A 60,948-nucleotide genomic window follows, 5' to 3' on the forward strand; every position below is an offset into this window, starting at 1 on the left:
CTCCCTCAGGGCATTTCTGCAGGAGCCCCAGCCCTGCAAGGAGAACACAGAGCAGCCAGAGCAGCTGTAAATCCTTCCCTGCAGCCCAGGGCTCTGCCAAGCTCTCCCTTCCACCCAAATTTATGGAAAAGCAGGTCTCTGCCAGCGAGGCACAGCACAATTGTGAGGTGGAACAGGCAGTGCTCGCCAGCTGCAGCAAGGGCTCCTGCAGCCTTTCTCTTCCTCTTCCTCAGGCTGTCACCCTCAGCAGCCTGGGGACAGGCACATCCCTGCACAGACAAAGCAGCTCCAGCACAGTTTGTCCCCCCCCAGTCTGAGCCCCCTGGGAGATCCCAAACCTTGCATAGGAGCGTGAGACCCTCTATGGACAGGCACAGCTGGGCCCAAACTCCCCCTTGTGCCCCCCTTTCCCCTTGTCCCACCCCTTCCCCGGGTTCCACCCCTTCCCCTGGTGCCACCCTTTCCCCTTGTGCCACCCTTTCCCCTTGTGCCACCCCATTCCCCTGCTGCCACCCCTTCCCCTGGTGCCCCCAGTGCTGGCAGGGGTGTGAGCCCAGCTGCAGATGGGAGGGGATGAAGGGCTCAGGGAGGGAGACCAGAGCCAGAAGCTGAGCACCATTGGAGGTTTTTCCCAAGTAGCAAAGGTCAGCCATGTGCCAGCCCCTTCCTCCGCTGCCAGGGCAGAGGTAGAGCTGACAGTGGAGCCCAGTATTTGCATTTCCTGATGGCTGCATGCTGAAATTTGCAGTTTTAATGGTGCATTAATGCTGGCTCCTGCATTTCATTACTTCTGAGAGCGAGAAAAGGCACAGAGTGAAAATAGAAATTCCCCCCAGTTCAGCCAGGCCAGCCTGGCCCCTGAGTGCTGGCTCCCTCCAGCCACCCTTGCACACAGCTGTGACACAAAGCCACAGAAACCCCAGCAAAAAAACACCTTTCCTTCACTTCTCCTGAACCATGGGATGCCCCTCCCCAGGTACAGGGCTGATCAGAGCCACCAGCCCAGGTGGGCTGCCCAGGATCCCCCCACAAATACAGGGATGCTTCGGAGAGGTGACTTCTTGGCCACCTTCCTGCTTCTTGTCCTGTCTGCACACATCAGGGAATTCAGTCTGCTTTTTACCCAAATCAGACTTGGCTGCTGCTTCTTTACTGCATCCTGGACACAAAGCCTGAGCTTAAGCATAAAGCACTTGGAAACGTGGCCTGGAAGCACAGGGAAGAGGGGAGCCAGGATTTGCACAAGGGAGCCAGAGGGAGCACACACAGTGTGAGCAGGAGTGCTGGGGGTGTCTGAAAGGGGGGGATCAGGCAGGAGGAACCTCTGAGATGCTCATTAAGAGGAAAGCAAAGCTTGCTGCTGGCCACACTCCATGCAGTGGGCTTTTTGGGATGAGTTTTGGGGTGTCCAGCACACCAATGACCAGCACCCTCTGTGTCCCTCTTGTTCAGTTCTGCTTCAGGGCCACTCATGGCAAGAAAGACATTGAGGGGCTGGAGTGTATCCAGAGCAGGGAAGGAGCTGGGGAAAGATCTGTAGCACAAGATGAGGAGCAGCTGAAGGAACTGGGAAGCTCAGCCTGGAGAAAAGGAGGCTCAGGGGGAACCTTCTCCCTCTCCACAAGTCCCTGACAGGAGGGTGCAGCCAGGTGGGGGTCAGGATATGGGACAAGAGGAAATGGCCTCAAGTTGTGTTGGGGGCAGTCTAGATTGGATATTAAGGAAAAATTCTTCACAGAAGGGGTGGTCAGGCATTGGACAGGCTGCCTAGGGAAGTGGTAGAATCACTGGAAATGTTCAAAAGCCATGTGGATGTGGCACCTGGGGACACAGGTTAGTGGTGGCCTTGGCACTGCTGGGTTAATGGTTGGACTCAGTGATCCTAGAGGGCTTTTCCAGCCTTAGTGTTTCCATGATTCCCTGAGTCCAAGCCTGATCCAAGGGCACATGGATGAAGTCAATGGAACACCCAGGCAGCATCATGGCATCTCCTGTGGCCTTCAGACCAGCAAACCTGTGTGTCCCTCCCTCCTCTCCCATGTTTGGGACCTTCAGAGCTCCCAGCCATCAGCACTGGGCAAGAATGGGGGGTTAGGCTGACTGAATGTGACTCCCCAAGCCCAAAACCCCATCCCTTCCACAGGCTCTCCAGAGCCTCCATTACTCAATGTCAAAGTGACCCCATCACCTCTGTCCCCCAGGCCAGGACAGACTTTCACCATCCCCATGGCTTTGGGGGTGGATCAGTGAGGGTCCCCTCCCTCACCCATCTGCACCATGGGGTGACTTTGCTGATGTCCAGCCTGGAATCCCTGCTGGCTGTTCCAAGCCTGGTTTCCATCTGCAGGGCCTGCCCTGCCTTTCCTGGCCATAAAACCAACAGGGCAGTGGAAATATTTCGGAAACACCTTTTACAGTTCTCTCAGCAGGGCTGCAGTTAACCCCTAAAGGGGCTGGCTGCCATCAGGAAAAACAATTTCATTCCAGCCAAATTATTTCACAGGAAGAGGCTGATTTTGGTGCCATTTTTACCGCTGATGACTTCAGCATCGTCCCTTCGGACTCTGCCACCTTTTCCTGTTCTCATGTTCTGCAGTGACCTGGAGCTCTGGCACTCTGCAGATCAAACGTTTTGCCTCTCTCCACATTGAGCAGATGCAGTTCCTGGGGTGTCTCTGCTGAGCCGCCCTGGTTTGTGGGGCTGTGGGGCTGCTCCATCGCAGCTCAGGTTTGGGTTTGCTGCTGAAACCCGGCCCCTGCAGCTGCCCTCTGGCTGTTTTCAAAGGCACCTACAGAGCATTAGGTCACAGAGCCCAAAATAGCAGATTCCGGTCCAAATCAGGGTGATGAGCACATTTTGTCCAGCCTCTGCCCAGGTCCCCAAGCACCCCAGCCTCTCCCAGCCTGGAGCCATGTCACAGCTCCAGTGGGAACACCCCGTGCGTGCCAGTGCCACCACCGTGGGGCAGCTCATGGAACCTTTCAAGACCACTTCTACCCCACTTCAGACCCACCTGAAGGGTCCAGCACCTGCTGGGGACTCCACTGCTGTCCAGCACGGTGGGGCAGGAGGACACAATCCTCCAAAAGGGGTTTGGGGTTCAGACACCCCTGGGATCCTTGTGTGTGGGATCTCAGCACCTCAGGATGGAGGTGCAGAGTGGCCGAGACCACCCTTGGGGGGGCTCGGGAGTCCTGGAATGTTGCCAGAAGTGTCTGGTGGCTGGACTTTGATCCTACACAGGAGATGACATCTGTATGAGGATGGGAGGATTTCACTGGGATAAATGGTGAAGGGATAAGTTAATTAGAGTGTAAGACACAGGGTTTAGGATTTCTGTACAGGGGGGTCTAAAGAAGTAAGATGGAGGAATTGGGGCATGTCCTGTCCTCCTTCTTCTTCTTCTTCTTGGCCTCCATCTTCTGTGGTGATGTTGGCACTTTGGGATTGGTTATTACTAAAGGTGTACTGGTCAATAAGGGTAAAAGGTATTGGGGGAAATAGGTAAATATTGCATACGTAATTTCGAGTATAAAGATAAGTGACCGCCCCGGGGGCTCTCAGTGTGCTCATGGCTGGCTGCTGAGCAGACCTCTGTCAGGCCAAGAGAAAATCTTTTAGATAAACAATTAATAAACACCGAGACCGAAACAAGATCAGAAGTCTCTCCTCGTCCTTTGAAGCGCCGGACTGTCCAAGGCCACCCCAGGGCTTTCCAGGCCACCTAAACAGCCAAGAAATCGACACTTGTGCTCTGCACACATCACACAGCTGATGTCTGAGGGGGTGAAGCTGGTGAGCTCAGCCCATCAGAGCTCCCCGTGCCGACCTCCAGCCCCTCAGCCGCTCCTGGAGACGGCAGCGCCGGGACGTGACATTCCCTCTGTTTTATCTTCACACATGGGCAGCTCTCAGCGAGCAGCAAAGGCCAAACCCCTTCACCACCTGGCACAGAGGCTGGGGTAGGGAGAAAGGCAGGCTGAGAGTGCTTGTGTCCCACAGGCATCCAGGAGAAGCCACACCTGGTCCCCAGGAACCAGCCTGAGCCCACCAGCAGGTCCAGGGAGAGACAATCCCTGAGCAGAGGTGGAAGCCAGGTTCCTTCAAGCACAGCCTTGGCTGTGAGTCTGATTTATGGCTCCCAGGGCAGCCAGGTCCTCATCCCAGGAGCTTTGGTGCTGCCTTGGCCACTGCACATTCCTGGGCCAGTCTGGGCAGGGACACAGATGCTCCACAGAGATCCCACTGGGGACACTCACCCCAGCTCATGGCTCACCCCAAATATCCATCTCCAGCATGGTCCTGAGGAGGACATCATTGAACTACAGAATGGCTTGGGTGTGAAGAGACTCTAAAAGTCATCCAGTTCCACAGGTAAGGAACCTTCCACTAGAACCAGCGTGTGTTGGTTTTGCTTCCATCCAACCTGGCCTTGGCTACTTCCAGGATGGGGCAGCCACCTAGGCAACCTGTGCCAGGGCCTGGCCACCCTCACAGGGAGGAATTTCTGCCTAACATTCATTCTAAACTCTCCCCTTTTAGTTTAAACTGCTCCCCCTTGTCCTTTATCACTCTGTGCCCTGCTCCCCCAGGCTGGACCATGTCCCCACACTCCACTTGCTGCCCTGGGATCCTCTCCACTAATGGCTCCCTCCTTCCTGAGGGCTCAGCATCCTCAACGGGTGCTTCACAGGCAATCAAAAATTGCTATTTTTTGCCTCTGGGAGAATTCAGCAGCAATTCAGAGAAGAGCCTGGGATTTGGGCCATCTGCATCCTGTCACACATGGCTTCACTGAGTCCCTAAATCATCCCATGCCTCAGTTTCCCACCTTTATATAGCAGAGAGGCCATTCCTTGGGTTGTCCCACTCCGTATCCTCCCTCTGGAAACCCTCTGGGTCAGAGGCTGCCTCTTGGTGTGGGGACTGGCTGCAGAAATGAAAGTTTTGGGTATCCTGCTACAGCTGAGGGATCTGTCTGCAGTTGGGATGCTCCTACCCTCACACAGAGTGAGGGCTGGGCTCCCCTCATTCCATTTCTTGGCACAGCAGTTTGCTTTCCCCTTTTGAAAGTGCAGACTGGGGGTTTCCAGGAGCTGAGGGCTTGCCTGAATGCCCTGATTTTGGAAGGAGCTCAGTGAGGCCAGGAATGGAGCAAGGGCCCTCTGGAGCTCAGAGGGAAGGAGGAGAGAAGGTAGCACCAGCCAGGCTGGGGTGCAGGAGCCTGGAGGTGTCACAGCTGAGGTGGCCATGATACACAGGGTGTCACCATACAATAGCAAAAACCCCAACCCACACAGAGTAACATCAGGCCACCTCAGAAGGCTTCAAGCATTTGCCCTTCTTGTTCTTCAGCCCAACCTTTTATCCCCTCCTGTTGATGCCCTGCCCCTGTGTGCCCTCTGCTCCCTTTGGTGGGTGCTCAGTGCCCCTGGGCACTCCAGGGCTCATTGCTGTCAGTGCTGCTCACAGCTGTGCCCATGGGGACGGGGCTGGGCCAGCCCCACTCCAATCATCACAAACTCTGTGCCCACAGGTGCCCAGCCCCACTCCCAATCACCACAAACTCTGTGCCCACAGATGCCCAGCCCCACTCCAATCACCACAAACTCTGTGCCCACAGGTGCCCAGCCCCACTCCAATCACCACAAACTCTGTGCCCACAGATGCCCAGCCCCACTCCAATCACCACAAACTCTGTGCCCACAGGTGCCCAGCCCCACTCCCAATCACCACAAACTCTGTTCCTACAGGAGGGCCTGGTGGCCTTTGCAGAGGTGGGGTTATCCCCCAGCATCCCACACACTCCTGGGACCAGGAGGGCTTTGCAGGCACTGAGTCACTCCAGCCCTAAAACCCGACAGTGTTGGGTTCCATGGCAGGGCCAGAGGATGTGAGGAGCCTCCACAGCCCTCACAAGTGCTGCTTCCAGGTGCATTCCCCTCCTTTACAGTCTCACTGAAAATCTTCTCCACCTCCTTCTTGGCCCCTTCTAGAGCCCACATGGAGCGCAGACCCCGGGTCTCCAGGAGAGCCCTGCAGCAGGAGCACAGCAGGGATGGGTGCCCAGGGTTCCTGGGCTGGGGCAGCCTCTGCTCAGCCTCCCAGGGGACACCAGGCAGGCAATGCCCAGGAAAGCAGCTCCATCCTTGTCCTGCACCTGCCCAGGGAGATGCTGGGGCTCAGGATGGCAGCAGGCAGCCCCCATCCAGGGAAGGATGCCCACTGAACAGCTGCACTCCATGGCCAGGCTCCCTGCTGGCTCCAGCCTCAGGAGCCCTGGTCCCACTCGTTTCACCTCCCCCAAAATTCCCCCTCCCCACTTTGGAAAGGGCAAAGGAGAGCAGCTGAGGCACAGGAAGGTTCTGTGTGTCCTGATGGGAAGTGGCAGGGAAGATGGAAAACCACCTGCCTTCTCTGAAACTGGGAGCAAAGTGGGGAACCGCCTCCTCGGTTTGGTGAGTCCAGATCTCACTTCCCATGGCTGGTGGTCAGTCTGAGGCCTGGAGCCCCTCGGGGAGGGATGAGCAGGCTCCCAGCAAAGCCGTCCTGCCCGCAGCCCATCTCCCAGGGCTCGGGTGGCCTGTCCCCACCTTGGGGACACCCCAGCTGCGTGGGGGCAGGCAGAGGCAGAGCGCCCTGTCCCCTGTGGAACAGGGATGGAGGAGCTGCAGAGTTGCCATGGAGATTTTCTCCCTAGCAGATGCTCTGGGCAGGTGCAAGAAGAGGCTCTGCCCCCCTCGCTGTGCGGCACAATGCCAGCGGGATCCTGCAGGAACAGGATCTGCAACCGCCCGCTGCCAGCCCGACGGCCACCGCTGCCACCGCTGCCACCGCTGCCACCACCACTGCCACCACTGCCATCATTGCCAACCCAACGGCCACCGCTGCCACCGCTGCCACCGCTGCCACCACCACTGCCACCGCTGCCACCGCTGCCACCGCTGCCATCATTGCCAACCCAACGGCCACCGCTGCCACTGCTGCCACCACTGCCAGCCCAATGGCCACCGCTGCCACCGCTGCCACTGCTGCCACCACTGCCACTGCCACCGCTGCCAGCCCAACGGCCACCGCTGCCACCACTGCCACCACTGCCACCGCTGCCACCGCTGCCAGCCCAACGGCCACCACTGCCACCGCTGCCACCGCTGCCACCGCTGCCACCGCTGCCACCGCTGCCATCACTGCCACCACTGCCACCACTGCCACCACTGCCACCACGGCCACCGCTGCCACCGCTGCCACCACTGCCACCACGGCCACCGCTGCCACCGCTGCCAGCCCAACGGCCACCGCTGCCACCACTGCCACCACGGCCACCGCTGCCACCACTGCCACCGCTGCCACTGCTGCCACCGCTGCCACTGCTGCCACCGCTGCCACCACTGCCACCACTGCCATCACTGCCACCACTGCCACCACTGCCACCACTGCCAGCCCAACGGCCACTGCTGCCACCACTGCCACCAGCCTCCCTGCCCACGCCGCGTGGGGAAACTGAGTCACCTCCCCAGGCACCCCGAGCTCCTGACCTCACCGCCCCCAGCACGGGTGACAGTGGCATTGCTGGGCTGTTTGCACCCACCCTTGGGACCCTTCAGCCCCTCTCGCTGCCTGCTCTGTCCCCTGAGGCTGTCACCCATTGCCTCCTCACTGAGCAGAGAGGTCACACACAGCCTTACCCAAAATGTCACCCACAGGACCCCCCCCCTGCCAGGGCACTGGCATGGCCCACATGGACAGTGAGCACATGCCAGCCTCCCCAGCCTGCCCCCGGACTGGAGGGGCACTGTGGGCCCCAGGAGTGGCACAGGACATCCATGAGATGAGTGATGCTATCCCAGGGTTGTGCTGCTGGGGACAGACACTGCACAGCTCTGAATCCATCTGTCCTAGGTTGACTATATGATGGTTTTATCATATATTCTCTCCCGAATTTGCCCTGAACCAAGACATCATCCCAGAGCACCCAGCCCTCCACCTTTCCTGTTGCTCCCAACATTTCTTCTTCCCCCTCTGGTCCTTCCAGCTACTCATGGAATATCCAGAGTTGGAAGGAACCCACAAGGATCATCCAGTCCAGCCCCTGGCCCTGCACAGGACACTGCAGCAATCCCACCATGTTCCTGAGATTGTTATCTCACTTCTCTTTAAAAAAAAACCTTCTGAAGTCCCCAGTGCCACAGCATTAGACACCTAAAAATCCCCTTTCCTGGGTTTTCCCCAAATACCTCAAAGCCCACATCATCAGAACAGTTAACAGCCAGCCAGAGCGTGGCTCCTCCAGCAGAGCCCTCCTGAGGAGGCGATTTCACCGGGGCTCTGCCCAGCCATGAGGGCTCTGCCCTGTGCGCTCTGCCCTGCCTTGTGCGCTCTGCCCTGTGCGCTCTGCCCAGCCATGGGGGCTCTGCCCTGTGCGCTCTGCCCTGCCTTGTGTGCTCTGCCCTGTGTGCTCTGCCCAGCCATGGGGGCTCTGCTCTGTGCGCTCTGCCCTGCCTTGTGTGCTCTGCCCAGCTCTCTGGCTCTGCCCTGCCTTGTGTGCTCTGCCCTGCCTTGTGTGCTCTGCCCTGCCTTGTGTGCTCTGCCCAGCCCTGTGTCTCTGCCCTGCCTTGTGTGCTCTGCCCTGTGTGCTCTGCCCAGCCATGAGGGCTCTGCCCTGTGCGCTCTGCCCAGCTCTGTGGCTCTGCCCTGCCTTGTGTGCTCTGCCCAGCCATGGGGGCTCTGCTCTGTGCGCTCTGCCCTGCCTTGTGTGCTCTGCCCAGCCCTGTGGCTGCCCTGCCTTGTGTGCTCTGCCCTGCCTTGTGAGCTCTGCCCAGCCATGGGGGCTCTGCCCTGTGCGCTCTGCCCTGCCTTGTGTGCTCTGCCCAGCTCTCTGGCTCTGCCCTGCCCTGTGTGCTCTGCCCAGCCATGGGGGCTCTGCCGGGCCCTGTGGGCTCTGCCCTGTGGGCTCTGCCCAACCCTGTGTCTCTGCCCAACCCTGTGTCTCAGCCTTGTGTCTCTGCCCAGCCCTGTGTCTCTGCCCAGCCCTGTGTCTCTGCCCAGCCCTGTGTCTCGCCCAGCCCTGTGGCTCTGCCCTGTGTCTCTGCCCTGTGTCTCTGCCCAGCCCTGTGTCTCGGCCCTGTGTCTCTGCCCAGCCCTGTGTCTCTGCCCAGCCCTGTGTCTCGGCCCTGTGTCTCAGCCCTGTGGCTCTGCCCTGTGTCTCTGCCCTGTGTCTCTGCCCGGCCCTGTGGCTCTGCCCTGTGTCTCTGCCCAGCCCTGTGTCTCTGCCCTGTGTCTCTGCCCAGCCCTGTGTCTCTGCCCTGTGTCTCTGCCCAGCCCTGTGTCTCTGCCCAGCCCTGTGTCTCAGCCCTGTGTCTCTGCCCTGTGTCTCTGCCCAGCCCTGTGGCTCTGCCCTGTGTCTCTGCCCAGCCCTGTGTCTCAGCCCTGTGTCTCTGCCCGGCCGTGTTTTCCCCTGGCTGCCTTGCCCGTTGCGAGGCGGTTGAGGCAGCAGTGGGAGGGTTCCGGGAGCGACACCCACACAATCAAAAGCTGCTCTATCCAGCCGGGCCGAGCGTTTCCGTGGTAAGAGGAGCCGCTGGCTTGTGTACCTAGCGCAGGGGCTGCGTTTCAAAACACGCCGGGGTCACTGTGCCGCTGGTGCAGAGAGCCCGGGGCAGATAATGGAGGCAGTGTTTGCGCACGGTTCGGCACCGCCGCGGAAAGAACGCGGGCCTCGCTCCTCCTGCGGCTGCACGGCCACCGGGGCACCCTCCCACGGGCACCGGGGGCACCGCGGGCCTGGCCGGGCTGGGATAAAGCCAAAAGAAGCCCCCGGCTCCATGGGTTAGTCCTCTTCCCAAAAATCCAAAGGCGTTGCAGGATTCTGCTGGGGCTCCTGGCAGCCCAGGGCTGGCAGATCCCTTGCTGCTGCACTTGGTTAGCCATGGCAGTGAGTGGCACTTGCACCCTAAGGGACAGGGTTTTAGGGTGGCAGTGCTGGGTGGGTGTCCCTCAGGGGTCCCAGAGGGGCTGCAGTGTCCTGAAGGGACACTCCCAGGGACCAAAGGGCAGCAGGGGTCCGTAGTGTCATGCTGGGTGGTGTTGGAGGTGTTGGGATGGCAGCAGTGGTGCGGGGTGCTGGGCAGTGCTGTGGCACAGGACAGCCTGGCACAGTCCCCACAGTGCAGCACCCAGTGCCATCCATGCCACTGCCAGGTGCTGGTGTGGTGCTCACTGACACTGTGGCTCTTCAGCACCTTGTTCAGTGCCTGGTGTGGCAATACCCAACTGGGTGCTGCCCAGAATGGTGCCCAGTAGGGTTTTGTGCCTGCTTAAGTGGCTGGTTCGGTGTCATCGTAGTTCTGCCTGGTTTGGTGCCCAGGCCAGCCCTGCCTGCTGCAGTGCCTGGGTCTTTGCCCAGTTCATGCCCAGTTTGGTTCATGCCCAGTGCAGCGGTTCCCAGTCAGAGCCCACTGCAGCACGGCCCAGCCGGGTGCCCAGTTCTGTGTCTGGTTTGGTACCCAGTTCTGTGCTCACTGCAGCAGTGCCTGGCATAGTGCCCAGGTCTGTGCCTGGTTCCATGCCCACTTGTTTGCCCAGTCCAGTGCCCAGTCTGGTCCCTGGTTCAGTGCCTGGTTCAGAGCTTGGTTCCCTATCTGCTCCAGTGTCTGGTTGCTTGCCCAGCCTGGTACCTGGTTCAGTGCCAGTTCAGTGCACGATTGTTTGCCTTGCCTGGTACCTGATTGTTTGCCCCATTGCTTTCCCAGCCCATTGCTTGGTTATTTACCTGCTCTGCTTCCAAGTTCAGTGCCCAGCTGTTTGCCCAGTCCAGTTCTCAGTCTGGTGCCCTGCTCAGTGCCTGGCTGTTTGCCTGCTCCAGTGCCCTGCTCAGTGCCTGTTCCAGTGCCTGGCTGTTTGCCCTGGGCAGTGCCCGGCCTGGTGCCCTGCTCAGTGCCAGCTGTTTGCCCTGGGCAGTGCTCAGCTGTTTGTCGTGCTCAGTGCCCTTTCTGGTGTCTGGCTGTTTGCTCTGGGCACTGCTTGGCTCTTTGCCCTGCTTGGTGCCCTGCTCAGTGCCAGCTGTTTGCCCTGCTCAGTGCCGGCTGTTTGCCTGCTCAGTGCCCGATGCCCGGCTGTTTGCCCTGCTCAGTGCCTGGTGCCCAGCTGTTTGCCCAGCTCCGTGCCCTCCTCGGTGCCCGGCTGTTTGCCCAGCTCCGTGCCCTCCTCGGTGCCCGCCTGTTTGCCCTGCTCAGTGCCCGCCTGTTTGCCCTGCTCGGTGCCTGGCTGTTTGCCCTGCTCGTTGCCCGCCTGTTTGCCCTGCTCAGTGCCCGCCTGTTTGCCCTGCTCGGTGCCTGGCTGTTTGCCCAGCTCGGTGCCCGCTCCAGTGCCCGGCTGTTTGCCCTGCTCAGTGCCCGGCTGTTTGCCCTGCTCGTTGCCCGGCTGTTTGCCCTGCTCAGTGCCCGGCTGTTTGCCCTGCTCGTTGCCCGGCTGTTTGCCCAGCCCGGTGCCCGCTCCAGTGCCCGGCTGTTTGCCCTGCTCGTTACCCGGCTGTTTGCCCTGCTCGGTGCCCGGCTGTTTGCCCAGCCCGGTGCCCGCTCCAGTGCCCGGCTGTTTGCCCTGCTCGTTGCCCGGCTGTTTGCCCAGCCCGGTGCCCGCTCCAGTGCCCGGCTGTTTGCCCTGCTCGTTACCCGGCTGTTTGCCCTGCTCGGTGCCCGGCTGTTTGCCCAGCCCGGTGCCCAGCCCGGTGCCCGCCCGGCCGCTCCCTCCCGCCGCCGCCCCCCGGCCGAGCGGCTCCGCGGCCGCCGCGGTCCAGGCCGGGTGTTCGGGGCAGCGCGGCGCGGGCGGCGCCAGGCGGGTGCGCGGTGCCACCGGCGGGTCCCCGGGCCGCCGCCGCCCGACATTGGCTGGAAACTGGAGCAGCGCGGCGGGGACGGTCGATGCCGATCGATCGCGGCGCGGGCGGCACCGCACGGCACGGCCCCGGCACGGCCCCGGCGCGGCTCCGGCACCCCGGTGTGGCCCCGCTCCGCCCGCAGCCCCCCGCGGGATGCGCAGCCCCCCGAGAGCGGCACCGGGCCGGGGGCACGGCCGGAGCCCGTGCCCGGGGTGTTCTGACAGCGCCGGGAGGGCCCGCTTGGGGGTGCGCGGGACTCCGGGACTTTTGCCGGGTGATGCTGCCCGGTCCCCGTGTCCTTGTGAGCCGCTGGGACGGGGACAGGCGGCGTCAGCCCCGTACCCAACCCCAGGGCCGCCCTTCGCCCTGCCCGGTCCTTGTCCTGCTGAAGGCAGCGGCTGGGACATCGCACTTGCGGTCTGTCCCCGCAAGTTCTGTAGCGGGACCTGTCCTTCCCAATGGCCCCGCTCCACGGCCAGCTCCCTCCAGCTGTCCCCAGCGTTGGGTACAAAGAGCTCCAGGACCGGCCAGCGGCGCTGGGACACGGCCGAGGGGCTGTGCCCGCACCCCCAGCAGCCCCGAGCATCCGCCGTGCCCGGCGCTGGCGAGGGCTTTGCTCCGGCTGCTGCACAGAGAGCGGTGCCCAAAGTTTCCTTCCTAGCAGCAGGAAAACCTTTTTTAGTAGAGGAAAGCAGAGCGGCGGCCTCGCAGTGCTCATGCGTGGCGGGCAGCTCCCCGCTCCCACCGCCCGCAGGGATGGCCGTGTCCCTGCCCTTTATCTTCCCAAACCAGCGCCGCATTTTCAGGGCCAGGGACGCGGGGCTGGCTGCACCACGGCGGCGAGGACACGGCAGCAGCATCTCCCCCGCCCCGGGCTGCGGGATGCGCCGGGATGCTGCGGTGCGGGATGAGCGGCCCCGATGCCGGAGCAGGGAGAGCTGCTTTCCCGAGATTGCCGCTAATTAATTAATGGCAGAAGGGGCTGAGGGGCGGCTCGGCAGCGCTCAGGAAGGGGTTTAGCCCTGGAGCTGGCAGTTCTGCACGGATACCCCCTGCCCCGGCCGCTGCCGCATCTGAAGTCGGCACCAAAGTTTCCGCCAGGTTTTGCTCTTGTTTGAAGTGATTTCAATAATAATGAAATGGAAGGTCCTGTGGCAGCAGGAGCGCCGGGGGCTGAGCATCCCCTGGGGAGGGGCGCAGAGGGGGGGCGGCATTAAAATCCAGGAGATTGTGAAGATTTGGTAAGGAAAAAAAAAAAAAAAGGAAATAAATAACCGGCTGAATAAAATGCGAAATCGTGCTCCTGGATTTGCTCTCCGCGGCTTTTTGCCCCCGTGGAATTAGTCGGCGTCTGGGGAGGAGGTCACGGCGCTATGCGTCAGGGCAGGCGTGGGCCCATCCTTCCCTAATTTATTTTTTTCTTAAAAGAAAAGAAAAATTCCTTTCTTTGGCAACTCCTGCATGAATCAAGTTAGCATTTCACAGCTATTTAACACCTGGTTACAGCGTCTGCGGCAGAACCGCTGATGCTCCGGCTCGGCACCCGCTCCGCATGGCGGGATCTGCCCCTTCCCGCAGGCGGGACCAGCCGGATTTATTTTCCCTCCGTTCCCGGCAGGGGTTTCAGGCAGGAGGTGCTTTGCGTGACTCTCTCGGGGGTTCCCCCCGGCCCTGCCGGCCGAGTGAACCCCCAGCTCTCCCCTCAGAGCCCCCCAGCGCCGCCCCTCGCCCCGTCCAGCTGCCATTACGGTCGGGTGGGAATCGACTCAAGTCCTTAAACCCCAAGAGTTAATCAAAGTGCTTTGAATATGTAAATGCTGAGTATTGTTTATCATTGCCTAGAGCTGATACAGCAGTTTTCCTGCTCAAAGCCCCGTTCAGATGGGAGCTCATGAAAATTCACAACAGCCTCGCAAATAGGTGATGGGGATTATTACCCCCGTCTTCCAAATGAGCAAAGGGAGGAAGAGCAGCGGGGTGATGCTCGCCGTGGCAGCGGGGATCGGCGGCGCAGGTCAGTGGTGGAACATCCCAATAGGTGTAAACCAGCTCCTGCTTCATTTCCCCCGGCCAAACCTTTGCCCTGGGCTGCGATGAAGCCCTCGATGGCCGGGTGTGACACTCCTTTAAATATACACCGCGTTGGCACCAGGCAGGGAATTCCAGGCAGGCAACACACAATTTTCCATGAGGTTCTTCGGCAAGACCTCCAGCAATGAGTGCTCTGTCAATGAATGCAACAATGAGCTTGGTGGGGATCTGTGGGAGTGCAGAGGGCGAGGGAGAGGAGTCTGCACCCCATGGGAAGGGGCGAATCGGTCTGTGGGTCTCAGCAGGACTGCCTGGCCACAGACACCCCTGGCTGGGCAGGCAGGGGGTGCCAGCATGGGCAGGAGGCTCTCCCATCACTCAGCTCCTCTGGGTGAGGGCACTCTGGAGAGGACCAAGGGGCTGGAGACCAAACCCATCCACGCCACAAGAGCTCATCCCACGGTGCTTCCCACCTCATTCCTGTGGGTCAAGCAGTTGGCACCAATGCCTGCAAGAGCTTTTGCATCCGAGTGCCTCTGCATCCAAGGAGATGCCCCAGTTTTGGGTTCCTCTTTGCAGGGCAGCTGACCCTGGAGGCCCAGAGCAGCCTCCTGCCTCGTGAGCCGAGCCTGCAGCAGAGCTGCCAACCTCAGGGGAGGCTGGGGGACAGCTGGGAGCAGGACGTGTCTCAGCCAGCCAAATTTAATCCTCCTACGTTAGCAAGGCTTAAAATAGGCTCCCTGCAGCATCGATGAGGGTGGTGGAGTTGGCCTACTCCAGCCCTCCCAAGTATTTTGGGGAAGCAGGGATGGCTGTTTTGCAGACAAGCACAGCTGGGAGGAACCGAGCTGCGCTGTCAGGGCGTCCTTTGTGGAAGCCATTCCAGGAATTAAACACACCTTGTGGTACCCTCACCCCTCTAAACTCCCACTGCCACCTCTCTGGGTGCCACCTTCTCCCTTGCCGTTCCTCCATAGCCCCTTCCTGCTCTCTCCCATGGTCACAGGATTCAGTTTTCCCTGCACCTCATGGAAATGATCCCTTTTGGCTAAGCCCAGCTTATGGTCTGCTCTTGATCCCCCTCCATCAGCTGTCCAGAGGAGATGCCATCCTGAGAAGTGGCTGGCCAGGACATGACCTGGGCAGAAAGCCATGGAGGAGCCCTTGGAGCAAGGCAGGTGAGGTGACACACTCGAGGAGCCACATTGGGAACTCTGGGGACACGAAGGCATCGTGCAGTGCTCATCTTGTGGAGAGACTCGTCCCATGTCCCAGGTGTGCTGGCTGTCTCCTCAGTGCTGGATGCCCCAGGGTGAGGGTGTCCCAGCCTTGGGCAGGTCCCAGCAGCTCCTGGGCAGGGCAGGACGGTGCCTCCAGGAGAAAAGGTTCCTCCTGCACCTCACCCCAGGACCCCACTGGGGCTGGGGGATGCAGGGGCTTGTTCTGTGTGTTGGTGGCTCCTGGGGACCAAGCTTGGGTGGGGTTGGGGGCTCCTGGGAAAACGCTGCTCCTGATCCAGCAGTGCCTTTGGCAGTGCCTGTGGTCACTGGTGCAGCTCAGTCACTGGTGCTTCATCCACCCCTCAGGCTCTGCCTTCCTCCTGCTGGCTCCCTGCCACCACACTGGCTCTCCATCCCCTCCAGTCCAGAGGCAGGGGCTCCCCTCGAGCTCTGCCCTCCCTGCCTCACCCCGTGCCTGCCTTCCCGTGGCACCTGGGGGTTTACAGAAGCCATTTTCCCTTTTCTCCTCTCTCTGTGCAGCCTCTCCGTGGGCCCACGCACCAGCTGGGCCCCCCACCATGCTACTCCCACCAGCCCTGCTGTGCTGCCTGATGCCTTCCTGCCTTCACCTGGTGGGGCCCAGCCCTGCACGGGAAGGCAGCGAGCACAAAAGAGGTGGGAGAAGCCTCATCTCCCTTTGTGATCCCTCCAGAGCTGCTCTTCACCTGCCTGGTGGAGCCCTGAGTGAGCTGCCCATCTTCCCCATGCACCACTCTGTGAGCATCTCCCTGGGGAATCCTCTGCAATGAACTCCCCTTGGCAGGAGCAAAACTTCCTCAGGAAAGAGTGCAGAGACAAATTCCTGTGTTCTCCTGGGCTTTGCCAAGCTCCCTGAGCTGGGAGCATCACAGGGTGGCACTGAGGCAGCAGCAGACTCCCCGGTGTGCCGCTGTGCTTTTCCCTCCATGTCCCCAAAGGTCCCCAAAGGACCCCTCTGGGCTGTCAGAATCCTTATTCACATGCAGTGCAAGCTCCCATCTGCATCCCTCCCTGCCAGCACAAGACAGTCCTGTGGGATGGCACCTGTGGGCACTGCTCTCTGCCCGGGGTGCCCGTGTCAGTGCTGGGGCTCTAAAAGGAAACAAAACCCCAATACAGCCCTTGGTTGTGCATCTCTGTGAGGAGGAAAGGTTTTATCCTGTGAAGTGGTGGCACATCCCTCGGTTGGGGTGGCAGGGTTGGCCGCCCTCAGTGGTGACCATTGCTGTGTCCCAGCCCCGAGGGGCTCACACAGCTGCACTCAGGGAGCATTGTCCTCCTTCTTGTGGGTCTGAGAGACCTTGAGACACAGTGAGGGGGGAAAGGAGTCTGCATGGGATGGAAGGAGCTGGTGAGGGAGGCTAAAGGATACAGGAACTCCCTGAAACATGGAAGGAAAGGAAAAGGGAGAAGGCAAAGAACAGGTGAGGAGAGTCATTAGTGCATTGCTAAGGAGATTGGTGGATATTCCCATTTGTGCTCAGAAATCCACTGGGACACCACAGCTGTTGAGCTGCTGTCCCAAGACAGTCCCAAAACATCAGCTGTCCCATCACCTGGACATGGGCACCAGCAGCAGCCACTCAGCTGGAGGCACACATGGAGCACTGGGAGGATTGGAGGCACCTGGGAATCCACACCTGGGAAAAGAGGAGCTGGCGTTTTCCAGGAGGGTGTGGGACAGCCTTGCTCCTGACCTGGATAAACACAAAATGGGAAGGAGAACGGGGGACCCTGACTGAGCAAGAGGGGCAGAGAGCAGCAGGGTTTGTCCCAGACCAAAACCATGAACTGGGTCCTGTCCAGTCCCGAGGAAATCCCGTTGTGGCAGGGCTGCAGCGGGGCTGGCAGCAGGAAGGCGCTGCCAGGACCGGCTTCCGCAAGACTTCCTCTGCCATGGCCCTTCGTTAGGGATTAGGACACAACGAGAGCAAGGCAGCAGAGAGGAAACAGCGCCCGGGGAGCCGCCGCTGGGGGAGCTGGGGGGCTCTGCCCCGGCCCTGCGCGCTCTCATTAGGAAGGGGGAGGAAGAGCAAGCAGAGGATGGCAGGAGACCCATGGCTGGGGGGAAGCGTGAGCACGGGGATGCCTGGAGCAGCCCGGAGAGTGCCCGGCCAAAGGACAGGCAGGGCACCCCACAAACCAAGGCAGCAGGATTGTGGGGGGGAAAGGGAGAGAGCAGGGAGCTGCGGAGCAGCGGGAGCAGTGGGGACAGTGGGATCGTGGGGATCATGGGGAGCAGTGGGATCAGTGGGATCAGCAGGAGCAGTGGGAGCAGTAGGATCATGGGGAGCAGTGGGATCAGTGGGATCAGTGGGAGCAGTGGGGACAGTGGGATCACTGGGATCAGCAGGAGCAGAGGGAGCAGTGGGATCATGGGGAGCAGTGGGATCAGTGGGATCAGCAGGAGCAGAGGGAGCAGTGGGAGCTGAGGAGCAGCGGGATCAGTGGAATCATGGGGAGCAGTGGGATCACTGGGATCAGTGGGATCATGGGGAGCAGTGGGATCAGTGAGAACAGTGGGATCAGTGGGATCATGGGGAGCAGTGGGATCACTGGCATCAGCAGGAGCAGAGGGAGCAGTGGGATCATGGGGAGCAGTGGGATCACTGGGATCAGCAGCATGCAGGGGTGCAGGCTCTGTGCCATGGAACGGAGGGTTGGGCACAGAGCTGATGAGCCTGGCATGGAGCATCAGGCACATGCCAGCAGCTAAACCTGCATGGAGCCATCTCCAGGCTGAGTGCAGGCAGGGGTCCAGCACCAATCCCAGCCATGGGCACCCTCAGGAGTGACAGGGCTGAGCCTCAAAGGGGGTGAGGTGGAGAGTATGTACCCACAGAGCTGGAGCTCGTGAGGGTGGGTGTGTTGGATGCCATTGAGTGGGTGGGGTGGAGCTGTGGGGATGGATGGGCTGGAGCCTGGCTGAGTGGATGAGCTGGAGCCCATGTGGGGTACTCGGAGCCCCTCACCTGTCCCCAGAATCCCCCTCCCACCCCTGCTGTAGGATGTTGTTCTACCCACACCTCCCTGGGACAGCCTGGCCTTTGCCCTTCCAGGCTCCAGCCTGGACGTGGCCCCAGCTCCATGCCAGCTCCAGCTCCAGCTGCAGCACCCACAACCAGCAGGTGACAATGCTGGAACAGCCCCAGCTGCTCTCCTTGGAGGGCTCTGAGCCCACTGCCCCCTTTCTCCCGGGAACAGGGAGGCTGAATCCCCCCATGACTCCTTCCAGCTCCATCTCTGGGAGCTGCTGCCTTTCCAAGCTGAGCAGAGGGAACACCTGCCCTCCCAACCTGGCTCCCGTGTCCTCCCCGCACAGGGCAGCGCGGGCAGCAGGGACGGCGCTTTGTCGCTCGCTATTTTTAATTGCTCTTTCCCAGAAAGGCTGGTGCAGGCTCCTAAAGCTGCTTCCAGCTGGGAGTTTGGAAAGCTGGTTCCAGTTAGGCGCCCGGCGCTCGCTGCGCTCGGAGCTGTTATTTTTAGAAGGGCTGAAGGCAGCAGCCCCACTCCCCAGGCTGTGCTCGGCTCTGGCCATGTCCCCTGGTGGGCAGGACCCCGCTGCACCCTCGGCTGGGGACATCTTGGCAGCGTGATTCCATGACTGCCCTTTTTTCCTGGTGCTTTTTCGGCAGGGAGGGACTTTCATCTCCCCGTGTCAAGCTGCGCGGGCAGGAAGAGCGAAGGCAGAGGATGTGAGCGGTGGTCATCCCTGAAGGGCCGGGGCGCAGAGCAGCATCTCTGGTTTTAATTAAAAACCATCCGCTGGCAAAGTTGGATGGCGTGAGCGGTGCCTGGTCCAGGACGGGACCAGCAGGGAGCGTCCCCAGGGCAGCGACCGGCACCGGGGCCGGGGCAGCGCTGCCGGAGCCTCTGCCCCGCGTCCGAGCTCCGCCCCGCGCCTGGCTCCGTCCGGCTCCTGCCCCGGCTGCCTCCTCCTCTCTGCCCGGGTCCCCAGTGCCACGCTCCGCCACCGCTCGGTCACCCCATCCATGGCCGTGACCCCCCAGAGCCCTCCCCACGCTCACTGAGGTTCCCCAGGGCTGCCCAGTTCGGGGGTGTGGGGCAGAGGGCTGGGCGTCCCCCAGAGCAGATTATCCCAGGGATAATATCCCATCCATTCCCGGGCCCTGCCACAGACCCCAGACGTTTGCCACGGGCGCTGTCCCCTCGCTGTGCCCCCCATCTCTGTGACCCCGCCGGTGCAGTTCCAGGGGCTCACCCTCTGCACACCCCTCACCCCTTCCACGGAGCTCACCCTCTCCCATGGCCCCATCCCCGAGCCCCCAGCCCCTCTCTGCAGGGCTGTGACCCCATCCCTGCTCCGGGGGGCTCCCCAGCCCCCCGAGCCGCGCTGGCTTCACCCCGGTGCGATTTCCCCGTCACATCAAATTCCCCCTGCCCGAGCCCGGCGCTGATCAGCTGGATTATCCGCGCCCCCATTCTGCACCGCTCCCGCTGGCCGTGCTGCCCCGCCCGGGCGCGGGGGCTCATCCCACCGCCCTCCTCCTCCTCCTCCTCCTCCTCCATCCTTCCTTCCCACCCTGCGGCCCCCCCGGCCGGAGCGCGGCCAGCTGGCTTTGCCTGCATTTCGGCTTCAACCTCCCCCAAGGATTCCTAAATCTGATAAGGGAGGGGGGTGCTGCTTTCAAAGGAGCGGGGTTGACCTTTGCCGCTGCAACGAGAGCCGCATGGAGGAAAAAAATTGGCTGCGGCGAGCGGGGGGGAGCGAGCGAGCGAGCGAGCGAGAGAGCTGCTGTGGTTTTACAATCCCTAAATAACGCCGGGAGCTGAGCTGTAAACACATGGCGGTACTGCCTGAGCGTGTCCGCACCCCCTCGATGGAAACCCAGCCTGGAAAATACTCCGACCTTAAAGGGGGAAAAAAAAAATAAAAAGGAAAGAAAACAGCTTTCGAGAAAAAGAGAGAGAGAGAGAGAGGGAGAGGGAAAGGAAAAAAAAAAAAAAAAAAGAAATCTCGTGAATTATTTAGCGAACGGTTCCAATCCGACGGCTAATTCTGCCGGCAGACGCCGGCGGCCGGAGCCTGGCGTGGGGAGATGATGATGATGATGATGATGATGGCTATCGGCGGGGCTGGCGGGGGCTCCCAGCGGCGCCGCAGGGCTGAGGGCAGAGCAGGGAGCCTGGCCGTGTCACCCTGAGCCTGCGGGTGTTCCTCATTGCTTGGTGGCACGGTCCCTCAGCACCCCAGCAGCAGAAGGGACATGTCCCCGCACAGCCGCTGTCCCCGCTCAGCCAGAGACACGCAGAGAGGGAACCCCACCACCGGGAAAGAGCCCAAGCGCCCCCTCCTCACCCCCCCAGCCCCACGGGCACCCCAGCGCGTCCCCTGTGCCCGGGCACTGTCCCCACGCTCCCCGCACGCCCCGGCACCCGGGCACAGCGCCCACCCCGTCCCTTCTCACCTGCGTCTTCCCAATTTTATTTTTTTTTTTTTTTCTCGGAAGCAACTAACACTTTTCTTTGAAGAGCAACAGATGAGCGAGACCCTCCCAGCGCCTTTTATGATGTTAAATTTATTGCCTGGCTCCACAATTGCCATTTTAATGACGAACGCTCCCACGGCTTTAACGCGGCTGAGTGCTGGCATTGAAAACAGGAGCCGGGGGGGACACGCTGTCTCCGGTCTCCTGGAGGAGAACGGATTCCAGCCCTTTTCCTGATCCTTGCACAAAGTTTTGCCAAATAGATAATGTGTTTTATAATTTCCAGACGGCGCTGCGCTGGTAAGGGAGGCCCTCTGCTGGCACCGGGCTGATGGGGAGAGCCCCGGGAAGCAGCTGGGAACCACCAGCGAGGCTCCGAGCCTGGGAGACACCTCCGGCAAGGTGTGCCTGGAGAACCGAGCCTGGAAATCCCGATCCAGCGAGCCAGGCCCAGGGAAACTCCCTTCTGGAGGTGCCGGGGAGCTCACAGAGGTGAGCACGGGGAGTTGAGCGCACGGGAAGGAGCCCGGGAAATCGAGTTGGGGAAACCAAGTGGAACCAGAAAAGTGAGCCCAGAGCCAGGGGCAGAGACCTGGGCCTGGGGAAAGGTGCATGGCCAGAGCAGTCCTGAGGAGAAAGGTGCATGGCCAGAGCAGCCCTGAGGGTCACGCCTGGGCTGAGCCCACCCCAGCCCTGCTGCATCCAAAGGGAGCCCCAGTCCCTGCAGCCCTGCTGAGGTGGCTGTGCACACCCAAAGGGAGCCCCCCAGACCTTCCCTTGGCCGGGGTAAGCCCTGGTACCTCTGTCCCGTGGGTGGGGCCATGTGGGAATGTCTGGGATGCTGGAAGGGGAGTGATGGCAGCTTTGCCATGGGGTGGGATGGAGCTGCCACAGCCCCACTGCATTCCAGGTGGGGCTGGTGAACATCCCCCTCCTCTGCACAGAGCCCAGGGGTGACAGTCCCCACACTGGGAGTCCCCAGTCCCCTCCAGGAGGGCGTCAGGGCCCTGCCAGAGGACAAGGACAAGCGTGGAGCTGGCAGTGGACAGCTGCAGTGTGGGGCCAGCCACGCAGACCCACACCGGGGATTTCATCTGAGGACATTGACTTCTACCAGGAGATGCTTTATTTTTTTTTAACGGTGCCTGAAACTCGGCCTGGGTTATCAGGGAGATATTAAATTGCTGCTGGAAGCGACACCAGTGAGGTGGAAAAGCCATGCTGTGCTCTTACCTCTTCCCACAAGGTCGAGGCAGCAGCCCCGGGGGACGGCGCGCTCGCCGCGTCCTTCCTGTAGCGAGGATCACATGTCAGAGCCAAGGAAGCCCGGAGAAAATGAAACCCATGAGCTCACCGCCCTCCTGAGCGCAGGCGCCAGCCCTGCCCCACGGGCCCAGGCCTGGAATGCCAGCTGGGGTGGCCTGGCAGCAGTGCCAGGGCCAGGAGGATGGCACCTCCCCAGGGACAGCAGCATTCCCCACCTGTGTGCAGCTGGGCCGTGCAGCAAGGGAGTCTGAGCCCTGTTGTGCTTCACTGGCTGATGGGGAAGGACCTTCCCTTGGGAAGGAGCTGTCAGCCTTAGCAGAACACAGAACCAAGTCTCCTGAAGGCCTTCAGCCAGATTTCCTCTGGGGATCCAAGTTCCTGCTTGGGCAAAGGGAGGGACAGATGGGTCAGCCCTGGTGGCACTGGCACGTCTGGCCCAGCCCAGGCTTGGGGCTGGCCTTTCTCCAGGACAAGGTAAGTGCTGTTGCCTTTGTGGCACAGTGGATGGGCAGAATCAAAGAGAAAGGCAACAGAGTCCTCAGGAGAGCCTGTGTGTGCATGGGGGCTCACCTGGAGACCCCCAGAACCCCACACAGGGACCCCGAGCTGCCCAGGCCTCAGCCAGCTGGGACCATCACTGGAGAAGGGACACCATGAGTAACACTGAGTTAAATGAGTAACACTGCCTGGGAGGGATAAGAGGGGCCAAGACTACGAGTGTGGGACCTGAGGAGAGTGAGGGATTGCCCAAGATGGCAAGAGGAGCAAGGGCAGGATGAAGGAGAGGTCTGAGGGAGCACCTGGAGACAATTGTCCATGGGATTGTTAAAGGCCCGGGGCTGAGCCACCCCTCTGCTCTCCCAGCTTTGCTGACATTCCCCAGCCCAGAGGGGGAACAGAAACGCATCTCAGCTCAGCATTTCCCTCTCCGGGAACTTTCTCCTTCATCACCCTCTTCCTCCTCGAACCAGCCCAGTTCTGCACCTTGGCTCTGCTCCTTCCCAGCCAGCCAGGAGGCACCAGGGCTGGTTTTTCATGTTCCCACAGGGAACAGGGTTTCAGTGGATTCATGGTACAGCCCTTGGAGGTCTCCAGTCTCACGGGTGGCACAGGCAGTGCAGTACACTCCCCCACACACACACAAAAAAACACAAAAAACAAAAACCTCCTCTCTCTGCCACCACAGGGGCCTCCCCAGGGCCAGCAGGGCCAGGGGCAGGGGCAGCCCTTGGCACAGCCCGGCCCGGGCAGGGCTGCAGGGACGGCAGCAGGCAGGCAGGAGCCGTGCGGGGATGCTGCAGCAGCTGCCGCCAGCGCGGCTGGCGGATGCCCTTTGGCCAGGAGCAGCCAGGCTTTTTTTCCAACCCTTCCCAGAAAAAATAAAAAAAAAAAAAACCAAAAAAACAACAGCCCAAGCCCCATAACAAGCTGTAGCAAAGCAGCGAGGAGGCGGCAGATAAGAGGCTGGAGCCGCGCAGAGGCCTCACGGAGATGAAAGGCGATTGCGAACGAGCCTCCCCATCCCCTGCGGACAAAAGAGCTCCTAAAATATTAACGAGGCCCCCGTGCCGCCAGGTCCCCCGGCCCCCAGCGCCGGCGGTGCCCGCCCGGGTCCGGGGGGATGGAGGCGCAGCGGGGAGAGCGCAGGATGCTCATTAATTACCTCCGACGGGCCCTCAGGGAGCCGCTGCCACCTCCCCACCGAGCGGCCTTTAAAGAGCTCCGAGCCGGGGCTGGGCGGGCACGGGGGCCCTCGCTGCCATCTCGGCACCCCGCGGGCAGCCGCAGCCCCCCGGCACCGCCCGGGGATCTGGGGAGAAGCTGGGGCGGCTCAGGGTGTTTGCACCCCGCAGCAGGGTGGGGAATGGGCAGCAGGAGAGGGGGCTCGCTCCTGCCGGGTTTGTGTCTGTGGGTGGCTCGTCAGGATGGGGATGGGGTCACTGGGGGGGGGTCCTGTGGGAGCGGCCCGGCCCTGAGGGGGACGGGACACGGGCACTGCTGTGCCCGGGACACGGGCACTGCCACATTCCCTCCTGGCACGGGCCTGCCACATTCCCGTGCCATCGGCAGTCCCAGTGCCTCCGTGGGTCTGTCCCCACTGCTGCCCATCCTCAGAGCCCACCCGTGCCCAGCACAGCCGGCCCGTGTGCTGCAGCCCCCGCTCCATTTCTCGGCGGGGACAGGGGCGCGGTGACACCGGCAGCCAGGCCGAGCACTCTGGGGACTGGAGGTGACCTGGTGGAAGAAGCCTCCATCTCCCGAGCCCATCCATCCCTCAGAGCTGCCCCGTTCCCTCCTCACGGCCCGGCCCGGGTGGGCAGAGCACAGGGCTGGGTGCCAGGGGGGCAGAAGGAGAAGGGGGAGATGTTTGTGCCCCTGGGAATGAGGAGCGGGATGACAACAGCTCCAGCTCCGGGTCCGGAGCGGGTCCACACGCAGCCCTCCGAGTGGGGGATTTGCACAGCACAGAGGGCAGCCCAGGAATCCCAAAGCATCAACCCCAAAGCATCAATCCCAAAGCATCAATCCCAAAGCATCAACCCCAAAGCATCAACCCCAAAGCATCAACCCCAAAGCATCAACCCCAAAGCATCAAAATCCCAAAGCATCAATCCCAAAGCATCAACCCAAAAGCATCAACCCCAAAGCATCAACCCCAAAGCATCAATCCCAAAGCATCAACCCCAAAGCATCAACCCCAAAGCATCAACCCCAAAGCATCAAAATCCCAAAGCATCAATCCCAAAGCATCAACCCCAAAGCATCAATCCCAAAGCATCAATCCCAAAGCATCAACCCCAAAGCATCAATCCCAAAGCATCAACCCCAAAGCATCCCCCGAGCCGCGGCAGCTGAAGGGCTCGGTGGCAGCTGCCGGAGGGAAGCGGAGCTACCCCGGCCTGCAGGGCACAGCGGGCACGGCACGGGCACACCGGGCACGGCACGACACGGCACGGGCAGCACCCTGCCCAGCCATGGAGGGGACGTGCGGGCTCCGGGCCCTGGCGGGAAGGGCCGCACGGAAGGGCTGGAGGGCATGACATGTGAGAGACGACGGCAGCTAAATTTACACAGCGGCGGAGCGAGCTGCCTCCAAGGAGACGTGAGCACGGGCTATAAATACCTGCAAGGAAACAACGGGGACAGGCCCGGTGAATTATTCACAGGCGCAAGATGGCAGGGCACGGAGCGAGCCAGGGCAGGAGGCAGCCGGGGCCGGGGGCAGCCCGAGATGGGCCCGGCCGTGGGGCAGCGGCACAGCCAGGCCCGGGACAGCCCGGAGCTCCTCTGGAGGTGTGAGGGGCCCGGGGGTGAACCCCAGCCTGGCACCGTGGGTGCCTCCTCCAGGTGGGTCCTGGCACCAGGGATGGCCGCTGGTGGAATGGGGTGGCCGGGTTGTGGGTGCCCCTGCAGGTCCAGCATCTCCTATCCTGGCCCTGAGTCTGCAAGAGGGGACAGCAGTCAGGTGATGTCGCATGTCCCCTGCGCTGGAGGCACCCCCAGCCCGGCCCGTCCCGCTCTGTGGGTTTCCCAGAGGATGCTGAGCGGACAAGCAGCAGGACAAGCAGCAGGACAAGCCCTTTGTGTCTGCAGGAGTCACCTGGGGGAGGATTTGGGGACTGGAGCATCGCGGAGCACATCTGCTCTACTCGGGGTTCACGGGCTTCCAACGATAATAATAAAAAATAGAAATAACAAGGAGTTTTCTTGCTGCTGATGAGAGCAGGTTCCTAAATAGCCGTGCTGGCGGTGCCGAGCCCCGCCGGCAGCCGGGGGGAGCGGAGCGGGGCAGCCCCGGCCCGGCCCGGCCCGGCCCCGCCGCTTCCCGGCCTCTGCTGCCCTCGCCCGGCCGCGGGGAGCGGAGCGGGGACCCCCGGCCGCGGCTCTTTGCCAATTCGGGCCCTTCTGGGGGATAGTTCCTCTTTTCAGCTGGGTTTTTTCACCCACACCGAATGAAGGGATAGGGGAGACCCCGCTGTCCCTCAGCCCCCTCCGCTTGTCCTCGCTTTCCCCTGCTGCCGGCTGGGGATTGTGCCCAGCTCCATCCCAGCCGGAAAGCCCAAAGCTGTCCTTACAAACACACCTGAATGAGAAATGCTGCCCCATGGAGGTCCAGCTGCCTCTCCCCATCCCATCCCATCCCATCCCATCCCATCCCATCCCATCCCATCCCATCCCATCCCATCCCATCCCATCCCATCCCATCCCATCCCATCCCATCCCATCCCATCCCATCCCATCCCTTACACTAGGAGGTTTAAGGTCCATTCCAACTCAAACCAGTCTGTGACTCCAATTCCCACATCCTTGTTTCCCAGCAGCACAGCTACAGGGGGAACTTCTGTCCTGTGACCCCCCCAGCACTCCCTTGCAGGCTGCAGGGGTCCCTTGCAGCCTCCCCACAGCCCTTGGTGAAGGCACAGCAGTGCCCAGGGTGCCACATCCCTGCTTGGAGCAGCATCCCTGCCCTGCCCTGCCTGTAACCACATCCCCCAGCATCCCTCCTCCTCCTGGAAAAAGGAGGCAGGGGGATGTGATTGGGATGTGATTGATTGCCACAGGCAGCCAGGACACAGCACTCCTGCCTGGTGGGGGTCTGAGGGGCTGGAGGGGGCTGGGAGCTCCAGGGCCAGCACAGGACCCTGCCTGGTGGGATCCCAGCCCCAGCTCTGTCTCAGACCCTGGCCCTGCCATGGCTCCATCCTTCCTGCTTCCTGAAGAAGTCTTGGAGCTTCCAGCAGTCCCCAAAGGCAGGAGGGATGGATTTTGTTTGAAAAGAGTTTCTGGATCTGGTGGCTTCACTTCAAGGGCAGGTTTGGCTTGTGCTCAAGGAAAGGATCAGCAGATCCCTTATTTACACTGAGAGGTTTGGGGACTCTGGGTCTCAGCACCAGCTCCAGTTCCTCTTCCACAAAAAAAAAATAAAAATAAAAATCCCTGTAACCAAAGGGAATGGCACAGGCTGGAAGGCAGAGCTAGGGAAAAAAAAAAAAAAAAAAAAAAAACAAAAAAACCCAAAACCCAAAAAACAAATCTATAAAACATTCAGTGGTTTACAGTGGCTATACAGCCAAGGGCTTAACCAAGAGGATTCAGTGCTCAAATGCTGCTAATGCAGCTCAGGCAGGGGCTGGGACAGACATGGCCTGGCAGAGAGACAACTTTGCCAGGAGAAAAAGGGAAAAGACAACAGGAAAGCAGAGGAATGGGCTGAACAGGAGGAATTTTCATTCAGCTCATGGAGACTGATGCAAGTCACCCCCAGGGCACAGGAGGCATGAGAGGACTCAGAGCAGGGGAGGTTCAATCCCACTGCAAAGCCCCTTTAGTTCTGTTCCAAAAGGGCCTCACCAGCCCTTTCCCGAGGCTCATCCCGTGTCATTCCCACCCAGGACAGCTCCCTCAGCCCTGGCTGCAGGCACTGCCACAGGAGGTGCTCCCAGCTGGGCCCCATCTGCTCCTCCCTGGGGCTGGGCTGTGTCATCCATCACCCCTTTCCAAAGAGCCTCTGGCCAAGGATTTGGGCATTCCTGGCGGTGCCTTCCAGAGGCCAGCACAGCATTTCTGAGTGGAGTTACTTGCCCAAGGCAGGATTTGATATAAGGGAGATTTGAGCATTTAAATACAGAGGGTCTGTGCTTACCTGTCCTGCGTCAGCCCAGACTGCAGCACTTGCACTCGATGATCTCTGAGGTCTTTTCCAGCCTACACGATTCTCTGATTTGAACAGTTACCCCACAGCAAACCCAGTAAAACCTACTTGACAAAACCCCATCCTCCCATGAAGGGTCCAGCATCACAAGCTGGAGCACTGAGTGCTTTATTGGCACTCAGGGTTACAGCAGCAGAAAACTCCCATGGAGCTTTATGGAAGTGCTGAATCCAGCAGGGTCAATCCCATCTCTGACTCAATAGGATCAATGTGCAGCTGAAGCTCACCTGGCCCAAGGTGCCACAGCTGGGCTTTATCTCACACACACCTTTATCTCTGCAGGTGAGTCCCCACATGCACCTGCTTGGACACAAGAACATCCAGGAACTGCTGCCACCTCACTGTCCCATGTCATCCTGCTCACACATCCTCACCCACTGCTCCATTCTGCCCGTTTTCCTGAAAATCAGAGCTCTTATCCCACACAGTGCCAAGGAACAGGGGTGAAAAAGAGGGGACAAATCAGAGAAGTTGTGCACAGGGTTAACCAGGGGATCAGGAATGTTGGGACATCCTTCTGCAGCTGTGCAGGTGACAGCCAAGGGTGAGTTATGGGTACAGGGATCCTTTCCTGGAGCTCTGGTGACACCAAGTTTCTCCTCTGCTCCCTGCAACTCCTGGCAGAGGTTTGAACCATGTGGGGTCAGCCCCTTCTCCCAGGACAAGAGGAAACAGCCTCAGGTTGTGTCAGGGGAGGTTCAGGTTGGATATCAGAGAAAATATCTGCACTGAAAGGTGGTTGGGCATTGGCACACACCACCAGGGATGTGGTGGAGTCACCATCCCTGGAGGTGCTAAAATAAAATCCATGGATGTGGCACTTTGGGACATAGCTTAGTGGTGGCCTTGGCAGTGCTGGGGGAGCTGTTGGACTCCTGATGGGATTTTCCAGCCCAAATGACCCTGTCTGCCTGGTGCCCTGCAGAATTCCTGCTCCTCACGCTGAACTGGCCACGCACAGACCTCCCAGGGAGCCCCAGACAGCAGCACTGCAGCGACTCACCCAGCTCAGGGCAGGGGGCAGACAAATAATCCCCATCCCAAGCTGCAGGGGAGACTGTTTCAATAAAAACTTGCTAAACACTAACCCAAGAATAGCCACAAGGCAGGGGGGAATCAAACCTCCCAAACAGCACAACTGCCTCAGGCACCTCAGGGGGTGCACAGAGGGCTTAGACAGAAATACCAGAGTGGGGAGCACACAGAGGGCTTAGACAGAAATACCAGAGTGGGGAGCACACAGAGGGCTTAGACACAAACACCAGAGAGGGGAGCACAGAGAGGGTTTGGACACAAACACCAGAGAGGGGAGCACACAGAGGGTTTGGACACAAACACCAGAGTGGGGAGCACACAGAGGGTTTGGACACAAACACCAGAGAGGGGAGCACAGAGAGGGTTTGGACACAAACACCAGAGTGGGGAGCACACAGAGGGTTTGGACACAGACACCACAGTGGGGAGCACACAGAGGGTTTAGACACAAACACCAGAGAGGGGGAGCACACAGAGGGTTTAGACACAAACACCAGAGTGGGGAGCACAGAGAGGGTTTGGACACAAACACCAGTTCTGCTGAAGGCAGCCAGAAAGCAGCAGGCACTCCATGGCTACCTGTGCTCCATCAGAACTAGGAATTAATGCTCCCCCCTTTAGAACACTGGCACTTGCTCCCAGCTGTGGTGCCCAAGGGCAGCTTGTTCCTTTCTCCCAGCCTGGCCAGCTCAGATGGCTCCTCCAGAGGCAGCAGCAGGGCAGGATGAGTCTCCCCAGACACCTCAGCAGCTGGGGCTGGGCAAAGGCTCTGGGGACAGAAAAGCTTGGGGTATGGTGCTTGTGGCTTCAGGACACCAATTCACTTCTTATTCAAAATGCCATTTTTATCTACACCCCAACAACCTGCTCTCCCAGCCAAAGAAATGTTTAGAGGTGAGCAACAATCAGATTTGCTGAGGAAAGGAGGAGAATGGTAAATACACCCAACCCCCACTCGCCCCGAGGTGGTTGCACCTGACTAGACAACAATGAAAACCAATCTTCTCACCCAGGGAAGGAGGGGGTGGACGCAGAGAGGCAGGAACACAATAAAATAGAACCTGTGGGTGCCAAATGCAGGTTAGAGGAAGCCATGAGCTGTGGGAACCAACAGCTCCAGCTTCCCCCCGTGCCTTGTGCTCCCGAGCTGATCCCAGCTTTTCTCAAGTGACCCCACTGCATCAGGGACTGGATCAATCTCATGATGAAATCAAAGCACCAACAAACTTCTATCAAATCACAATTTCCAAAAAGGAACGGGACAGTATAGGGCTTGGTGAGAGCACAGGGATTTCTGCCACTCCAGCTCTCCCAGAAAGCACTGCCTGTGCTCAGAGCAAGCCAGGCTTTGCAGGAGGCTTAAGAAACAAGATGAAGGTGACTGGAGATAGTTGAGAGAGGGACGGAGCAAGACTGGAGCCTCAGGGAGAAGGGACAGAGCAGCCACAAGAGGAAAGGAAGCAACGTGAGCCAAAATAAACGGGCAAAAGGCACAGGTAAAGCAAAACCAAAACAAACCAAAAAAAGCAATCAAGCCAGAGATTTCAAGGGAATTATTTAATGGTGATCAAATTGCAACACAATACAAGAGTACAGACAGTGTTAGCATGGATCTAGTCACACACACTGCAGGTGAGGGAGGGGCAGCGAGGACAGGCTGCAGGGATCCCTCCCAGAGCAGTCACTCACACAGGGCTTGGTGTCCTCCCCTCCCCAGAGCTGCACAGCAGGATCTGTCCTGCTTTGAACCCTCCACACACCCTCAATGCTCCTGTCCCTGTGCATTCCCTGTAGGAAACCACATTTGCCAAACCCCAGCAAGTGAGATCTGCAGCTTTTGCTCCAAGCCTACCCAAAGAGCCAGGGGGTGGAAGGAGGCAGGAACTGTGGGGAGGGAACTCCATTGCAGCTGTAGGACAGGGGAGGAGGCTTCCCTGACGCTGCAAGGATGAGAAGACTTTTCTGAGGTTCTGTATTTAGTGGGGACAGCCTTCCTGCCACTCAGATACACCTCCAGGCTTTTCTCCAGGGGGGGACTTCCAAGCTCTGCCTGGATGCACTGGCATGCCTGGAGCCTTAGCCAAGGGCTCCTCCACCTGGAATGGGAGTGCTGAGCACATTCTGAGGTGGTTTGTTGGCCTGGCTCTTCAGAGCAAGGTGACACATTCACTCCATTCACTACTGGGGCAGTTTCTCCACCTCCTACACCCCTGGGGCTCCTGCCCTGCTCCCCAACAAAGAGCTGCTCAGCACAAAGAAATGCCCCTGTCACTGTGCACAGCTTCCCTCAGGATCCTCATCTTCTGCACATCAGAACTGGCAACAAGAGCAGCTCCAGAGATGTTTTGCTGCTGGAGATGACCAAGACTGTAAAAACCAGAGCCAGGCACTGCTGTCATCCCTAACAGGGAAGACCAGACCTTCAGAGCATGGACAGGGAACAGTCTGCTACACCCTATAAGGACACAGGATCACATCCAACTTAGCCCTGTGCTTTTCCCACATCATCTGATGGATGCAGACTGAACAGAAGAGTCTGAGGACACTTTGGGATGCAGCTTAGTTGGAAGCATTGGGATAACATGGTAATAACTGAATTAAAAAATCTCTCTTGCCTTGCCCAAAAGCTGTGACAGAAATGTAGCAGCACATCCACCACAGGACAAGCTGGGTGTTTGAAGCAGAGCAATCAGGTCTCCAGCACTTCCCAGGATCAGCTCCATCCCACTCTGCAGGTCCTTGGAGGTTGGGAATGTTGAGGCCAGTTCTGCACACTGACAAGTGGCTGCTCAGTGCTGAGCCAAGAGAGGTTCCAGAACAAAGGGATCACATTCCTCCTCTGGGTCACTCTGAGCAGTGGACAGGCACTGATGAGCACAAGGAATGTATCCAGGCACCGTGTTCCAGCTTTGCTGCCAGACATGGGGGGTTCTGAGGAGCCCAGCACTATCTTTAAATAAAACACACATAGCACATGACAGGGAAAAAGGGATTTGCATGAACAATCTACAGCCACAGAAGGCCCAACACAAAAAAAGCCAAACAAAGGGAATCAGGCAACTTAAATTACTAAATCAAGGTAAAAAACTGCACAGGGATGGAAAAGGTTGATGACATGACAAGTTCGGGATTCCTGGAAAGGTAGTGACCAGAGCCCCTGGCTCATGTGCTGTTCGACATGACAACAAACTCAATGCAAAGGAGCAAGATTCTAGTCCCAAAAATAGCTAAGCTGGGTCAGGCTTTCAGTTAAATGCTAAAGGCTCCTCCATGGAGCTCACAATACAATCCTCAACAACAAATGGCCAACCCACAGGAGGCACACAGAGCACATCCTCCCATCTCAAACACCACCAGAGCTGCTTTCAGTGCACCACAGCTGTGGCCATGCCATCAGCAAAAAGGTCAGAACTGTTCAAACACCTCACTGCAAAGGAGTTCATCCCAACATGAGCAGATGAGCTTAATGCAGCCTCAAGCTGAAGCTGTTACAGGTTCAGGATTGTTTCAGGGCATGTGTGGCTTGTTCATGTCCTGTCACCTCATGTTCATGGCTCCTGGCCCACCAGAAAGAGAAACCATCCTCCTCCTCAGCTCCCTCAGCTGTCACTGCTGCCTCCTCTCTGTCTCCACTCCCATACGGTCTCTGATCTCTCCCTATCTCTGCCAACTTCCAAAGGCAGCCAGATCTGCCACACAAATCATTCCTGGGTGGCTCAGTAGCAAAGCAGTTCAAGAGAACCCCCCCAGACTGTTCACAGTCAGCGCAGCCCCTTCCCTGCACTTCTCAGTGACCCGAGGAAAATCACAGGAGGGCAGCTCCACCATGGCCAAGGTGAATTGGGGAGTGCAGCAGGAGCACAACAGGTCAGGAGAGGCAAGGCCATGGAGCCAGGCTGGCACGAACCCCAGCCACACCAGCTTACACTGCAGTTCGGATGCCACAGGTGTTACCCAGGGCCACAGGCTGCTTCCCAGAGATCCAGACACCAACACCCCGTGGATAACACAAGTTCCAGGTGACCCAGGCCGAGCTTGCAGCCCTGCACACAATCTCTCCCCTTCCCCTGTGAGCCCACAGTGTCCCTCAGGCAGGACAGTGGCCACGAGCTCCCTTCCTTCTCCAGAGCAGCAGAGGGACACAGCTCCCTGCAGGAGGGCTCACACCTGCCCAGCACCAGAGACATGAGACAAGAGGAACAGATTTAGACCAAAAGCAGTGGACATTTATTCCTCGTTTGTGCAAGAGTGTCAAGATGCATTTGGGAATGGCTGGGACAGACCCTGTGGCTGGAGAGCCAGCGGCTCCAGCCTCTCCTGCCCGATGGCTTGGGTTACAATTCTACTAAGAGGAGATAAACTTGCAGACTCACCTACTGTCACACCAACGATGCTGGCAAATACACTTGTATACAAAGAAAAGTTTCAAACTACATTTTTTTTTTCACTAGATTCAAGTGAAGACTTTGTTCCAAAAAAAAAAAAAAAAAAAGAAAAAAAAAAAAGACACATACAAGTACAATTTAAAACTGTATGAACATTTGCAAATGTTTAGTGCAAAGTAATTATGTAAAAGCTACATTTTATGAAAGTTTGTGCTGATGTGTTTGGTAGGTTTTTTTCTTTTTTTTACCCTTTTACATCCATTTTTTTAGTTACATAAGGTTTCACTTACCTACAGTACATATGCATTGTGTTAGGTCCCATGCAAGTGGGAGTAATACCATCAGGCTTTGTAAAATGTCACTCTGATTCGCATTTAGTAAACTGCTTATTTGGTTTAACAGTCAAGTTCCTGGCACACTACACATCCTGATTTCATCTAAGTGCTCAAGCTCCTGTTTGCCTCTTCAGGTGCCTTGTGTGATGCAAACCAAACTGCTTCACGACTTCAGCCCAAAAAGTTTTTTTTTTTTTAGAGAAATCCACCGTTAGTTTAAGCCTGTAACAAACTGCTCTGAAAATTAAAAGCCTATTCACACAAAGTTATATGTAATGACTGTAGTAATCAGTTTATTACACAGATTAATTCATTCTTGAACGTACAAGCCCCAGGGGAGCAGTTGGGTCTTTAAATACACACAAGTTTTCTGTCATATGGATTTTTTTTTTACCCTTACATCCAGAAAGACCTAAGCAGTTAAAAAACTTAAGAAAAATAAGAGCTATTAGCTAGGTATTAACTGAGAAACCACATACAAACCAAAAAAAGTATGAAGGAAGGGAGAGAGTTGAAACAAATCAACATCACTTGATGCACTAATAGCTCCAATCCATTTAAATGGTGACTGGTTAAACTTAGACCTTAAACACAGGATGTGGGTACAGTTTCTCATTGGTCATAACATTTACCTAAGGTGTAGGTCCTTCAGAATAAAATGAATACAGAAACAGCTTCAAGTTCTTCACCTTGCTTTTCATAACTGTTATGAGTTTAAAAGGATTCCACTTAAAATCCTTCACGGATCAGCAACACTGTCCCTAGAAAATCTGAAAGCCACCAGAACTCTCCCCATTCATTCCCATTTGATTTCCCAATTTAACTCAGCAAGGAATGCTTTTAGGCTCACAAAGTTATGACTGAAGAACCAGCTTTTCACACACACACTTCTCTGCTAGGAGTCAATGTTGGTACGGGGAAATACAGTATTTCTAGTTTGTTGTTCCAAGTATGTACAACACGCAGCACTGCTGTATCAGGTAAACATGTGCACAGGGGAAGATGAGGCGTGGGCTCATAGAAAGCAGTCAAATGGAAATCAAAAGGACTTTCTCTTTCAGAGTTCCCCTATCTTTATTTGTAGAGGTTATCCAATAATTTCTTTAATTACATCGCATACTTCTGAGTCCATTCCCGAGCTATTCTGTTGTACCTGTATGTATAAAAAGAGGATTTATTCACCATGGCATCTGCACAGTATTTCAGCTCCAGCACTCTAGTCTACACATGGCATGAAATCACAGTACTATTATCAGTTTGTAAAATTTAAGCAAAATTAAACATTAAGCAAACAAGGGAAACAAAAAAGTCCACAGTGCTTAATGGAAAAGAAATATCTGGTGGTATTTACAACAGGAATGTGAGATCTGTGTGATTGGAGACACAAAATGGAGCCACAACAGGGCAGAGGGGAAAGGATTTTCAGGAAGGCTTTATCTGTGCCTCCCCCAGCCCCATCTGCTGTGTCCCTGGGGAAACTCTTACTGCAGGGTTTCACTTGGTCATTCTGGAAAACAGATTAACATGTTCCCCCATCTCCTGCTTCCCTGCAAAGTTAAGCCCAGTACCTGCCATCAACTCATCTGCTAAACCCCAACAGCCATTTCTTCCTACACATTTGGCTATTTTGATGGCTGTCAGGAGACACTGATTTGTCCATCAGAATATTTTTATTCTAAAGGGACAATATAACTCAATTCCCAAGAAATTTGTAGCTTTTGCACCCAAATACTCTTTACAGCCAGAGGAAGCTGAGGATACTTGTGCAAACAAAGCAGTTATGTGATTAACTGCACTGCTGAAAGCTTCTGACAACAGAAGGCAAGGTGTTCATGTTCTACAGAATTTGCAGAGTAAGGCACAGCCTGAAGTTCCCTAGAGTACACCAAGTTGGTTTGGTGTTGGAATTTAGTCTGTAGACAATGTTCTTTAGCTTAAACAATCTGACAACCCACTCCTAACTAACTCTCTCCTTCATATCACTGCTTAGAGACTGCCCAAGGAGCAAGTCCTCCTGTTTAAACCCAAAATTTATTTCCCTATTTTTGTAAAAAACAGGAAGGATTTCTGTTTATCTGCACACTTAAAGGTGCAGATATCATTGTGGATTGTGTCTCCAAATATGTGCTGCTGGTCTTGCAGCTCTCAAAACCAGGATGAATAAGCTTCTCTAGTACTGCTCTCAAGTATGCAGTAGAGGAAGCAAATTTTTGGACTATTTTTCCTTCCCTGCTCAGGTCTGGAAGGGAACAATGAGGCAGGAAGTCTTTACAATACTCATCTGTTAAAGTGCTTGTTAGCACTGAAATTTCTCTGGAAATATGTTTGCTGGAGAGTCCTCCTGCCCCACTTCTACACCACTGGTTCTTCCCTTGTGTTGTAGAGTGAAGGTAAAGCAGGGAGTTTGCTATTTCTTTGTATGACTCCCGAGCTGCCATGGAATATTCTCCCGTTGGAGTAACTTGCTCTCCCTCTGGTGGTTACATGGGATTAAAGCAGCTCAGACAGTGGTTAAAAAAAACCCAACAAAATCTCTAAGAACACCACAGAGCTGTGATGTGCCTTTTTTCACTCTCACTCTTTTCCAAGAAGCAGTTCCTCTCAGTTCCCCTCCACTGTGTGGATCCTGCCCTGTCAAATCCCATGGCTTTGGTTTCCATACTCACTTTTCTCTATCTGTTTTGTAGATCCGTGCAATCTCAGGCACTAAAGGATCATCTGGATTGGGATCACACAACAGAGAACAGATGGACAAAAGTACTGAGGAGAGAAAAGAGACACTGAATTAGTTCCAGGACAGCTGAGGACACCTGCAGCAGTCAGCCCATGCACTTCCTTCCCCTCCAGCCAGCAGCATCAGCAGCATTTGTTTAAGTTTGTCAGGATCACCAATCCCAGGTAATTCAGCTGAGGGATTTGGAACAAACTCCTTTTACCAGTGAACTACACAACTTTCCACAAGCACAGTGTCACAGTGAGTAACCTCCTGGATAGGTCTGTCCAGCAGCAGCCTTAAACCACAAGGCAGAAGTGTTGTCCCTGAGCCTGGTAGCTGAGAGTCCTCTGGGAAAACATCCTTGCTTTTGCACCTGAAATCCAACAGTTCCCTAAAGCAGCCACCTCACTGCTGGGTGACCTGGAGAAGCATTAATCAAAAGTCAAACAGCAGACAAGTCCAGCTGAAATGAAGGAAGCAAGGGCTGTTCACAGCTACTGAAGAATCACAGAATGGTTTGGGATGGAAGGGATCTTGAAGCTCATCATGTTCAAACTCCTGCCATGGGCAGGGGCACCTTCTACCAGCACAGGTTGCTCCAAGCCCCATCCAACCTGGGCCTGAAGATTTGTTTCAAAATAAACTGGTCTTGCAGTGAATTGAGAGGCTTAATTATTTTCCAAGCATAAAGAAAGCTGAGATGGATTTAGTGTAGACCCAAGAATGGCCAGCTCCTTGCATTTCTATGGATCACAGAGCCCCAGAATGTGAGTGTTTCACTGTAAATAGAATGGATGTATCCCACAAGGCAGAGTGACAACCCTCACCCATACAAGGAGCCAGGACACTGCTGCAAAGCCACAAATAGCACTTGGACATTCCTACACTCACTGCACAGGAGAAGGCAGGAAGTTCTAAGCAAACATATTGGGACAACACTACACCAGGCATGGCAGGGACATCTTGCCCCACTCCTGAAAATGCCAAACATTCCCTTCTCTCAGCCTGTTTGGATCAAACAGTGCCACTCCATATGTCCCTTCACCAATGCAGCAAAGCAGTTGTCACAGTGCAGCCTCCAGGCAAGGTGCAGATGACAAGAGTGAGGAGTTTGAAGACACTAAACACGAATCTGCTCCAATTCCCATCACTTGCAGGAGGCAGAGCTATGAAAAATGAAAGGAAACAGCATGCAGCCCATAAAAACAACAAAGGCTCTAAGACAGGTTAAAAGGGCCACAAAACAGAGATCTCAGAATGGCTTGGAATGGAAGGCCCTTGAAAGTCCATTTCATTCCACCCCCCTGCCATGGCAGGGACACCTTCCACCAGCCCAGGGTGCTCCAAGCCCTGTCCAGCCTGGCCTTGGGCACTGCCAGGGATGGGGCAGCCACAGCTGCTCTGGGCACCCTGTGCCAGGGCCTCACCACACTCCAGAGAGAAGATGGAAACAGGTTTGATACTCAGCTTTTTTTTCAAGTGGGACAAGAGTGAAAGCTTCCCTTAGGTGTGAACTGCACAAGTTGCTCAGTGTTGTGAGCACCAAGAACCCACTTGGTTCAGTATTCCCACCTGTTTCTGTAGACCCTTCACTAAGGAATTACCAATTCCCAGTTCAAAGCTTCTAAAACAAGTTTGATAATAAACCAGTCTTGGTTTGGGAGAACGTATTTCTGCTTCTAGAAAAAGGAGCAAACCTCTTCTCCCTTTCCCCAGTTTTTCACAGTGCACTTGTGAGAGTGAAGAGCTTCATGATTCTCCACCATCAGCTGACAGAGGGCTGATGTACTGAGCTCCCTCAGCACCTATAGCACAGGTCTAGCACCAGTTCTTTTCCCCCAAAAATCAAGTGAAGGCCATGTTAGTTTTCAATGGGAACATCTCTGCCACCCCACACTGCTCAGTCAGTGCAGTTTGAACACAGCTGTTTCTCCAGCAGTTTTCCTGTAGCTCATTTCTTTCTGTCAGACTCCACTGCTCTGGTCACTGAAGTTTCTTCAGCTGCAGGATGAGCAAGGCAGCTCCAATCTGTCCCCTGCCCTCACCAGAAGAGGCAGGAAATCCAATCAAAACTTTTCTGGTCAACTGTTGTAACTACTCCCTCAAGGTTTTATGTCATCACAGTCCTTTCAAACCCCAAGGACTTTTTTGAACACAGTGGCTCAGCCTTCATCAGCAGAACCACACTGCAGGTCTGTGCACTGCTCTCTGCCCACCCTCACACCCTTCTCCTAACACTCAGCAGTTCACTTTTCAGTACCACCCCAAAAACATAGAAGAAAAATGGACACAATCATTTGGCTTCAAGCTGCACTGCCACATTCAGCTGCTTTGATTTATTTTTCTAAGTCTTCATTATTCCAAATTATTCTAATTACACTCACTCTTGCTGGTGACTTCACATCATTCACCTTTTATCTGTACAGCCTCAGCAAAAAAAGCCTTTTTAACTAAACTGGTTTAATTTTAATATCCTGATATTTGTCCAAAATCAATCCTGCAAGTTTCTCCCAAGGCTTTCCGCTAGAACACTGCACATGTTTTAGACCAACATACAGAAAAATCCCTTGGGAAAGGCACCACCTCAAAGTTTCAAGTGCAAGGGGAAAGGAGAAGGAACCCTTACAGATGTCAGCTGTGTACCAGAGTTCTTTGATGCATCAGATATTGAGTTAAACCAACACCATGGAATAAGAGGTTCACCAGGCCCCCTCCCTCTGCCATGAACTAGTACTGCAATGAATTCCACAGCAAAACCTTGACATTTTCTAGTCAAATGACTACAACATTACTATCAGACAGTAAAAAGAGAATTCTCCAAAAATTTGGAGCCACAGAATCAGGTTGAATAATTACCCAAGGCAGGTAAGTGACACTTCACACCTGAACATGCTGCATGGCCATGGGCAAAGCATTATCAGCTTGGCAGAATCCCTTCAAGTCCCTCACTGGCAGGGATGTACCTCAAATGTGCACTCTTTGAATTCAAGCCTGGATTCTTCTCAGTAATGGCAAAATAAATTTTCCTTGCCATTGACTCAGGGGATTCATCCCTTGAAATAACTCTGTACAGAATTATTTCTCATAACTCTTAGCTGTCAGAGCTGTCCAGCCACTAAGCAACTTAAACCACTGTCACTTTTAAGCTCCTTTTCACTTGGAAATTGGTTTTGCTTTGTTTTATTTCACCACCCAGGCAGCCTACTGACCTCCAACCCTTCAACTGCATTCCCCATCTATCTCTGCAGACAACAGAGAGAATTTGCTCTTCCTGCTGCCATGGACTGGCACAGGCTCCTCAACACCAAGGAGCTGGGAGAACCAAACTCTTCAAGCAGAAGGGCTGCTAACAAAGTGCTTCTGGAAAATGGGCTCAGCTTCCCCACAGAGCAATGACAGAAATGTATTCTCCCCAGGCACAATGATCACTGAACACTTCAGACTGCTTGAGTACCATGCAAAACAAGCCCAGCAGTGTAACACAGCACAACTGAGATCCAGGTCCTCTCTGCAAGACTTTCCTTACAAAGCATGTAACACTGAAATTCATGGGCAATCTTTCTCTGTGCAGAAAATCGTGCCACTGACAGCTTGTTAACATGACCAGCTCCAGTTCCTCCCTGCACAGTCCACCTCAGCAGCTGCCCTGTGCTCTCACACCAAGGTCAGCCCACCACCCTCCATGGGAACTGCACCTTCCTGGCTCTGCCCCAGCTCCCACTGAGCAGATGTGGATGCAAATTCCACAGGTAAATGTCATGGCTGGGTTCCCTCTGCTATGAACAGCTCAGCCATTAGTCAGGACAATCCAGGGTGTCAGCTCTCCACAGGTCCTTCCAGCAGTGCAGAACACAATTTAAAGCCCATCTGGCTACTGGAACATCCAAATTTAGGTGTGTTAAAGCTCCTGGAACTCAGAGGTGAAGACACTCTTAAAAGCAGCTGATCCTTATCTGCCAAAACACAAACCCCAAATCAATGACTTTGTCTGCAAAGCCTGACTGGTCTGACACCCACCACTCCAGTCACAATCCTGCTGCTTAAGTCTAGCTGCAATTCCAAACAAACTTGCTCCAGTAAAGCACTCATCCATGGGGCACTTCAGAGTGAGGAAAAGCAAGCTGAGGAGCCATGGAATCTCCAGCTGAATTCACAGGAGGGAGATAAATGGGCACTTGTATTTCCAAAGTAATGAGCTCCCCAGAAGAAACAGCTGCTGTGTTCTGATCCAAATGCTGTTTGGTGCAGTCACTGCTCTCCAAAAGGAGCTAGTTTAGAATCCATGTAGGAGTAAAGGTCCATCTCTAAGCAGTCAGAGACTGCACCAACAAAGTGTTTGTTACAGCACCAAGAGGGTGCTGAGATGGTTGCTGTGCATGCCAGGCTGTCAGGACAGCAGGTGACACTCAGCTCTCCTGTCAGGCTGCAGTGACACCAGAGTGTCAGGAGCAGCTGATCATGGGAAAGCTCAGGCAGTGACACAGAGCAGGTGGATAAAACATCAGTCCCTGGCCATCATGAGGTCACAGCAAAGGCAGCAGTCCATCCCACCTGCTCTGTCCTGGGGAATGACAAACACTGTGCCAGGGCTTTCCAAGGAAAGTGATTTGTCCTCTCCTGGAGAGCAGGCCATGGGCTCTGGCAGCCAGTGCTGTGCTTCTGGCCCAGCCCAGCTTGTGAGTGTAAAAGCAACCATTTGTCAGCTCAGGTTTGACTGAGCCTGGTAGGCTGGAAGACAACTCTGCCAGCAGAAATGGGAGCTCTGGGCATGCCAGGCTGCTGAGGAATTCTTAATTCCATTCTGAAGGGTTTATTAGCTGTCCTGCTTCTCTCACTAGCAAGGGCTCCTTTGTTCATCACCAGCCTGGCAGCCTCCACATCAAGTTCACTGCTACTTCCATCTCTGCTCCTTACAGGAGTCAGGTTTTTCCCTATTTTTGGGGAAACTGGTTTTAAGTTTCAGGCCCCAAACCATTCAAACTTGAGGCCTGTAGTTGTCAAAGCTTTATCAGTACTGACAGATGTTAAGCTTGCAGCATTCAGCACTGGGAACACCACTGAGCAACAGGTTCAAATGCCTGGTTCTTGATTGTGAACAGGCAAGATGCATCCAAATAAATGAAAGGAACTCTGGCCTCTGCTTGAGTTAAATCCTGTTTCTTAACCACAACCCCATTTCCAACTCCTCCAGCCATCTTCCCCAGCCTTACAGGAAGTGTACCTTTAAATCTGAGCAGTTTAAACTTCTGCCTTCAAAGCAACTTGCATTCCTGCTAAGTCAGTTCAACAATTTCTGGTGACAAAAGAAGAAAAGTTAAGCATTGCCAAGTGTATCCCAGACTGGTTGAGGCTGGAAGGGACCTCAGGAGATCATCTTGTCTCAAGCAGAGCCACCTAAGACAGGCTGTCCATGACAATGTCCAGGGGTTTTGGAGTATCTCTGAGATGGGACAGCCCACAGCCTCCCAAGGCAAGCTGTGCTGGTGCTCAGCATCCTCACAGTAAAACTACATCAAGTGTTTCCTGCTGTTCAGAGACCCTCCTGTGCTTCAGCTTGTGCCCAGTGCCTCTTGTCCTGTCACTGGGCACCACTGAAAAGAGTCTGGCTCTGACATCCTCCCTTCAAGTATTTACAGACACTGCTAAGATCCCCCTGAAGCTCCTCTTCTCCAGGGTGAACAGCCCCAGCTCTCAGCCTGTCCTCACAAGGGGAGATGCCCCAGTCCCTCCATGGCAATCCTGGCCCCTTCACTGGGCTCTCTCCAGTACATCCACACTGGGCAATGCTCCAGGCACAGCTTCAGCAGCACCCAACAGAGGGACAGGATCACAGCCCTGCTGGCACAGCCCTCTCTGGGGCAAGGACAGCTCCTGGGAAGCTGCACAAGTGGCTCAGTTAGAGTTGTGAGAGTTGAAACAAAAGTGGGCATTTCCCTCAGAATCCCATGGAGATTGACCCCTGCTCTGTGACAAAGCCACCTCAGTTATGTGGGTAAAGCTGCAATGGGCAAACTGAAAGCCAAGATGATCAGAACCCAACTTCTTGATTTTGAAAATGGCACTGAAAATGTCCAATTCAATCTCTCAGTACTGTTACTTCCAGCAAGTCTCAGTGAAGTGATTCATGAGGAGCAACATCACAGAAATCCTCACTGCACCAGGCAAGGAGGTCTGGACAGTGGGAGCTGAAGTCCTGCATGAATGAGGCTGAGGTTACCACTGCCCTCCCAGGCAGGGCACACTCACACAGGCCCCCTGATTTATTCCTTACAAAGCATGGGGACAAGTGGGACAACACAGCACATCAGTCCAACCTTTACTGCACAGGTGCTTCAGTTCAGGATTAACTCTTGCACAGCCACTTGCCAAATTCAAGAGAAAGAGTGTCTTCCCCCTCACCAAAATGGCTGAGAATAGCTGCAATAATGTTAAAACACTTCATATTCTCCTGTTTCAGGCAATAGGGATTCTTATTTATGCAGATTTGGAGATAATGTTTTTAATTTAAGCCTACACATTCTGCCTAAGCCTTGGAGTTCAAATTACCCACCACGGTGTGGTTAAGAGGGAATTTTGAGGTTATTTATTCTCCAGTATGTATTCTTGAGGGAACACTGAGTTCAGAATTACTAATATAAGCAAGTCAGCTGTTGTACTGAGACAGTCACTGCTGTTCTCCCAAGTTTTAACAATTGTAGGAGGGACAGAACAAAACCCCAAAATGCCAATCACTTCTATCATAACCACAATTTTTATTAAATTGCTTACAGAGGGCTGGCTCCAGAGTGTGAGGAGCCAAGACCTCTAACTTTACCACTGAACTGGAATGATTAAGTAGCACTGATATGATTTTTCAGGCTTTCCACCAGAGAGTGGCACTTCTAACCCACAGGAAGTCAGTGCACAGCCATTCCCCTCTCTCCTTGCAGGTTAAGGTGAAAAACATCTTAATGTACCACACATCAACTGTGAGCTGCTGACAGTGCTGCCTCCCAGCTGCCTCAGGAGGGAGCTGTGCACGATAAGCTCTTTCCTACAAGGACTGTTTCTACTCTTCCCAGATTTCTCAATCAGTAAGAAATACGTTTTTTCATAGCTGTGCTCTCTGCTTACAGATTTTAAATTCAAACAGCTTGCTCCCAGTAGCATCCAATTTAAAGGGTGGCACAATTTTAGGAAACACTCTCAAATCTACACTACAAATAATGAATTGATGCTTTGGAAGAGGTATGAGCTTAATGCTGAATGTTCTAAGTCTTATTATCCACCTCAAATTACCTAAATCCAACAATTTTTTCTGCTAACAACACATTCATTCTTTGATAAGGCTGATGAGTTAATAGAAAGCTGGAACATCCCTGAAGTCTGTCACAACACACTCTAATCTGACTGAACACAAGATTTCAACCCCAAAAGACCCAAATTGCCTTTGTAGACTTTATTTCCATTTGTTCAAGATGGGAACACTTCCCCTAAGTATCAGCTCTTTGCTTCTGAAATCTGCCTTTTGACAGGGCATCCTTGTGATTCTGAGGCAAGTATTCCTATAAAGCCACCCCTAGGAATTGGCTTTGTTGTTTTAATTCCTTCAGTAAATGCAGCCCAAGGGAGCTGGGACAAGGTTTTCTCCCAGGTTAGAGCAGTGTGGATGCTGTGCTGTGTGCAGCAGTGTGGGCATTCAGCTGAACTGCTCAGCAATGAGAAGTGATCAGCACTCAGAGCCCCCTAAAGCCAGGAGGGAGAAGGGCACTGCAAGGGGCAGGAGCACAGAACAGCCACCCTGAGCCCATGGCTTATTGCAGCTGAGTCACAAGGATATAGTCTGAAAAGGATAAGACAAAAAAAAAAAAAAAGAGTTCAAAGCAGAAGACAGAGGGAGATTGAGATGTTAAAGCATATTGCAAATGTATTTGGGCAGTAAAATTAACACTAGGATGTATTTTCTGAGTGATTAAAACTGACAGCCTGGAGCAGCCTCTTAAATTCTTGCCCCATCTTCTCCCAATTGTCCTAATTCCAATCTATCTTGCAGTATTTTCAATCATGCTGTCTATCACCCCAGCACCCATCTGGTCACTTCAGATTCCCTACAACAATACAGCATTTTCTCCAGTTAAGCAGCAATTAAATCAAACCAGACCAGACATCAGTGCTTGGGGCTAATTTGGTGCTTCTAAGAGCAGCCAGTACTGACTGAGAGCACTTGTAAGGAAACTGCAGCAACCTGACAATCATTTTTTCTTCATTGACACCATTTTTTCAGTTCTTTCAAGACTTTGAGCCTTGTGCCCAAGCAGATTCACTTCTGCCAAGAGACAAGGAGTAACTGGTTTGGCTTTCCATCTGCTTCTGCAAATGCCTTTAGGTGGCCAGAGAAGGTGGGAACTTCTGTGGGCTCAGGGAAAGGCAGACAGTGCTGATATCCACAGGATGTACCAGATCACCTGTCTGAACCACAAAGTGCCTGGGAACATCACATGTAGCTGGAGAGAAGGACAGGCAACAGGAGAGCCTCAGAGCAGGGACACTGTGAAGGACAATGTAATCAATGTGACAACTGCAGCATTTGATTACAAGGACAGTGTGAAGCTGCAGAACAGAAGGGTCAAGACATGATCATGCACAGGGTAGACTCCAAATATTCCTAAATAGCCATGGCTACACCTACAAGCTTGATCTAGTTTGTAAATCTACAGTTCCAATAGCCAAAAAAAAAAAACCAAAAACAGCCTGTGTCTTCTTTCAAGATGTTTAAAACCTCCTATTTATATTAAATATGAATCCTGCTTTACCAGGCAAAGGCTAAATTCCAGTGCCCCACAAGCTAACACAGTTCACAGGGACCAAGATGCTCTTAGCTAATTATTTTAGATTGTTCATTCTAGGCAAGTTTTAACCATGTTTCAGTAGTCCACACTGGAAGTTCTGTTAAAAAATTACCAACATGGAGTTCTGATGCTCCCTTGAAAGAGAAATCCTTTTTAATATGACAAAGAATTAGCAACTTTTAAAAAGCCACAGCTTCTCCCTTACATATTTTACTCTGGGCATATCTCAAACATTAAAGTCTTCCACTGTCACACACTAGGTTTTATTTTATATCCATTTATATCTATTTTGAGCTGAAGTGTTCTGAGGTGAGGTGGCAGGAGTATGTACTCAGGGTAGTAAGACTTGAGGAGTCTCCCCATGGGCACAGGGAAACTGGATGTGCTGAGCATGCCATGCTCCATGGAGAGTCACAGGACAGTGCCCACAGAAATGGTGGATTCCAGCAGGAATGCAGCAGTTTTTACATCCCAAATCAGTACTTTTAGCAAAGTAAACTGAAATAAGCATTGGAGGTACCTTTTGAAATAGTTAGTGCTGGGGACCACTGTGATCGTAGAATATCAAGACAAATGCTGCCATTACTGTTAATATTTGGATGATAGATTCTTGTTGTAAATGCAACCTGCAAAAGAAGGAAAATTTCAGTGTAGGCTCACAAATATACATCACACCACATGGTAAAGGACAGATTTATGGCAGAAGCCACTCACCTTAGGTGGTTTGAAGGGATAATCTGTCGGGAAGTGAATTGTCAAGAAAAATACTCCACCTTGATAGGGACTGTCGTTCTGTTAATGAAAAAGAATCATTGCAGCTTCAGGAGTTTCTACAAGACCACCAGTCAAAAAAGCCATGAACATCAATTCTCTCATACTTACTGGTCCCATTATTGTAGCTTGCCAATGGAACACTGAAAAAGAGAGAGATTTACTTCAGTTTGGAGAAGCTCAAGTAATGATCTACTTTCTTCCAGACAAAGCAGCACAGAGAAGAAAAGTCTGTTTTAAAAACAAAGCCTTGTGAAAGGCTGCAGGGAAGTGAGCCAAGGAATTAAAGAGATACAGAGTGAAGCCCTCATTCCAGGACTCCTGTGGTACCACACACATGTCCTGCAAAAAATCCCATGACAATAAAAATCTACAACTTTTCAGGCTCAAAACTGTGAGTTTAAACTGTGTAATTTCTGATGAATCATAATCCATGACTGCCCTGTTCAAGCCAGCTCCAGCATGAACTCACAGCTGCTCTCCTACTCAGACTGTGACACACAGAGGGGAAGCCCAGGCTCTGTGTGAACCAAACCAGTGGTGTCTTCACAACATTCAAGCATCATCTCCACAGAGGCTCCAAGATTTCACTAAAGCAGCAGAAAGAACTGTCCTAAGAGAATGCAGGAATGACAGTCTGCCCCTCCTTGGAGCAGGATGTGCCAGGACACACTCCAGGTTCAATGGACAGAAGTCAATCCTCACTTGTATGCACCTGCCCAAGAGAACTTTCACCTGCTAACACAGCATCTGTGAAAAATGTGGCTGTGCTGGGAAGGAAAACAGTGAAAGCTGATAAATCTACAGGAGGCACAGTGGGGAGCTCTCAGGGTTCCTGTGTCTCCACAGGCTTCAGTGCCTGTGCAAAGAGCACCAGCCTAGGAAATGATTTGTGAATTAACACTATGGAAGCTTCCCTGAGCATGGATGTCACCTGCACAGCACCTTCAGAACTGGGAGTTGTAGATGAAGCCAGGAAAGAAGGGAGTCTCCAAGAGAGGAGCTGAAGGCACGTGGAAGTGTCTGTGCCTCAGTGGCACCTGGTGGCCCCAGCTGTCAGGACTGCCTGGCCAAAAGCAGGAGTGGAACTACCTGTTCTCATCCAGCACAGGCAGCTTTTAATTACACATGGTACAGGCACTACAGCTCAGAATGATCTCATACAAGGAAGGAGGAAAAAAGCAGAGTGGGAGTAGCTCTGCAAGGCCAGGGGAGAAGACTGTTGGGTTGGAACAGGTTTGTTTTAATCTACTCCTACGTTTCTACAGGAATGTGTAACTTTCTATACACTTCAGCACTGCTGAGTAGCTCAGAAATGATTCAGAAAGACCTTAGCAGCTCATTTTTTCCTTTTAAAAAGGATACCTGAGCTTAGAGTTCTCAGCTCTAACAGAGAGAGGATTTCACTAATTAAATATTCCCTCTCTCAGAAGCCTGGCTTTGGGAAACTCTGCATCCAATGAAGAATTAGGAAACCAAGACAGCAGCTCACATGTAGCATTCACCCATCTTCAAGGGGTTCAGTTTCCCAGGAGCCCCCTGTCACCTGCAGCAGGACAGGGAGAAACATGGGAGGGGAGGACAAAGGGGCAGCAGAAATCCCACAGGGAATTGCAGCCAATCCCAAAAAAAAAACCCCAGTAAAAATCTCACAGGTCCTGATGAGATTCACTGTGGGTGCTCTATAGAGTCACCACTGAAAAGAGAACCTCAACCAACTATTTTCTTAAACCAAACAAAACCCCAGAAATAAAAACATATCCACAGGCAATCTCAACTTTTGGAAAGCTAAAAGGGAGGTTTGGGTTTCCTCCCACTCAATGCCCACCCCAGACTTGGCTGCTTGTTTAACCTAAGCTTTAAATCCTGGTAACATCCAGGACAAGCCTGGTGAATGCAGAGATGGATTTGTCACACAGAACTTATTCCAGTTGATTCTTTGCTCTGCAATCAGCCAAACAGAGGTGTTTACAAAGGCAGGGGCTGTTGGCTATCAGTGGGTAAGCACAGGTACATGGTGGAAAAGGCTGAGCCACTGGAGGCACACCATCATCCAGTCCCCAGCACATTTCCAAAACACAAGCCAGAGGTGGGTAGAAGAAAGCTGAAACTACATTGCCAGGAAAATCCCATTCCTACAGACAAGGCAGAACAGCCCTTCCCTTTCTGAGGTCCATGAGCCCCAGGGATAAGAAGCTCAGAGCTGGGGACAGTTTGTGTCAGCTGGAACAGCCACAGGACAGCACTCTGCCAGCACAGCATGTCCTGAACTCTGGGAAATGTTGTTCTAACAAGGCAGCTGCAGCAGACCTGGAGTACAGGCACCTGGGAGAAGGCACCTTTCTGTTGCTGCCACTGCTATCCTCTTACACACATCCCAACTGTGGCTCTCCAGAACAAAAGGCTTTCATTAGAGGTCTTTCAGAAAGGTGGCACCAGGAGAACTGAACAGCACTTTACAGCTTTCTGTATCAGTAGTAACTTTCCATTCTCAGCCTTCACCAACTTCAGTTACCACCTCCTCTGCCAGACAATCCTCCTCACCTTCGATAAGGCTTTGGAAAACACAAAGTGGTTTATCATGGCACAAATCACACTTGCTAATTTAAGGGAATAAAAGCCTCTGACTGGCTCTCCATCTTAGTCATTTCTTGTCTATGAAACTACAAACCTCTTTGAAATACTGTTTGGAAAACAGAAATAGGTTGTGAAGAAACTACTGCTAAACACCCTCAAAACCAAGCTGGGCTTCCACTCATCTGAAAGAGCTGCTGAACAGGAACATTCCCACTAATTTCAGTATTTTCACCCTCAGGTTTCAAGGGCTTTTTTTAAATGTAGCCCTACATTTCTACAGGAATGTGTAACACTCTGTACACTTCAGCACTGCTGTGTAGCTCAGAAATGATTCAGAAAGATCTTGGCAGCATTTTTTCATTTTAGAAAGGATACCTGAGAGCTCTCAGCATAGACAAGGAGGGTTTCCCTGCTTCCCTCTCTCAGGAGCATGGATGCTTTGCTGACATCACTCGTCAGACCACACTGCACAGCAAACTCAGTGTGTGCTGTTCAGGGGGCACTGCACTCACAGCTGCCAAGGGTCCTCTAGAAGCCTTTTCCATTGGCAGAGCTGCTACAGGAAAGAATGTGAGCACAGAACAGAGCAACAACTCCCAGTCACTCCCCAGACCTGAACAGCAAGGCCAGGAAGATTGTCTGAGGCTGTCCCTTACACAGCACCTGGCAGGGCATGCTGATTTGAGCCCAGTTTCCAGACACCATGTACAGTTTAGATATCTGAGTTCAGAAGGCTGTGGGCAGCTGCTTGCTGGTTTGACCACAGATCTACTGAGGTTTCCTAACACCATCCCCCAGGAGAATTCCAGAACAGTTAATTTCAAAGGCATAATTTAAGATGTGCATTGAGTTGCCTAATCAATAGAGTGGGAATAAGGAAATTATTTCCCACAAGGAAAGTGTAAGAGATACAGAAGAGCAGCAAATTTAAGATCAGGAGGTGAAGTATTATCTAGCACTCTAAAACAAACAGAAGGATTCTCCTTGCTGAGGAATTGGACATCCCATCTCAGAAGGAAAAGGAGAAGCATGGCAGAGGGCAGGCAGGTGCTTGCAGAGAGCAGATACTCACTGTCATCCCCGACAGGCCCTGCTGAACACTGTGCTGGAGGATCACGTGCCAGGTCGTTCAACTCCTAAAAAACAGGAAGAGTTTGTTTCACTTCATTTCAAAAACAACCATGTCATTGCTCAAAGGCTGCTAGGGGCACTTTGGCAGCGCCATAGAAATAATAACCAGGACTCTGGGAAGTCAAGTTGTGTCTTAAAGCCAGGAGACAGAGCTGGCAGAGGCCTCAGTGACCTGTCCAGCTCCAGAGCCCTGAGTCACAGCAATCCTCAGGTCACAGGGGCTGCCAGATCTGCCTGCACTGGCCCCAAGCATTGCAAGGTTCTGCATCTTCCACCAGCCCAGGTCACTGAGAGATAAGATGGCCTCAATCCAACAACTCTCAGTGTCAGCCTTATTTTATTCCCTCAGTTGTAACAGTTCCAGTGATCCAGTTTATCACCTCCACAGCCAGCCTGCAGCACAGACAGCTGCCACAACCTGGGGCTGTTTCACCTCCACATGTGCACATCAGTGACCATTGCTGGAATGGAATAAACACAAGGCCTGCCATGCCCACACACCTCACTGAAATCCCCACTTCTCAGTGCCTGTGCCAGTCAAATTCTCCTCTGAAGAAATTCTATGATGAGTCTGAACAGGGTGAGTAACTCACAGTACACCTGAACTATATTATTTTGCTTCAGTTTGAAGCAAAATTTCAGCACAGTTCAGAGTTACTGTTACCAGTAATTCACACCAGCCATTTGCTCAGGAAGTGGATGTTTGGTGGAAAGTGCAAACAAAGTAAAACTTTGAAGTCAAACTTTACCTGCTCCATTTCTGGCTCAGTCACTGACCTGCTTTGCTTGATAGGCCTGAACATATCACCATTTTTGTCTGTGAACTCAGTCTAGAAAGCTGAACACACACCAGATAAGGACTACAACTATTATCTAGTGCCCAGGAAACACTCCCATGCTGTCCCTGGTCCTTTGTGTGTTCAGCTTTTCACCTCCCAGAACAGTCCAAACTGGAGTCTCCATACCAGGCTTTCGGCAGACAAAACATGTAAGTACAATGATTAAGAAAAGCTGATTGCAGGAATGGAAGAAAATTTGCCATCTAATGGCCTTTTGTTATTCACAGGCAGTGATTAAGCTTTTGAACAGATGATCTCTGGGAGTTCCAGCTTCTACCTCCCAGGAACTGGGAGGCCACCACTAACCAAACCTACGAGGCACAAATGCTGCCTCACAAACACTGAAATCTCTGGATTTCCCCCTCCAGATGCAGAGCCTCAGTAAATCTCACAGGCCCTGGCACACACACACACGTTTGGGTTTTGCCCTCAGCAGCTTCCAGAGAGCCCTGCTGGAAGCATCCTTGACTTGAACCAGTCTGTGGAAGCTTTTCCAGTGCTCCTGCTGGGCTTTTTCCACTTGCTGTTCAGCATGGACATGGACAGGAGCAGACACTGAGCATGCAGCACCTACTGGAGAGCCTTCTCCCTCCTGGAGGGGGAGAGAGCATCTCCAAGTGTCCTCCAAAGGCACAAAGCTCGTTGGAGCTGCTTCATCACCACCAGGGCAGCACAGGAATGTGCAGAAACCTCCACACACCTTCCTCAGGGGCACAATAGTCATGGCCACCAACAATGAACTGAGTCTACATACAACAGGCAGGAAAACTTCAAAACAGCAATGACAGCAATGTTCCTACTCTGTCTAAAGGTGTGTGGAGTACAGTCCATTTCCAAACAACACTGGATTCTGATTTTCTCAAAAAAAAATAAATAATGCTACTGTATTCAAAACCACAAACTCACAATTGAAAAAAAAAACAAAAACAAAAACCTCCTTACCACTTCTCATCCCATTTTATGCATCAATACTCTATCTACATCCACATGACCCAGAAGGTACAACTGTAAAAATCCATGGTTTCCATGCATGACCACAAGCTACCACAGTGACATTTATGAACACACTTCCCTGCTATAAAAGGGAACATCAGCTTGGGCACACATTTTACCAGTTAGCAGAATACACAGCTCCCCCTACATCCTGCTGCCCAAAAGCACCAACCACTTCAAACTGCACATTACAGAGGGGCCACAAGGTAACTCCCCAAGAGCCACAGAGGCAGCAGTGAAGGTCAGGTAGCAGCAGCTTCTCATCAAAATACTATTTCATTCTCTACATATTTAGTTCCAGGGAGATTTCTGAGTTTTCTGAAGCCCTGGGTATTATCTCAGTAGAAAGTGATGACTTACAACAACCACTTGTACCACTTGTCTCAGTGACAAGGTGGCATTTCAGGTTCTGTTCCATAAATTCATAGAGTGAAACATCACAGATTAAAAGGTCTATGTAAAAACCAGTGTGGAAGTTCCTTGTGCTTAAAAAAGTATTGCATCAACTCTCAATTCAAGCCCCTGCAGCACAAAACTTCCCAAATTTTGTAGAACAGCTTGGAGAATGAGTTCAGCTCCTCCCCTTCACCCCTCAAGACTCTGGAGTGCAGGCACCAGCTGCTTCTGCCTACAGGAGAGGCCAACACAGCCCTGGATTTCCTGGCAGGGCACAGATAAGCCATGCCATGCCCTTGCAGCTGCTCTAACCCTCCCTGTACACCTGCAGAGCCCAGGAGCAGCAAAGGAGCAGCTCATGACAGAGAGGAGCAGCCCCAGCTGCTGCACAGAGCCAGGCCCCTGTGCCAGAGGCTGCTCTGCCTTCTGCAGGCTCCTGGGCGGCTCCTGAGGTATCATGAGCATGACAGCAGAGCCAGCAAGGTCCTGCCTTCCAGCTGCTGCTGAGGGACCCTGAGAAGCAGCTGGTTTCTGTAACTCAGAACAAATGACTCTGGAGTTCCATAAAACTGGAACTCCTAACACAGGGAGGATTCAGTTACAGTCTGGTATCACCTACAGCCTGAATGCACTGGCTCCCAAGCTGCCAAGCCCACTGCTTTCCCCTGTGAAGTCTTGCTGGTCCTTGCTGACCTTGACCACACTGACATTAAGCCAAAACTTGAAAAAAGCCATAGCAGTTTCCACTCCAGACAGTTTTTGATCCTGAAGCACATGCAGGTTTTGCTTCAGGAATTTACAAGCAGCCTTTAGATCAAGTTCCAGTTTGAGTTACTCAGCTCCCAGGGCTGCCTCACCCTGAGCTGGCTTTCCAGCTGAAGGCATCTTACAGAATTTTAAGTTTCTGTCATCTCCCCTAAGGAAAATACCCCTGGGGCTGGGCCCACTGGATCCTACCATTACCCTGACCCATCTCACAACTCTTAATGAGTCCTTTAGCAAAAATGAGGAAGTGGAAGAACATCACAAAGCAAGGTTCAAGGTGTCCTGCCTGAAGGCCAAGTTGAACAAAACTACTACCATTAAATCCAAACAGGAGATACCCTAAAAGCTACAAAAATCTCACAAGAAACTGACATTTAGGCTCCAAAACCCAGTTTAATTATGATCTTAAGTTCCCAACATGGGAACATGGGCCAATCCCTACTCAGGGGGTTGCAGGAAAGCATTTTAAGGAAGATGGAATGTAGCTGTGCTTCCCAAGCCATGACAGGCATCAGCTGCCAGCGAGCCTTGAGGCTCACAGGTTCAGCAGTGCCACCAGCCTGGCTCAGCCCCACACACCCTCAGCCCAACCCTCCTCCTGTTCTGCTTCCAGGAGTGGTACAGTGCCTTTAAACCCTACCTCAATGCAGGCATCCACAAACTGCACAAGAAGCTCCCAAAAAACTCAAACACAAATGGTTTAAGTCCTATAAGTTTAACCCTGCACATGTTTCAAGTTATAATTATCAACTCCAAAGACATTTGTTAGTGAAGTTCCAATTTACTCCTCTAGACAACAAATCCTCTCCAGCCCAACACACTCCTGGTAAAACCTGCTCTGGCCAAAAGATAAGACTGGTTTTAAGGATTAAGTTAATGCTAATAGAGCCTTCAGTGAGAACAACCAACATAACTGGCAACATCAAGAAGTTAATCAGGTAAGTAAAAAGCCAGTATGCTTTTTTTTTATTTTTTTAATTTTCCTAAGCCTTGGGATACAGCAGAGCTCCTCAAATCCACTCCAACACACTGTATGTATTCCTCTGGATTATCCAAAGTCCTCTTAGCTTGAATTCCATGGGCTTTCCACTCTGCCCCAGTCTGAGCTGCTTTCACATTGTACTTTACTGAGAGACCACATTAGCTTGATTGTAAACCTAATTTCTGCCTCAGGTTGCTGCTGGAAGTGAAATAAGGTTTTCATTTGCCTTCAGCAAGTTTATTTGCCTGAAGCCCCCAAACCCTTCAGCAACAGGCAGTGTAGGGAGATGTTACAAAATCCTGACTTATGTAACCAAAAGGAACTCGTAGCCACTTTAGCCATGAATTGTTCCCAGCTCCCAACAGAGTAAAGCCAAGCAATGGGAATGAGGGCCAAAGTCGAACTGATCACACCCTGCCTCACCTCAGGAGCACAGCTCAGAGGAGCTGCCAGCTGCCCGGGCAGGGCCAGCAGGGCAGGAGGGTGGGAAGGGCCTGTGCCCCTTCCCTGGGCCAGCAGCACCTCCCTGCCAGGTGCCAGAGCTGTGCCAGAGGCATTTCCCTCAGCTCTGCCCTCCACCTGCCCAGCAGCCCTGGGCACGAGGCAGGGTCACCACGTGCACCAAGGTCACACCAACAATTCCCTGCAGTGTCCATAGGTGCTCTCCCACCCACAGGGCTGTCACCCCCGAGTATCTGCCACTACAAATCACTGAAGCATTTTAATCCTTTCAACAAAAACTGCTTTTGCAATGCTTGAAGCTGCTCAGATCCCCCAACTCTGACTCCTCACGAGACTCTGCATGAGAAATCATGAAACACAGCTACAGCCAAAGCACATGTTATAAACAAGCTCTGATCTAACTGTCACCTTTCTTTTTTGATTTTTTTTTTCCAAAGCCTGAACAGGAAGAAGACCAAAGCAATGTGTAACTTCCTCCTGGTGTAGACTGTGAGTATCAAAACACCTCTCTAGCTAGCAGAAGCTGCACAGCATTCTCTGTACACAAGCTCTCCAACACAGATGGGCTGTGCTGGCAGCTCCCCGCTCGCAGCGAGGGGCCCAGCGGAAGAACCCAGTTGCTCCCACTGGCTGCTGAACAGAACTGGCAGCACAGAAACGACACCAGCTCTGCTCAGCACAGGTACACAGACACAGCTCTGCCCACCAAGGCTGCTCTGCACCCTTTCCTCACACATCCCACCCACAGGCACTGCTCCTTTGGGCAGAACGATGCCTGAGCATCTCTGGACTGCAGGACTACAGCTACACAGGAACAGCGCTGTGGAATTCAGTTTAACTTCCTATTTTTTGTGCCTATACATTATAAGCAGTAGTAATCACCAATTCCTCTGCTACAGAAAGTGTTTTACTTGAGCAGGGCTGGAGCACAGCTGCTGCTTTCCCTTCCCCCTCACCCGCCCATCACACAGGGGAACCCTGCAAGACAATGAGCCAACCTTTTCCTTGCTTTCCATTCAAAGAACTCCAAACGGTGCCCTAGTTATCCACTCAGAGGTACTGCATTCCCTAAAGATCAGCAACACAGATGGGCATGTGCCTGAACTCAAAGGGTTTTGGCTTAAACCTTAAAATGGAAGGCCCTCCTGTACATCCCTCCCATCCTGCCCTTGGATTGCTTCACACTGCTTTTAAATAAAATCAAGAATCTAGATTCTATCTGGAATAAAAGAGACCATTTTACATATATATAAAAATACCAATTCAATTACTGGACAGGAAGGACTCACCCTGGCAGTATTGCTTACACTTCTCACAAGGAAAGATTTCAAGTTTCAGACCCATGATCCAATAAAAGCACCCAAACAAGAATTTGGAGCCTCAGTGCCCAAAATACTGTGGTGAGTAACACAGGCAGCAATCTGAGAGCAGGTCTCACCCAGCCTGAGCTCTTTTGGAGCATCTGCTCAGAGAGCAGCTGCTGCTGTGTGCACACGTTACCCCAGCCCGAGCCTCTGCACAATCCCCAGAGCAACTGTGCCACCAGTGACAGACTGGGACGGGCCCTGCAGCATCCTGGGCTGCTCACACGGCAGCAGCAACCCGGGCTCGCTGCTGCTTCTGCCCCCTCCCAGCCGAGTTCAACATCCAAGAGGCCATTTCAGGTAACACTGTATCAAACCTTCACTCTTGGGATTTGCTCCTCTCCAAGTTCTCAGCCCTGTGTTATCCGAGGACACAAAAAAATTTGACAAAAATCTCATGGAAAGCCTTTGTGGTTCAGGAAAAACCCCAACTGCCAAGAGCAAGAGCCAGTGGCCAGACTGAGCCGTGCACACTGATATACCATGACTGATAACACCCTTAAAAAAAAAGCCAAAGCAGCACTTTTCTCTGCCATCGTGTCTCTGTGCTCCAGTCCACTGGGATTATTCCTGCTCAATCCACACTCTGCCCAAGCTGCAGCAGCAGAGGTCACAACCTGGCTGTCCCCTCGTTATGGTGACAGGGACGGCCGTGCACCCTCCCAGAGCCCACAACAAGGCGGGGATGGCGATGGGAGCGCTCTGCGGGGGGTTTAAAATAGCCCGAGTGAGTGCAAACAGCCAGCCATGATCACCGGGGCACTTACACCGAGACACCCACAGCGGCTCCCAGGGCTCCCTCAGCCTGCAGCTTCACGCCCATCCAACTTCCCGAGCAGCTGGGCTGCTACAACAGCACATTTATTTCCCTCCCCGTTCCTGTTTGTGGAAATGCTGCCTCCAGCCCCAGCATGTCCCTCTCCTCCACAGCCACCACACTCACTACACTGAAACTCTCTTTGCAGAGCTCACACAGAACTGCTTTGGTGATGCTCTTGCTACTTCCCAAGGCTTTGAAGAGTCTCACAGCCCTACACAGTCCCCATTATCTCTCAGGGTTCTTTATTTTTGAAAAGCAGCATGAGGAGGCAGTCCACAAGCACCCAACACTAACAAAGACTCTACACATCCAGCTCTCCTCCTGTCACAAACCAGCCTGGAAATGCAAGTGCTCTCAGATCCTGACTCCTGACCCTCAGCATGCACTGAACTACAACCAGGCAGCTTTCCTGACTTACCTCACCCAGGATTCACCCTCCCCACACAGCCCTGCACTGCCTATGCATGCCCAGCCCCCCACAGCCACATTTACCCTGTTCAGCATCCACTGCTGTCTCCCAGGCCTATGAACCCACTGCTGAGGAGTAAGAGCTCTTCCAAAGCACCTGTGGGCCCACAAACACTCTGAAGAGTCCTCACAATGCCCTGAGGACCACTAAAGTAAGGGAGAGAACACAGAGAAGCAAGACTCAGCTGGAACAAAACTTCCTTATGTAACTCACTACCGGATCCAGAGCTGGAAAATCCAACAGTCTAAAATCACACTCCAAACACTACTTATTCCACAAGTATAAGTAAGGCTTCAAGCTCTCTTCCATTTTCTTCTCCACCTGAGCTTTAACCTGATCAGTAGGACACATGAAGCTTCACAAAGCCTCCAAGGTAACCTACAACCAAAGCAGAGATGTTAACACAGACCCAACACTACACACAAAACCAGACAGGGCTAGAGAGTGAGCTGTGAGGTGTGGGTTTACAGCTGGTTCTAGGTAAAAAATAATTTACATAGTGATCAAGAGGAGAAACAGTATGGAAGGGCTGTTTGCTACACCTGAACCTTGTACAGACTCCAAACTGACAGCTACACGTTTTGCAGGGAAAAGGATACCAACTCCCTGCCTGAGTCACCAAGGCAATACAAGTGGACTGCAATTACCGTCGAGGGTTTTTTTCCTGGTAAAAGACACTGATGATCAAGCAAACACTGTCCTAAGCCGGCCATGGACTGGGCAGCAGTGTTTTTCCAAAAAGCCAGGACACGGAGCACGGCGCAGCTCCCGCTCCAGGAGAAGGCAAGCTCGCAGCTTTCCCTACAAGCCTGCGGGATGACTCAGGCTGTCGAACAGCGCTGGCTCCATTAAAAGAGCACAGCACGTTGCTGTGTGACAGCTTTACTGCGCTCAGCTGCCCGGCACCGCGATCCTTGTCGCTACCGGAGGAGGGAGAGGAGCCCTCGGCCACGGGGCCCCGAGCGGAGCCACGCCGGAACTTGCAGCGCGGGCCACGCTGCGCTCCTCGGGGCGCCTTCCTGCGGCCGGGCCGGGCCGGGCCGGGCCCCCGCGGAGCCGCAGCAGCTGCCGGGGCCGCCGCCGCCACCTCCGGCCCGGCCCCGCCGCCGGCGCCCCCTCGCGGCCCCGGCCCGGGGGCCACGTTGCTCCGGAGGGGCTCGGCCGCGGTGCAGCCCCGCGGGCAGGCCCGGCCCGGCCCCCCTCGAACAAAGCGGCCGCGGCCCCCGGGAGCGGCCCCAGCGCTGCCGCCCGGCCCGAGCCCCGCGGGGGGGAACCCGGGCGGGCCCGGCCCGGCCCGGCTCGGCTCGGCCTGCCTGCCCCCCCCCCCACTGCAGGCCCGGGCCCGGGCCGGGTTATATAAGGCGAACGGGCCGGGGGGAGCGGGGCCGTGCGGGGCCGGGCCGGTTCGGCCCTTACCTTGTGGATTCTCTTCAGCGCCATTGTGTGCGCGAGGCGGCGGCAGGAGGGGCGCGGGCGGAGGGAGGGGGCGGCCCGCGGGACTATTTGCGAGGGGAGGGGGGGAGGAGGAGGAGCGCGGAGGTGGCGGCTGCGCGGGGAGGGGACGGGGAGGGACGAAGCGAGCGGAGGGGCGGGAGGGGACCGGGGCCCCCCGGGGCGGCGGGGCCGGGGCCTGGCCGGTGTCGGGCGGTGGCGGCCGCGGGCTCAGCGCTGCCGCAGCTCCTCCGTTCCCTCCGCCGCCGCCGCTTTATGCGCTGCCTCCGCGCCGTCCGCAGCGGATCACTCCGCCGCGCCGCCGCCGCCGCTGCCCCCGGGCACCGCTCCGGTTCCCGGGGCGGAGACACCGCCGTGGCGGGGAGGGGAAGGAAGGGAGAGGCCGGGACAGGAGCGGCGGGAGGAGGAGGAGGAGCGGGAGGGGGAGGAGAGGGCGGGGAGCTGCGGGGACTATTTGTCGTGCCGGCCGCCGTGCGGAACTCTCCAGAAGGGGGAGGGGGAGCGCGCGGAAGGATACGGCGGCGGCGTGAGAGCGCGCGCACGCGAGGCGGCCGCCGCGGCGCGTGACGCCACAGCGCGTTCTCTCGCGAGAAGACGGGACGGGGAAAAGTCCCGGCCGGGCCGTGGCCGAGTCTGAGGGGACGGGATGGGCCTGAGGGGACCTGAGGGGACCGAATGGGCCTGAGGGGACGCGGCCGGCCTGAGACCCCGCCAGCCCCGGCCCCGGCTGGAGTTCTCCACATGTGGCCCCTTGTGGAGCTGCCTGTCCCCATCGCGGAGGCTCCCAGGCCCTGTCCCGGGCAGGCCCCGAGCGCATTGGGGGCAGTCAGAGCCCTCCTGGAGCACTTGAGAGGCTGCAGCGGTGACTGGCTTGTCCTGATGGAGTCTCTGGGCCTTGGGTGGCCCTGGGAAGCACAAGTCACGTTAAATGGCGCTGAAACAACGCTGGTGACACTGTCCCTGCTCCTTCCTGTGCCCAGCTGGGGTGGGGGTCCCTGGTGCTGCCTCTGTTCTCATGCTGACTTTGCTGCCAGCCTTCTGTGAGATTCAGCCTTTCTGGAGGCTGTAGCAGTGTGTATTTTGAATTAATTTCTTCTCCCTCCACATTTGTTACAGAGAAAATAAACCAAAAATTGATTAAAATGGCTCTCTGAGTGGGTTTGGTTTTGGTTGTTTTGAGGTTTTTGCAACTACTTTGGTTCTTTTTGTGGCCTCCTGCTCTTTTCTTTCACTTACCTTTCTTTCCTTTTCATTTTGGGCCCTCCTTGATTGCCAATTCCAGACAAGCCAGCACAGCTCATTGATCCGATGACAAGGGAACACACCCTTCACCCTGGGAAGGCTCAGACACTAATCCCAAGCACTCCTGGCTGCTAAAGCCAATGCTGGGTTGAGGTAAAACTGTAAAACTGCTTTTCTTCCAGCATTTTCTGCTTTCCTTTTGTTTGGCCCAGCCAATGCCTGACCCCCATGACTGGAAGTGAATCCCAGATTCCTTTTGTGGGAGATGCTCCTGTGGGCCCTGAGGCCCCTGCCTCAAACCTGGCTGGGCACACATCGTGTTCCAGGGCACAACAGGCTTCCCACCCCTTGGCAACATCTCTGCAACCTTTTCCTGTTTGTGAGGCAGTTTTCCAAGTCAGCCAAGGTGAAAGTAACATTTTCTAGCATTCACAGGAGAAGTGTTGGGTTTTGTGCCCAGGAGGAGGTAGAAAAGTGGTTTGGTTGTGGTTCTGGTGCAAGGATTTCAAGGAATAGAAACTTCCCAGCCAAGCTGGTTAAATTTAGTTATTCCAGGTTTTTATAACTTATGAGGCCTTGGTTAAAGGGTGCAAAAAAGTCACTAAAAGAGGAGAGACACAACTGGGAAAGGAGAAACTTCCAGTGTGGGGCAAGATTCAAAGAAAAGTGAAAACTCCCAGAAAAAAAGGACCAGGAGCAGCCTCTGTGCCAAAGGTGCTCTGCCCAGCAGCACCACCCCAGTCATGGAATCATGGAATGGTTTGGTTGGAAGGGACTGGAGGCTCATGTTCCAATGCCAGCCTGTGACAGCTCCAAAATGACTAAAAATGGTTTTTCCACCCAATATGGAAGTGGGGAATCAGTGCCACAGGACCCTGCAGGTGCTGGCAGCTGACAGAAATCACAGATTGATCCACTGACATCTATTCAATTCAAACTCTGTTTCTCCTGGGAAGGTTCTGGTGCTCCAAAAGAAGCAGAACCTCAGTGGGCGAGGGGCGTGCAGGGATGGAGGGAGGCTCCATTCTGCCACCAGGACTTGAAAGTCATCATTGCTGAGGGCTCCAGGCTGGGGTCAGAGAGAGGCAAAGCAGCTGCCAGGCTGGGCACATCCCTGGGAAGGGAAGGGAAGGGAAGGGAAGGGAAGGGAAGGGAAGGGAAGGGAAGGGAAGGGAAGGGAAGGGAAGGGAAGGGAAGGGAAGGGAAGGGAAGGGAAGGGAAGGGAAGGGAAGGGAAGGGAAGGGAGCACATCCCTGGGAAGGGAAGGCTGCACATCCCTGGGAAGGGAGCACATCCCTGGGAAGGGAGCACATCCCTGGGAAGGCTGCACATCCCTGGAAGGGAAGGCTGCACATCCCTATATGGGCTCTGTGAGCCAAGGTCTGAATCTGGAGGCCAAAGGGGAAATTCCCAAATCCTCGGGCCAGGACATCTCCCTGGCCACCTTGGGTGCCACCTCCTTTGTCCCACAGCTGAGTGCTGGGATAAGAAGGTTGTCCAAGGAGCATTTGGACAATGCTCTCAGGCACTGTGTGAGATTCTTGGAGCTGGGCTTGATCATCTTTGTGGGTGCCTTCCAACTCAGGACATTCCATGATTCTGTGGAAGTGCTTGGCTCAGTGAATGAGAAGCAACGGGTGCTTAGGAGCTCCAGGAAGCTTCAGAAGCTTCTTCTGCTGCCACCAGATCTCCTGCAGCACACGGTGGCTCCTCACTGCACCAGAGCCTGGCCTGGTTCACACAGCCCAAGGCCACACAGAATATTGCAGAGCACTTTATTTTTGCTATTTTGTG

General features: G+C 54.4%; 1 protein-coding gene and 1 long non-coding RNA gene across 2 annotated transcripts; both read right to left on the reverse strand.

Moving 5' to 3' along the window:
- Positions 1-13,684: 13,684 nt before the first annotated feature.
- Positions 13,685-21,935, reverse strand: LOC134424547 (uncharacterized). Its single transcript, XR_010029451.1, has 2 exons — positions 21,847-21,935; positions 13,685-14,097 (listed from the first exon to the last, which is right to left on the reverse strand). It is a non-coding gene; the product is annotated as an uncharacterized LOC134424547 (long non-coding RNA).
- A 10,896-nt stretch (positions 21,936-32,831) lies between these two features.
- On the reverse strand, positions 32,832-58,010 carry UBE2D2 (ubiquitin conjugating enzyme E2 D2). Its single transcript, XM_063168545.1, has 7 exons — positions 57,877-58,010; positions 49,312-49,375; positions 45,774-45,805; positions 45,606-45,683; positions 45,412-45,517; positions 36,014-36,107; positions 32,832-34,500 (listed from the first exon to the last, which is right to left on the reverse strand). Exons 1-7 carry the CDS (start codon positions 57,898-57,900, stop codon positions 34,455-34,457), a joined length of 444 nt encoding a protein of 147 aa, XP_063024615.1. The 5' UTR covers positions 57,901-58,010; the 3' UTR covers positions 32,832-34,454.
- Positions 58,011-60,948: the final 2,938 nt, after the last annotated feature.

The sequence above is a fragment of the Melospiza melodia genome, chromosome 14 (assembly GCF_035770615.1).
Source record: "Melospiza melodia melodia isolate bMelMel2 chromosome 14, bMelMel2.pri, whole genome shotgun sequence".
In the NCBI taxonomy this organism is placed as follows: Eukaryota; Metazoa; Chordata; class Aves; order Passeriformes; family Passerellidae; genus Melospiza; species Melospiza melodia.

Coding starts and splice junctions, on each gene's coding strand:
- UBE2D2 (XM_063168545.1), bottom strand. CDS start 57,900: ATGGCGCTGAAGAGAATCCACAAG. Junction 36,108..45,411: donor AGCACTAACTATTTCAAAAG/GTACCTCCAATG, acceptor TTCTCTCCTCAG/TACTTTTGTCCATCTGTTCT. Junction 34,501..36,013: donor TACAAAACAGATAGAGAAAA/GTGAGTATGGAA, acceptor TTATACATACAG/GTACAACAGAATAGCTCGGG.